This window comes from Manduca sexta, chromosome 26 (genome assembly GCF_014839805.1).
Source record: "Manduca sexta isolate Smith_Timp_Sample1 chromosome 26, JHU_Msex_v1.0, whole genome shotgun sequence".
In the NCBI taxonomy this organism is placed as follows: domain Eukaryota; kingdom Metazoa; phylum Arthropoda; class Insecta; order Lepidoptera; family Sphingidae; genus Manduca; species Manduca sexta.
This window is the reverse complement of record NC_051140.1, coordinates 12,353-73,566: the sequence shown is the minus strand read 5'-3', so window position 1 is coordinate 73,566 and position 61,214 is coordinate 12,353. Positions and strand designations below refer to the sequence as shown.

Sequence of the window (61,214 nt, the reverse complement as noted above, 5' to 3'; positions counted from 1 at the left end):
ATGAACGATACTGTGAATTGGCTGTGAATAATAATTAATGAAGCCCAAATAATCGTTAACAAAATTGGCCTAAATAACAAATAAGCATAGCTGGGCATTAACTCGTTAATCCGTTAATCGTTAATTAACGAAGTTAACATTTTGATTAACGAATTAACTTTTAAGTTAACTTTTAAAAATGTTAACGGACACGTTAACTTCCGTTAATGCAGAAGCCCGTTAATCGTTAATCTAATGCCTACTATTTACCGCACGGCACCGCGGCGCGGCGCGAAAAACAGGTTCAGACAAGTAAACGTATGACAGCAGTAGAGTGGATGCAGTAAAAAAGGTCATGGAAAAAAGGTAGAAGATGCTTTACGACAAGAAGCAGCGGAAAATTCGAAGGACAGAGATAGTTTAACTGGCGGAGGGAGCAATGCGAGTAACAACGATGATGACGAGGAGGAAGACTTTTTCAATTCTGTCACTCAGTCTATAGAAAAACCAAAGAGCTCCAACTCTTTAAAGAGTAAAGCGCAAAGTCTCGTTAAAATGTGGCTGGATATGAAATCAAAAGACTCGTTCAACGATGCTGCATTCCTCGGGGAACAGATATTCATAAATCTATTTATTAAATACAATATTGCTATACCCTCAAGCGCTGCAGTTGAACGTCTGTTTTCCACGGGTAAAGACATTTTAACACCAAAACGAGCCTCGCTTTCAGACGAGAACTTCAACATGTTAATGTTCATGAAGGGGAATATGCACCTTATGCCCGACGATTAAATTACACATTTGAATTATACAAGTATTTTGTTTTATTCCTAACCTGTTAACATCCAGAACCTAAACCAACAAGTTGTATAAGTTCACTAACGCAACGATATAAAAATGCAATTTTACACATATTAACGGATTAACGATTAACGTTAACTTGCGTTAATTCTTTCGAAATGTAACGCTTTAACGCTTAACGAAGCTAACTTTTTTTGTAGCGGATTAACGATTAACGAAGTTAACTATTTGATTAACGGTGCCCAGCTATGCAAATAAGTACAGTGGTAGTTTACGTTATGAATATAAAAATAATTTTAACAAAAAATTAAACCGCCTTTAAAAACCACTCAAAACCAAAAAATTATTTCACAGAACAAGTATATATTACATACCAATTTTGGAGTCGGTGCCTAATTAAAATTGCTAGTTAGCTATATTTGTTGCATAGTCCATCTATGAGCTAAATTTCTTTCAAATCAATTAAAAGGAGTAGGTTTGCGTGTACTACAACATACACAGTGTGTAATACCAAGCACATGTATGGTGTTTCATCTTTTTATTTCCTCTTTTTTCGAGGCAGGGGGTGTAATACACCCACATTTGACCAGCTATATGTCACAGGGGAAGAATTTGGGTAGTGTACAGTTCACAAATTTAAATATTTCCTTAATAGCTTCCATTTGCTGTGCTGCGGCGATGTGTTTATCTACGGTGACGATCTGACTTGCTGACTTTGTACGCTGGCAGCACATTGTTTTCGTATATTCGGTAATGTATTTATCTAGCTTAAGGCGATACCTCAAGGTCCATTTTCATACATTTTGTTTCGGCTTTAATCTGGGTAACTAAACAAGTATTGGCAAGTAAAGAATTTAAATTCACGTCTAGTTAGTGATTAGTTCTCGCAGTTGAAAGAAAAATGTAAAAATAATTAATAATCATGGATATTTCTGCCTTTAAAATTTCGTCATATTAAATTTTAAAGGCCGAAATATCCATGATTATTAATTATTTTTACGTTTTTCTTTCAACTGCGAGAACTAATCACTAACTAGACGCGAATTTAAATTCTTTACTTGTCAATACTTGTTTAGTTACCCAGATTAAAGCCGAAACAAAATGTATGAAAATGGACCTTGAGGTATCGCCTTAACTAGCAATTTTAATTAGGCACCGACTCCAAAATTGGTATCCAATATATACTTGTTATGTGAAATTATTTTTTGGTTTTGAGTGGTTTTTGAAGGCGGTTTAATTTTTTGTTAAAATTATTTTTATTTTTTGCTTTTTTGTGTTAGTAAAAAATAGACCGTCTCAATGGCATAGTTGTGTTTCGCTCACGATACGACTATCGCGCTGAGGAGTTACACCTCTGAGTACCACTGAAAATGGGAAAAGGTGTGATGCTATATATATGTATGTAAGAAGTAGATTCAAGCAAACCTAAAGCAAAAACACAACTGATATTATTTGGCTCACAGTACGACTATCGCGCTGAAATGTTACACCTTTGCCTACCCCTGAAAAGGGGAAAAGGTGTGATGCTATATATATGTATGTAAGAAGTAGATTCAAGCAAACCTAACGCAAAAACACAACTGATATATTTGGCTCACAGTAAAACTATCGCGCTGTGGTGTAACACCTCTGCCTACCCCTGAAAAGGGTAAAAGGTGTGATGCTACATATATGTATGTATGTAAAAAGTGGAGTCAACTAAACCCAACGCAAAAACACAACTAATGTGTTTCGCACGCAGTACGACTATCGCGATGAAATTATACGCCTCTGCCTACCCCTGACACGGGGAAAAGGTGTGATGCTATATATATTTATGTAAGAAGTAGATTCGAGGAAACCTAACGCAAAAACACAACTGATATATTTGGCTCACAGTACAACTATCGCGCTGTGGTGTAACACCTCTGCCTACCCCTGAAAAGGGGAAAAGGTGTGATGCTATATGTATGTATGTATGTAAGAAGTAGAGTCCACTAAACCCAATACAAAAACACAACTAATGTGTTTCGCACGCAGTACGACTATCGCGCTCAAATGTTACACCTCTGCCTACCCCTGAAAAGGAGAAAAGGTGTTATGCTATATGTATAAGTATGTGAGAAGTACAGTCAACCAGACTCAATGCAAAAACATAACTAAATACGTCACAGGAAAGCTAAATTCGCGATTTCGTTTTCTTAGACGACATAATTATTCTAGTTTTTTTAATTTTAAAACCAAACTACTGAAGCGATCTTGAAAATAATTTTATGGGACCAATCTGGAGAGAAATTCGTTCGAATAAAAAAAGAATTTTCCAAATCGGTTCATAAATGAGCGAGTTCTGAGGTAACAAACATACAAAAAAAAAAAATTCACGTCGAATTGATAACCTCCTCCTTTTTTTTGAAGTCGGTTAAAAACATGACAAAATATACCGCTACAAAATTATTATGCCAAAGATTTTCATAACAGCTATTTTTTTCCTGTCAAAATATAAGTATATACTATAAATTATTCATTTCAAATAGGGGATGCTCATACAAGAAGAAGAAATCCAGCTATCAAGAGCTCTGGCTCTTAGTCCTGATTCCGAGACGGTTCTTCGCCATGAAATCATCAGTTAGCGAACCACATTTTTTTATCAGCGAGCTTTTAGTCTATGAATTATCTATAATTATTAGAAATGTTTAATTCATAAACGCATAATATTATTTTGATAATAATCAGTGTTTCTGCATAAAGAGATATGGTATTGGTATGAACTGAATAACGAACAGCTAAATGAAAGGACTGCCTTATTATTGAAATTCATCAATGACGACTGTCCATAAACAGTATTAGGTATAAGTAATCATATTAAGATTTTAACATTAGTTGGACATACATAAAAATTGCTTGATTGAAGTATACTGCTCATTAGAACTACAAATGATCAGTACCTGCCCGCTGTGATGTGGCGGAAGAAATAAACAAAGCGCTGATATAACAGTATTTTAATTCTAGGAATGATTTTTTTTTAATAAAAAAAAATATATTATATCAGAAATCATCACTCGTAGCGTCGCTACTAAATTAAAGTGAAGAAGGTAACTTGATAATTATTATTGCGGAAATATCACAAAAGTTTCATAAACTTTTATCAAACTACCTCCTTCAGTTCGCGAGATAACGAATCATCTTTTTCTCGTTTTCGTTAAAAATGTGGCGCGGCGGCTACAACGAAGACTGGGAGAGGAAGAAAGAATATCTCATTCGAACATTGTTCCAGGACATTCCACGTAAGTTCTATCAATATTATGCAAGGAAAAAAAATACACTTAATTAAAAGAAAGTATTAGTAAGAAAGGACCAGTAAACTGGAATATTACGACTTCTACAACCACACTAAACATCCTTTAAATGTCCAGTTTTTGAGATCGTGATCATAGTCATTTACAATATGGCCCAGCTAGCAAAAAAGGTTTTAAAATCAGCTATTTAAGATATTTATAAAAGTAGGTACTATGTAGGGGATTGTAAGTATATGACAATAATATTCTCTTAAATTTACCTACTTAAGTACTGTTGTCTGCCATGACTGTTTGAATGTGGTACACTGGCTCAGTGGTATAGTTGTAACCGCGCTCAATATGTCTACCACGCTAAAGTCACGGGTTCGAATCTTGGGTCGGACAAAATGATATTGTGTTTTAAAATTTATAGTTGTGTTGTTGAACCTAATACACACGGTGAAAAGTAGGTGCACTAATTGAATCACTGCTTACCCCTTCGAGAATTTCAGTAATTGTGTTTATGATATTATAAGTTTGGTTTTCCACAGTATTGTCGCCAGTACCGGAGGAAGAGGGTTCCCGTTATGATTCTTCGCCACGCGTGTCGTCATCTAATTACCGAGCTCGGATACAAACCGAAGGTGAGTTCGGCGAATACCAAGCCTGTATCCGCGACAGAGTAGGCAGATACTTGAGACCACGTGACGTTAAGTTTAGAAGATACTAATAACATTAGGTACGTGGTAGGACAAGGTAAAAGAATCTCAACTGATGGATCATAGAATCTGTTACTAGATTACAGAAAATGAACAAAACCGCGATGTAACAAATTAATACCAAATTCCGTACAGTCTAACTGTCTTGGTGGCCTAGTTGCATCTGCATTCGATATGACAACCACTCTGAGGTCTAGGGTTCGATCCTTGGATTGGGAATGTGATATTGGGTTTTTCTAATTAGTATTAACATTAATCCGGAGACTATACCCGATATGAAAATAAATAATGCTCTAAACACTGCGTACAAGATAATGAACCTTCTTTGCAGTACGTAGGCCTTACAGTCCTCTGCCACCGTTGATCGTGGAGAGAGAGCCCAACCGGCACGACGAACCCGAGGAGTACTACCAGCAACTGGCGCGGAACATGAGAAGGCTCTATCGACAGTTGTTTCTCGAAGAGCGCAGTTTAGATAGCTCCTTTGAAGAAACTGGTAAAATGAATGAACTTGCATTTATTGATGTACACACGGTCGATTTAAAATCAAATTTGCCTTATGTATAGATAAAACCGACTATTCTCATTGAATTTGCTATAACTTTAGTTTTTAATAACAGGTCCGGTTGAGAGCCCCACAAAGTACACAACTGACGATTCTTGGTATAGGACATATGAAATTGAAAAAAGTGTTGTAAGTCAAAACTCGTCCTCAAGCCCACGTATGGAAGGTGATGTCCCGGGCCTATTAGACTCCACATTCGTTCAGAACGGAGACGCAGATACACGTTATTCAGCTAAAAAGCACCATCAGAATAGTAAGACAAGGAGTATTGACAAAGAGCACAGTAAAGGTTCCTACAAAACTAGTGGTAGTGACGGCTCGAACTATGAACAAAATGTAGACTCTGAGGAATCAAATCGTATTTCTGAGATAAACGAAGAGAGTTCCGGTCTTTCCGAAACAAATAATGATATCAACGTTGAAAAAAACAAAGCGGTTAGAGCAACTACCAGGAGTCCTCTAAGTTCAGTCACGTCTGATCCTGGAGGTCATTATCAGCAGGTAACCTTTCAAGCCGAAGTGCACAGGGAGTCAAGTGTCCGAGATGACTCGAGGCTGAGCTTGGTGTACGAAGAATCTGTGCCTGAGGAGGACGGGGACCAAGCAGCGGCTCGTCTGGAAAAAACTAGGGGTAAGTGTTCAATATAAATGTAGTTCGTGTTACTAGGTGCGCCAGTAAGTAATTAAAAAGAAACAAAGCCCAAATATACTTTGCATAAGAAGTAAGGCTTACAAGTTACGTAACAGAAATGGACCCAAAGCAATAATAGCGTCTATAAGAGTATTTATACTTACGTGTGTAGTGTCAATATACATAATTTACTCTTTATATTTTTATTTACTTAGTTTCAGATTTAATCACGGATATAATAAGAACCACGTCAAATCAGTTAAACACAAGTGAAATAGAAACGATGAGGACTCCCCGAGACTTTTGCATTCGAACGTCATACGGCTCCTGGCAAGGACAACCCCCTATAGAGAGTAATGAACGCATCTTACCTGAGGCATCCAGACATTCACTCGTAGATTACAATCCTCTGGATAAGTCAAAAAGTAACTCGTCCACAGACGCCGAACATAGTTCTGATGATTTTCTTAAATTGCTACAGAGTTCTACTCCTAAAGTAGGGGAAAAAAGATTAGTGGTTGATCAAATGCTCACTGACTACACATTGCCTGCGTGTTCCAGTAATAAAAGAAGGAGATTTGAAGATGTGGCTATACAAGTAAACGAAATGATGGAATGGAGTTCATTGCGTGGAAATTTCTTTACTGGGACTCCTAAAATGTTTAGACTGTGTTCCTGTACAGACCATAGTTGCACTTGTTAAGCTAAATTACTGCGCAAGTAGTCTATATATTTACCCAATATTAATTGTTAAATTTCGAAAATGATCTTATGTCTATCATAAAGAAATTTGTTGTCTCTAGGAAAATTACTTCAGAGTATAAATAGACATGTTTGTTTTTACGTTTAATAATTAGAAATTATTATCTTTGTAGAACACTTCTTTTGTATTGAAAGTTAAACTTTTTGGTGGAAATCAATAATTGGATAATCTTTCATTTTTGTTCTATATGAAATTTAGTGGCCGTATTTTGCACAAACAGAACGCAAAATAAGCATTAGTCCTGAAATTACTGACACTAACCTACAGCATTAAATGTAACATTTATCTTTGGGAGTAACATCTCTTATGCTCAACAACCTTGTGGTTTCGTGTGGAACTTAGTCCAGTTGTCATTTTTACGTTTTATAGGTTATGTTGTTGTTGTAATATGAACGAAAATATTTTTTTTAAAGTTCTCTTACAATAAACCTGTGATTAATTAATAAATAATGTCTCCATTAGAAAGTCCTGTTAAGGAATTGGACGAGAAATTCTTAGAAGCTGTAGGTAAATTTGTGGCTAACGTAAAAAATGGGTAAGTATCGTGGCAGTAATCTTGTACTTATTTTCACATTTAATAATTAAATAGTGGAAATGGAATATCTTTTAAATTATGTTGTAACAAAATGTGAGCTTCTTACTGTAAGTTGAGATATTTTCATAAGAATATTGTTAAGTATTTTTTATTTTAATTATTGCATCACACATATTAGGTTTACAATGTTTTTGTTTTTACATCAAATATAAATTAGGACTTTTTCTTTCTTTAAAAAAGAATCTATTAAGTGCCCTGCAAGATCACAAATATTATCAAAATAAATAATAATTACCACTAAAATTATTATTGAGATTTGAAATTGATAGTATAGTGGGTAAAATAAATTTTTCATATCTAACTGAATGATAAGAGTAATGGTTTACGTTTGGCCAAAGGCCAAGGCTTAACTATAGTGAGTGATGGGTGAGGCTCTGGGTGGTATATCTTTGTGACATTGTTTTACACAAGTACTGAAGTGAAGATTGCCAACTGTTAGGTTTATTTATTTATGAAAATTTATTATAAATTGCAGGAAGATAGACGGTTCACACAACATAGCTGTAGCAACAGTGACCCTGCTGGAGCAGATAATCAGTGACTCGCCCCACGCTACAGCATAGTGAGTGAACATTGAAGCCAGTCAGTGTCTGTACTTGTAAAAACTATTCGCATTTATCTCATATTTGGTACTCAAATTTATTTGTAACCATGTAGTACATTTGTCACAAAAGAACTGTACAAATGATTTATTTAACCCAAATATTCAACATTGTAATAAAATTAGTTTTCTGATTTTGTTGCAGTAATTTTATATTTTCATTTTCTGCCGATGTTTCGAAACTTTGCAGCTTTCTTAGTCATGAGGTCGACACTAGGGTCATTCTGTGTAGTCTGGACTGTCAAAAACAAAAAAAAATTTTATATAAAAGCAAAATGTAGAAAGACACTATAACTTTGACTTTTTATATGATGAACACCTGGATCCAACCTGTGACCATCAAGGCAGTATAGTAAGCATAACATCAGGAGAAAATTAAATTATAAAAAACTAATAAACTTTGAAAACTAGTTTTATTTCAATACCTGTACAAAGTACAACAATTAATTACTGATAACTAAAAGTTTCAATAGTTAATCTACAATACACAAAACAAATTGATACAATGTGATAGGTGAGTTGTTTGCTGTACTAAGAAGAATTTTAATATGACATGTTCTGGAATAAAGAATAAAAAATAAAGGAATAATATTATATTAGATTTGAAACAGTAGCAAATATTTACGGCCCACATTCTGTGCATGGTGTACATTGTATGCATGAGTAGTGAGCTGAGCGGCACGCTGCGTGCGGTGGGGCGGCATCTGCGGGACGCGTTGCCGCTGCAGCTGGTGGCGGGCAACATGGTCCGCCGCGTGCTGCGCGCCGTGCGCGACGAGGCGCGCGCCGCCGCCAACCAGGTGCACACTCACATTCACACTTAACCATCCACTAATGAAATAGGATTTTGAAGTCTGGATTGTGACATATTGTTACTACAAGATTATTTCTGGAGCCTTATTTTTTATGACAGTGTACGCTAGTAACATACGTCATTTACGTAAAATTTGTGTGGAATAAGGAATGGCATTCTGTATGCCAATTTCTTATGTCAACTTATGTGCTTGCTAGACAATATCACAATATGTGTGGCATAAAGGGGTCCTGATGTTAGGAACAAGCGACAATAGATATACTAGCTTATTACGTACATTTTTAAAACCTTAGACAACTACCTTTAAAAAACAAGCCAGTTGTGTGTTTGTTACTGTTCATAATATAATTTTAGATTTTTATATTCTACTGCAGGACGGTGAGGGTGCAGGCGAGAGTCTGCAGCGCTTAGTGCTGGCGGCTCCGTCGCGCCGCGCCACCTTCGGCCCCGACCACCAGGACCTGCGGGAACCCCTGCGAGACCACATCGCTGAGGTGTCTACTGATATAATACAGTAGAATAGGACTTTGAAGCTGTTTCTCAATCTAATCCTTCCTATAAGGCACTAGTAAATTTAGTGCTTATACTATGTAATAATGTACATGGTAATGATGTACAATTGATGTTACTTTAAACAGTATCAATGGAAGTCTTTGGAATTTAGATTCAAATAATAACTTCACCATCCCTAATAAAGTGATTGCTGACCATCTATATTATTGTACTGGTGTATCCATTTAAATTATAATGAACTAATAGGGTAGTATAAATGTCCATATCAGCTCTGTTGTAATTATATTTAGCCTGACTATACTGTGTTGTGTGTAGCTGCGCGCGGAGCTGGAGTCGACGGTGTCGAGCGTGTGTGCGCAGGCGCGTGCGCACGTGCGCGCGGAGCTGGTGCTGGCGCGCGGCGGCGGCGCGGCGGGCGCGGCGCTGCTCGAGCGGTTCCTGCGCCTCGCCGCGCACGACAAGTACACGCTGCTGCTCGCCGAGTCCACCGACGTGCACGAGGTCACTACACAACACCTCCTGTGGCGATATGGCTCACTCTCAGACATGTAACAATAGGGTAGCGTGACGGGCAAAATGCCACGATGCCCCTAAAATTGTGTACAATTTAATTTTGTTTTCTACTTTGGGACAATAGAAAATGCGAAAAAATAAATGTAGGTACAGATTTCTAATGTGAGGAGGGTTCTCGTAAAATTTATTTGCCATAAGCTTTTACATACTCTACAGCAAGTTTCGCCATTGCTCATTTATATGATGATAATGAACATGATATGTGAGTCTAGTGATGCTTTAATAACTTATTAATGGTGACGTGCTGTGCGTTCCAGAGTCACGCGATGGCGAGCCGGCTGGCGGCGGCGGGAGTGCCGGTCACGGTGATCCCCACGGCCGCCGTGTACGCCGTCATGTCGCGCGTCAACAAGGTAACCACCCTGCACATGCTCTCTACAGTAGTAACAACATATCACTATAATGTCACTCATATTTAACAGTATTGTTGCATAACCGATTATAAACTGTTTACAAGTTTCCGTAAACAATACGACCAATAAAGAATATTTATAATAATTTATAGAAAATTATTTTTAACAAATTGTACGAACAGATGTTTGTGTATTCACATTCTAATCAAATATGTAATTGTCAAAGCGAAGCGGGCATAACTCGTATATGTACACCTCGTCATGTACCATTATCCATTGATGTTCCTCTAATAATCGCGCAGTCTGCTCTTGTATAATATGAGTGTATACATGTTACAAATGTGTTTGGTGTGTGCAGGTGGTGGTGAGCGTGAGCGCGGCGCTGGGCGGCGGCGCGGCGCTCGGCGAGGCGGGGCTGCTCGCCGTCACCTCCGCCGCCAAGTACCACAACGTGCCCGTGAGTCCCCATTAGCACGCCGGTGCACTAAACATACTGCTGGATCTACACAATGTGTTGCAGAACAATTGATGTACTTATCCAAATGTTATGTGGAAATGTGAATTAACGTAATATTAAACATGTTCATTATAAAGTAACAAATTATCAATATATAATTTTATCATAATATACAACATAATATTCACTTGCTCGGTGTTTAGAGGCTGGGAGAACATTAGTACACAATTTAAAAAAATTACAATTTTTAATTTGTTATTATTTGTCACATGTGTGTGTGTGCAGGTGCTGTCGCTGTGTCCGCTGTACCTGCTGTCGCCGCTGCACACCGGCGAGCACACGCCGCGCGGCATCCCGCACGCCTCGCACCAGGCGCTGCCCTACGAGTAAGCGCTAGCTACTACACCTCTACCGGTGACACGTCTCTCGCACGCGACGCAACGACACTCAGAATGTATACACCACCAATGTATACATTCCTGCCGTTAACCGAGTGTGTAAACACTATCGCATCACACATAGATTATGTAGCTATGACGCGAAGAGCTTTGTATTAAAAAATAAAATTCTGTGTTCATAGTGCTACTGTGTACTAGTAGTGTTGGTAATAAACATGCGAGCATACTTCTATATAAATTGGAAATATAAAAAATTGTTCGAAAGCGATGTCTAAAAGGAGACAACGTGCTGTATATTATTTTGTGTGCAGGTTCTGTGAGCGAGAGGAGGCGCGCGTGCTGGCGCCGCGGTACGACTTCGTGCCGCCCGACCACACCACGCTCTTCATCACCAACCTGTGCGTACCACCGCCACCATCACACGTGGACACACCCGCGTCACACTTAACCACTCATAAATTAAATATTTTATCTTGTTTTTGTTCTTACACTATAAATGTGATTGATAGTGAATACTGTGGATGTGGAGTTTGAATATCATATTGTGATCGTAGAGACGCGATTTTTCAGTGTAGTCACCACTCGCCAGAGACATGTACCAGGTTGTTCACTGGTTTTTTACCTGTTTGTGGTGGTAACTGTCCAGTCGATTAAAACAAGAATATACAAGACAGGGATATATATTTTTAAGGCATCTAAGTAAATATTACGGCTATACATAAAGCAGCATGGAGGAATTACTGTATTTGTGAATAGTTTAACTTTTGTTCCCAGCGGCGGCAGCTCTCCGTCGTACATGTATCGGCTGATGTCGGAGCTGTACGACCCGAAGGACTACAACCTGTGAGGGCCACATCCACACCGCTCTACATAATAATATTAATATATCGCTCCTTCTTCACCCGCAGTCGTTTTATTGACCTACCGCCTTCATTACACCACCCTATCTTATAAGCGAAGAATAGCTATGACATAGAGAAATCCGTATAGCGATGGGGTCTACCCCTCGTCGAGAGGGCATACTCACTACGATACAATACTTTATTGTATTTTCGAGTTGCCTGCTTAATATTGGAATTCATAAAAATTGTATTACTTATGTCTACCGCAATACATCTCTGCCACGAAAAATAAATACTACATTACTGATTCAAATAATACGCTAGCAGTGCAGCTATTAGCTAGGTAGGTAATATGTGAAAACAATAGACCATAGCGATAAAGTTTATCTGGTCCTCTTTCGGTACAGTGATAGACCGATCTTACAAAACTGTTTGAAATAGGGTAATGAATAACATATTATTAATGAGGCTGTGACGTGTCTATCTGTATGCCTGCATACTATGAATCAGCAACCTTGAAAGTTCAATGAAAAGAACTAAGTGCTTTCCCATGCGTGAGCTGCAAAGTGACGCCCGCGGCCCGCCGTCGTTCTCACAACGCCCCCTTGTGCCTACACCGTACTCAAAGGGCTACCACTGCCACAAAGAATTAATATATAATGGTAGCTTTTTGCTAAGATGTTTTTATTACATAGATACGTTGTCCGAGCTCAATACTGGCAAGACGAAAGTAAGGTAACTGCCCGACATTCACTTAGTCAACCTCCAACCACTGTCGCGGCTAGTCGGCTTACTAACTTCTTGTATTTTTATAAATAAAATGCCTTCCTGTGTTTTTAGACGATGTACAAATTATACTCCAACTGTGAATGAAAAACGTTTCATTTCATACGTTAGTAATAAGTATACACTATTTAACTTATTTTTTAAACTAATAAATGCATTTCATTCGACTGTCATGGCGCCGGGGCGGCCGACGCTCGGGCCCATTCGGAACCACTCGGGCTCGCTCGGGCCGTATCGATACGAGCCGCTAGGGCTGTGACTATAGTAAATACTCCGCTGTTTTTATGTGCAATTTTGTTAGGGTATGACGCGTCTATTTGTAAAATGTCATTGGCTTTTTGTTTATTTTGTCACAGCTACGTGCTCATCTGTATGCACATGCTTTGCATGCGTCGCTCGCTGCATTAGCAAACAAAATAGATACGGTCGTTTATGTAACTTATGGCCCCTGTAACGGTAGTTTCGTTTCGTATTCGACTTTTATTGCTAAATGAGACGAAATTAAGTGAAAGTAGGCCTCCGCGTTGTGTCATCATAAAAATAGTATCATGGGAGTTGTGGGAAGCGCCACCGTACGACAAAAATTAAAAAAATCAAAATTCTCAGTTCAAAGCAAACAAATGGCCTTGTCTCTGTTGTCCTCCTTGGTTGGAAAGAGATGGAGCAACCCCTTTGCGACTTACTTCACACTGCTCTGCGTGCGTCATGTTGGCTGCATTATAATAACAATAGCGTTGCTTTTCACAAAAACAGCGCTACAGAGCTTTAGAAATTTTGTCCGTGGTAAACTGTTACTGGATCGAGTACATGTTGAAGCGGCTGCAAGCGCTAAGAATGTCAACGGGACGAGTTGTGTAAACTTTTTTTTATGATTATGAGGCTTACGTATCGGTCGTCCGGACTGGGCGCATAGCGTTACGTTATCTTACATTTTTATTAACTTTTCCTTTGGTTTTCTGTGTTTTAAGGATTTATTTTATATAAAAGAAGTGAAAGACAGTGCCTGTATTTAATTTTTGCGGTGTAGCTGTGCGACAGTGCGTGACGACAGAACGAGATTACCCAGTCTGATTCACATTAATTATGTGAACGGTGACGAACCATTTTAAGTGCGCGATAACACGCCCTGTCGTTGTTCTCGGTTATTTTGTGCTCCTGTGCTCTTTCTTGGACGATTTTAAACACATATTGCGATTGTATATGTAAATTTATAATATAAAATCAATAATCACGGAGTCTTATTTCTCACTGCGTTTGAGAGTGAAATCGGCTTAGGTAACGTGTGCAATAATTAAACCACATCCAATGAAAGAAATATATTGGTTTTCGATGACTCACTAAGTGGTAATTAAATAAGAAGAAAAAATGCGAGGTGTTCGCGGTCATATTTAAATATAGTACTTTGCTTTCCGCCAGAGGGCGTGGACCGTGACGTTGGCGTGCTTGCGAGACGGAACGTACGAACTTCACGCACTTGCAGTACATTCCAAAACAAGAGCATAGGGCTCCGCTAGGGTCCTGCAAATTGTATTTTCGCGACTCGTCTCGTGAGTGTAGCAGTGCAGTGTAGTGAAGTGGTGATATTGTGAGAGTGGTAGCGTGCGGGCGTGGTGTAAGGCGCGCTAGTGCGCGGATCGATACCGAGGGGTGGCATGGCGCAGCGGGCATGAGCCAAGGGGGCTCTCGGAGGCCGTACTCGCGCGGCGGCCCGCGCTGGCACCCGCGCTACAAGGACTACTGGGACTACGAGCAGAACTACAGGTACCTACTGCCTAGTGACTACTGCACGCTTGACACTTGACACGCACGTACTCACGTCACATGCTCGCTCGCACGCACACACCGCACTCGAGGTTGAAATGAAAAACTTTATAAACGCGATCATTTCAACGATCTTTACATCTTGGTAAAAACACCACGTGACATCAGGTTTACACGCACGCCAACACACTGATTTACTTTTGGATATTAAATTCGACCTAATTGCCTTTTGGTAGTTTTAGTCACCTGTTAATATTGATAACAAATTATGTGTTAATTATTTAAAACAATTAAGTACCAGAAATGGCACATTTCAGATATATCAACATTCTAAATCCTTGAATATTCAATTTATTATAATATTTATTACAAAACTTGTTGCTGATAAATAATTAATTAATTTGTATAATTTATTTTAAATCTGTAAAAAGATTAAAACACAGCAAGTCAAGGTTCTGTCTGTTGTTTAATGATGGCTGTTTTGGATTATGCCATCAGGAAAAACATAATATCATGTTCCTTAGCCAATGTTCACACTAATTATATTAAGTATAACATGATATATAAACTTTTTGATTTGCCTAAAAAACTTGCTACAAAGCGTAGTTTATTTCCCACATAATTACTGTCTCTTTAGGTTCACTGCATTATTATTGATGAAAACACAAAATAATCACATTACATATCCTGTAGTGATGATGGCATCATCTTGACAACTCTCAAACAGCTACATTCATCATTATGTGTGGGTGAAGTGTCTATTGTTGACCCATATAGCAATTTTAGGTAACATTAATGTCAACATTTAACATCTGACTTGGCCAGTGGACATCCAGCTGTGAGACCACGGGCCACAATTACAATGAATCTAACTAACACTAATACTATCTGTATTTTCACAGCAAATGTCTCTTATAGTATCCGATACCCATCATACTTGATTAGTTTGAGACCAATATGTGCGTAATTGTTGGAAGTCTTTATTATAATTTTATTGGAAGGTATTAGTCGCTGTACAGTTGCTTTGTCATGGATGGTGTGAAGTTAGTCACAAATAGTAATAATACCATAGTTACAACAGACTGTGCCGTGATGCAGATTCTAGAATGGGTGTTCTGACCAACTTCAAACCATTGGTGGTTTGAAGTTGGTCTATGCTGCAGCAAACTAACTATTGTTAGTTTGCTAACTAACTATTGTTAGTTTGCTGTAGCATTTGTTACAAACAATGCTGGCACATACTGACACAAGCCAGTCTGTGTGTCACCTTGGCATTAAACTTGGCACAGTTATGAGAATTGCTCATTCACATACATTCCATAGAAAATATTATGAAATTATTTCTATTTAGCACAGCTTGAACCTTGCAGTATATGCGGCTACCTTTTAACAGATGCACAAGCAATAATCATAATATGGCTTTTTACCTCCATCGATGAGGTGAGGTTTAACCTATAAGATATATGTATATTCTAAACGAGCCAGCTCAAATAAAGAAATATTTGTGTGACCCACACAAGTCTGGGTATTGTAGGACCAAAAGTCGATTATAGTTCTTATTATAAAAAACACTAGATATATCTTAGTGAGGAGCCAGGCCCTTGAATTACTGTTGGATGTATTTATTTACTGTGATAAAATTATAAGTAGTGCATCACGGTCAGGCAGTACATCGTGCGAGTATCCAAACGGCGCGGCGCGGACATGAGATACTGCGAGGCGCGCTCAAACTGTGCCTTGACAGAGTTTGCTATCAGTTCGTAATTATTTCTACCTTAAAACGATTCAAACAGGCCTGCGTAATCGTATCGACTGGCCAGATATAATAATCTCTCGTCAGTGTATTCTCTATCAAAGGTAGTGCGTTTTACCGTGCCCGTTTAATAAACTTTATTACATACCATATCTGCTGTGTAGATACCCAAATCTGTAAGTTGTTTACTACTCGAACTCCTGAAACGACAAGGTGCAGGGACTAGGAGTGCAGGCCGCGTCATGAGTGCGGAATATGTTTTCTGTAGTGGCCAACGTCGTCTCTATGGTACTGTACTATTTATTTAGCATCACTAAGAATCTCTTGGCACTCGTTCCACACTCAAACCTAGAAGCCGCGTCTTTGTATACAGAATACAATGTTACTTTTGACGTTTACTGCGAAATGAACACGGGAAGCATTCACCGGCAAGCGATCAATGCCGTTCAAGATAGGTCCTTCGTTAATCACGAACATGTCGCCACTGGAACGAAGATTAACGTGTAGGCGTTCAGTATTATTGCTCATCTTAACGCAGTAATTATATGACCATCTTGATCTTCTGTAAGACTGCAGCAACAACTCTGGTCCATATAGAGTTCTTGCGCTATTTTCAAACGGCAAATTATAACGCATCTCTACCATTCACACATCTGCTTGCCACTTTCTGGAGTGTCCGCTGAGAGTTGGTAGCGCGGATGGGGGTGTCAGCGGCCACGTGTGGCAGGAGGCGTGTCTGCTCGCAGCCGCTCTCGGCACGGCACGGCGCGGCGCGGCGGACGCAGCGACGACGCTTTCCAACGCTCGCGTTTTACTTTCGCATCGCACCAGCCCGCGATCTCACTCGGCTTGTTCCACCTCGCTACATGTAGTTTCATTGATCTAGTAAAAAACAATTATTCTAAATTCAATGAAGTCTTCAGCATTTCGTGGATCTCCAGGGCGAGCACTTAAAACGTTATGCTTAGAAAAACACCTATAAGTTGTTCGAGACAGGAATTTGAGCTTGATAAAATGATAGTTTCACTCGCTATCATTTTGAAGTGTTGGCGACCGCCTCCGCCCCTTTTAACTGGGGCAAAACTGGAACTAGGACGGACGGCAGCCCTGTACATATTGTAGTAGGGAAATCCGCAGACTGTGTAGCGACGTGCGGTGTTACTTCCAGTTCCGAGTCGGCACATTATCAGCCCGCCCCGTGTCCGATGCGTAAATATTAGATAGTGTTTACTTCGTTACGGTGTGGGGATGATATTTGTTTTTATTCTGGTAATTTAAAGTGACTCCGCTGCTTCTTGCGATGATTAAAATCGTGTCAAAAACCAAACTATCTTCTCTGAAAACATCATACATACATCGGCCGTTTCTGAAACACGAAACGGATCGAACTACTTTAGCTATTGGCGGATTCATCACCGAGTGTGCGATGGTTTCGTGCTACACAGTATATTATATTCCGTAGTAGATAGTAGTGGACACGAACTGAGCCCTCGTTGTAACCCAGTTGTGTAGGCTCGTGATAAGATGTCGACATGTGCGTGTGGCCGGCGGGCGCCGCTAGCGCGTTATCAACACAAACACACACAAACAGCACAGTGTAGAAACAGGCGCCATTACTCGATAGCAATGCGCATCTCGCGAGTATATTCCTCAGTGCAGGCTTTGGCGCGCGTCCACACGTCCTATGTGCATTGCAGACAAAATCGCACAGATCGCCATGCAGTGCTAAAACTGACGAAATTCTTTCACTACCAAAGCTATCAAATAACCCAAAGATTAGCATCAAACAGTTGTTGGGTCTAAATGTCCCATAGTGTGGGCGTCCCCACGAAGCGACGCGAGGGTTAAGGAATATCATTTGTCCATCCTTCATGCTCCCCCGGTTTGGTAACCGTTGGCGACACCTGGGCGCGCGGACCATTGACTGTTTTAATGTATGTTAATGTACAGTAATATATGCCCTCCTGGACTGTGGCATACATGGATTTGAATTATAAAACGGGAGTAGAGAGTAAAAATCAGCAGCGCGTCACTCACGGCGCGGCGGATGGTCGCCTACATCCGCCGCCAGCGCTTCATGCCTTACTGAACGCGGCTTTGCCCGCTCACGTTTATTTAATTCACCCATCCACAGCCTCTACCCGTATACGCTTTCGGTCGAATCAGTATCATCAATTTAATCATTAAATATCCTGTTTTTCCGCGGTCCAATACTACCTATAATGAAAGTGTTGACAGTACGCGTCCTGAACTAAAGCAGGACATGTTTAAAGTGTTTAAACCGGTAAGTGTGGCGACACCACTCGCGTCCCTCGCGCCCGCCGCCACACCGACAGTTTAAAATAACTCCGCACTGATTGGTATTCGACGAAGCGTCTGTGTTGATGATAATGAGTTTTTAATATTAATTCATTAGCGGTCTGTGGGACTGACGTCACTCGAACTATTGTGTTAATTGCTCGCATAATAGATACTCAAGTGTTATCAGACTGTTCCCAATAACGGTCGACACATCGCCATTGTGGTGAAGAGAGGAGAGACCTCGCCACAAACGTTTCCTCGTATTGGATATTTTACTTAGAAATGAATATTATGAAAGACTACATTTTGCCAACGCGTTCAGACTGGCATGAAAGTCTTTTCTTGGAATAAAATAAAATATAGTAGTCCCATAGTCACTTCTGCTGAATAAAAACTTGTTTCATTGATTCCATTCAAATGTATTCAGTAGTTTTTGCGTTTACTTCTAACAAACCATTTAAACATCTACGAATTTCGGCATAAATACAATATTAAGGAGTACGGAATATGATATTGGAGAACTAGCGAGCGCCTCGGCTTATTCGCGTGTGACATTTTTGATTACCTACATTCATAACACAAGTCGACAAAAAAAAAAATTTTTTTGTGTTTCTGTTCTAATGCTTGAATTCTGATTCCAAACATCGAAAAACACTCGGATATCCATTTTTAACTCTTAAAGTTTGCTTTTGTCTGATTTATGTTGATAAGTACGTTTTGAAGATTTTAATTGATTCTTATGAGCAATAGGCGGTAGCACTTTGATCATTTTAATTGCAAATTGTGAATTATGTCTGAACGGCAGTAGTGAGTGTTTACTAGTCTTTTACTATTTAAGAAAAAGTATATTTGAGTTGTAACAACCGACTTTTATGTCATACTTGGTTAGAAAATGCCACCAAGAAAGTGTAAACAGGATGTTGATTAATTCTGTTTTATTTGCGGTGAATTTATTAAAGTAAGAAGCAAAAAATTTGCTTTGGCAACGATTTTGAAGCATTGCGAAACCTATGAGGCTTATTATGACCTCAAAATACGGAATCAAGATAAAAAATGGGTGCCTCACGGTGCTTGTGTTAAATTCAAATTGGAAAATATAATGTGAAAGTGAAACCAATAGTAGAGCCTAAATAAATATTGATGCTACCGTTACATATAAAGTTAGGGCTAATGAAGCAATTTGTGTAAGCTCTAGATCATAATTCTGAAGCTATTGAATATTTAAAGAGATTTTTCCCAAATTATCTGAAGCTAAAGTTAAAACTGGTATTTTTCGTTGGACCACAAATAAAACAAATACTGAGCAGCGATGATTTCACAAAATTCCGTATTGCTCATGAAAAATAATCCTGGAAGCGTCTGAAAGCAGTAGTCAATTGTTTTTTTGGAAATCACAGTGTCGACAATTATGAAGAGTTCATTGAAACTATGCTTGAAAGTTTTAAATTGATGGGCTGCAGAATGTCCCATAAACTCCATATGCTACATGCTCACCTGGACAAATTTAAAGATAATATGGATGCCTATTCATAGGAGCAGGGAGAACGTTTTTACCAAGATGTGATGGACTTTGAACGACATTACCAAGGGCAGTACAACGAGAGTATGATGGGAGATTACATTTGGGGATTAATACGCACACAAACATAAAAGATCCATTAAAAAAAAAAAAAATTTTAACATGATTTTTTGTTATTTTCTATTTGTTTGCTATTATTAGTCATAATCCTTGTATACAAAAGACTTTGATGTTCAATAAAATCGTTCTTTATCGTAATTTTAAATAAAATTACAGAGAAAGTATAATAATTTGTATGTGTTTCTTGAAACTCAGTAAAATTGCTCTAGTTTCTACAAAAGCAAACTTTGATCGGAACAGTTATTTTTTTATTTATTTGTAACATAGGAGAAACCAATATTTCATATTCAGGAGCCAGACTCAAAAATCGTGTTGACCGGTGTAAGCAGGCAGTGTACTCGGGCCTAGCTTGTTTTTGATTTATGTAAACGAGCTGTGTAGTTTCACTCTTAACAACTGTAAAATCATTTCCTATGCGGATGATACTGTTATACTGGCCCACGGTAAAAGTTGGATGGAAGCGAAGTCCTCTGCTGAGCTTGCTCTCAGGTCGGTCATGGGCTGGCTATCTAGCAACCTTCTTACTCTTAACCTTGATAAGACCGCATTTGTTACTTTTGGACCGACAAAATCTTGTCAACCGTCTACTAACTACAACATAATTGAACACAAGTGCATTTCTCTCAATACCGAACCATGTGACTGTGTTAGTTTAAATCGTATAGATCGCATAAAATACCTCGGTGTAGTTGTAGATAGCCGTCTGTCCTGGGTGAACCAGATTGACTCAGTTGTTTCACGTATCAGAAAGCTCATGTTGGTGTTCAAGAAATTACGGGGTATTGTTGATGGTTCTACTCTAAGGTCAGTTTACTTTGCTTTAGCCCAATCGATTCTCACTTACTGCATTACAATCTGGGGTAACTGCCCAAAAACTATAATGCTCCGTCTCGAACGCGCTCAAAGATCTTTATTGAAGGTGATGACCTTTAAACCTTCCCGCTCCTCTACACTCGAACTATATCGTGATTGTCATGTCCTATCCATTCGTCAGCTTTTCGTCTATCGTGTTATATTACGCAAGCATACGCAGCTTATTTTTGATCCTAACCTCGCCTCTAGGAAACGCCGACTGGACAAGGTTTGTGAAGTTGAGTTTAGAAGGACTACCTTCGCTAGTAAACATTTTTACTTTATGAGCTCTAAGCTATATAATGACGTAAATGAAAATCTCAATATATATGTTATGCCATACAGAAAGTGTAAAAAGGCTCTATTTGATTGGCTATTAACCCTCACCTATGCTGATACAGAGATGCTCTTAAGTAACATAATATACTAGCTTCTTGTTTCGTAAACACTCATACTCACACACACACACACACTCACACACACACACACACACACACACACACACACACACAAACACACACAGTCTTACATTCAACACAGTTTTCATTGTTAATTTTATATTTTATTTTGTAACGATTACCTTCTTTTAAATTTATTTATTTTAACTATTTATTTGCTTGAAATTATTATTCCTGTTCTTAATCATTTTTAACTATGTTCCTTTCGGAGGTGGGCGCTGTTAACTGCAACACAGTTAGAGTAACTAACTAGTGCAGTTAGCAACTATCCATCGTACCTATTTCATGTATGTCTTTTGGTAACTAATAAATATTATTATATTATATTATATTATAAGCAGTCACATACGAAAAGGTGGAATATAATTTGCCAATATAGAATGTACACTAATCACATTTTTGCGCGATAATATTACCTTAGCGCGCGTTCCCTTTTATATAATGTAGTTACAGCAGCGAGTGCTCTCCGGAGTCCTGCCGCGGGCGCGCTCTCTCTCGAGTACACGTCTCAGATCCCTCGTGCGACTCAACATTCGCTCTCGACGCTAATCACCAGCTCTGAGTATACAAGTGCAGTACAATTGGAAAGGCAACTGTTCGCAAACCGCATTGTTATGTGATAGCTGGAGGCGGGATTGTGGCCGTTTCAGGCACGTTTTCATCCTGGACAATCGAGTCCAGGATCTTGCCAAGTTCACGGGCCACACGCGCTGCCACTAGATCAGTGAAGCGATAACAATATATTGTCTGTAATTAGTGGAGCGTGATTCACTTCAGCTCACTGCCTCACGTGATGTCAGGGAAGTGCCGAGTAACACATTGGGTTGATAAAGTATCAAGGTACTGGTCGTTCGTAAAGCCCGACTCGGCCGTTATGTTCGCTTGTCCGGACAAATTAGACCGGTCGAGTTATAAATTATGGCGCGCCGTTTTTTATGCCCGTCGGTCAAAGCCGGCCGAACGGGCTTAAACCGGGGCTTTGGCATATAATATCTGATCGCTTTAGCTAACGATTGGCTGCAACGGCACAGTTGCTAGGAGACCAGTAACTCGCCCGGTACTGGTGTGTGAATGGTGACATTGTGCCGGAAAAGGTCAGCGACATCTCGTGGTGAACACACGTGGGTAGGTAAATGTCACTTTGCTATGTTAAAACTACACACGCGTAAATTATACTTGCAATATCTAAAAACTGGTTCCTTCTGATGACGATTTCCTCTTATTTAACCCACAAACTGATGTAATGAACAAGTTACTCGCCTGGCCAATGATTTACTGACCACTGTGTATACTGAAAAACCTGCCGTAGAGGCTCTCACGGACAAGTTGCACTACGGCGCTGCTAGGATACACGAAGCCAGAGCAACTCAGCAACAGCACATCTCCTTTCGTTCATTATATCTGGATCGGATAGACTGCCGAGTCTGGACAAAAAAACAACATATACGGTGCTGAAACAAACGCTCTGAGTTTGTATAGCGGTATTATAATGTTGGCAGCACTCGGCGAGTCCCTCTCGCAGACGCGTCGGGTGCGGGGCGAGTGCGCGCGAGCTCACCGCTCAGGTAGTGAACCGAGGGTTCAACGCACCGAACGCGCTCGCCACCGACCAGACAATATACTGACGCGGAGCGTGAACAACCGAAGAGCGACTAACAATTAGCAATCACATAGCTTTAGAGTAACGCAGTAGATAGTTTTCTTTTGAGCTCGGACAGGCAGCTTTCCGACTCGTTATGTAATGCGTCAATTTGAGTTCTTGCTGTCACGTTTCGTGAGACCAGTACTAGAGACGCAATAGATAACTTCTCTTATCAATATCTCGTTTTACTTGCAACAGCGCGATGTGCTTCTTGATTTCACCATCACCTTAGATGATAGGGTGCGGTGTTCTCTTCCATTAAGAAATCTATTTGCTACACGTTATTGTCACGACGTATCTGTTTGTTTCCCAATAAAATAACCGTCCTATGTAAACATCCGGGCCTGGAGCACCACCTGCCGGGTCTCATTCGACATGTGCGATGCGCCTCCCGACTCCCGCGGGAACTGCCGCGTAACAATACACCGGCCGACGCTGATTTCACACCGCAACGTGCATCAAGTACAGATATTTGGTATCGAGGCGGTGAGTCACGGACGCTTGGCACGGAGCACGCGAGGCGCGGCGGCGCTGCGCGGTGCGGTCAGCACCGACAGCGCTTGAACAACGGAAACCCGGATTAACAGCGCATTTGAGTTATAAAAATTCTACCAATGTATTTTTACGTACATTTTAAGTTAACAACTTAGACAATCAGGACAGGTCGCATACCTAATTCAACATGTTCGTTTATTTGTTGAGAAACCCGAACCAGTGGCTCGTTCAGGCGAGTCGCGACGCCGGGTCGGCCGGATGCACATTCCGCGTCGGTATAATTCCATCAACCGAGAGACACAGCATTTAAAGTTGATCAAAATATATTAGGACTGCAGTATATTTGCCTTCCAGTGTAAAGTACAGATAAGCCAAACAAACGTACCCGACTTTCGGGACGCCTACCAACCCTCGAGGCGGTGGTGCGGGAGGCCGGCGCGAGACGCCCACGGCTTGGACGCGCAGATCGATGGCCCGTCTGGCTGTCAGCGACATCACTAGCCTTCTTCCTGTAGGAACACGTTGCACTCGTCTCGATGAGATCAAACTTATCATGTCCTATTGCCACAGGTGTACCCGCGTAGTCTTCACAATTTATTTAAATAAAGCTCTAGTTACGCACGTTTTTTACGATGAAGATCATTATTTTAAGCGTGGCAATAAATAATTTATATTTATAATAATTAATGTAAATACACGTAGATTGGACGTACCACTTCTCTTGGTTACCAACTGATTCATTTTGTATCTCCATAGTCGACTATAATGCCAGAAATGGAATTGATGTTGTCACTTGGCTCGGCTTCCTAGAACATCACGTATAGGGATTGCAAAATCCATTCTGATAAGTCACACATGTATCAAGTATGTGTATGTTGACATCGTTAACATCTCGCTCAATCTTTGATCCTTCGTCTCCCCCGCCCCGCACGACCTCCCCCCTTCCCGGTCGGTCAAGGTCGGTGGGTACGTTTCCTGGCGACCTTGTGCGCTTCCTACAGTGCTGATTAATGTAATCCTCGGAGCAGGAGCCGGGCGCTATTCCTTTGTGCGGCGGCCGCTGGCGCCGCGCCAGCCGCCGCCCGCCAGGACGCCACTGCGACATGACACATGCGACGCTACCATTTCCGGGGTTAAGGCTTTTTATAGGTGTAAATTGATCCAACTACTTCTTTCTAATTTCAAGCTATTTTTTTATAATATTGACCGCACTGCCGTTATCACGAGCGCCGTAGTAGCTGAAGTTTTTCAACATTAGGAGGCGTAGAGAACGGCGCGGGGAGACGGTCTCACATCACATCAAACAAGATGAATTGCCTGTACTGTGATATCGAACACTGCCTGTTTTTGTGTGTTGTTTCTATGTTTTAACGATATTCTTATACATTGATTTGTCGATACGCCGCGCCGTGGGGTTACTTCGTGTTAGCGCAATCTGTATACACAGTACGTAAGACTTTTGAGCGCTCCGCTGCCGTACCTCACTTCAACACGCGTTCACATTGCGCGCTGCCAAAACGAACCCTATAGTCGTAGACATAGAGTTAACCATTGCTTACAATTATATTTTGACCTGAAAACCACAAAATCTCGTGGCGGACAAAAACTCCGCCGTACCTGATGAACAAAAAGCGAGTTTGGGAATCTCGCGTCGCTGTCTGACACGCTGCGTCAGAGCGAGAGGCAGGATGCGCCTTGTACCGCCGCGCAGAATCACGCCGAAGGGCGACTGTTCTTAGTACTCACAATAGACGAAGCAACCGCTACCTACAATAGCGCCAAGGATATCAGCCCGACACAACACCGCCCACGCGCTCTACTACACACATAATACTTATGAGTTCCGTACATCACTTGGTTCATGGCAATACTGGCGGGAATTACCCATAGCATAATGAATCAAATAGAAAGTTAGAGAGGTCTTGGAAAATGGTATAAAAAATGTGAAACAAAATAGCTATTGACGTAGATACCTATTGGATATTTTACGTCGAGTCGTAACGCCCGCGCCTCCAATATTTGCGGATCGCTGCAGGGCCGACACCTTGTCTGTGTTTCCACCGCCAGGTACACGGCGGAGGTTCGTGTGTTGTCTACCTGCTCCTATTGACCTGCCCATACATTTGTCTGTACCTTTTTGAGACTTTATCATCAGATTCAATGTAGCCGTTATAATTTGATCGTAAGGAATAATGTTTTTGTTTAAAATGTATTGCCAGTTCCCATTTTCACAACCATATAGTTTGTGTCCCAGTGCGATTTGATTGTGTGCGTCATGATATTATCATAGATCGCGCATGTACGTAGTGCCATTGAATGTTCTGTGACAGGGCGTGCGTGTTCATGTTCAAATATAATATTATGGCGTACGCACGCATGTTTCTATTGTGTGTTGTGTGATGTTTCGTGCCGCAGTGAGTCGGCACGGGCGCCGCGACACTCGACAGCGACTCCGACGCGTTCTCGAGCACTTGTCCAGCAGTCAGCGCCATTAGTTACACGACGACGGCGGTTCCGCTCCGCTCGATCACTTTCATCTGTCCGGCGAAAGTGTAGAGCACCGCGCGCCGCCGCACCGCGGACGCACGCGACACTAGTGTTCGCACTGTGTCGACACCTGAGCGGGGCTTAGCCTAATTAGGTAACAACTCTTAGTCAATTGTCTCACAGTCTATTGAATTCGTACCTACGTAACTTTGGGTAACGTCCTAGGTTATTTCAATATTTTAAGCAAGAGAAACACTCGTAAATTGTCGATATGGAAATAGTCTCGTTCCGTATCACGAAAGGGAAGTGAACGCGGCTGCAAGTGGGTGCAGTAATTGCGCCTGTCCCTAGAGGATACAGACGTGGTCTCGGCGTAGCGCCGGTTTATTGCAGCATCGCACTGCGCACCGAGCTGTGTGCAATAATCGCAGAGTACACGCCTGGCGGGTGCACTGGGCGTGGTGTGAGCCGCGCGGTCACAGGCCGGCGGGCGCGACGCACTGCCTCGGGTTACATCATGCGCCACGCAATGCCACGCAGGCCGGCAGACACGTGCATGCTCTCGCACATGCCCTCAGAGAGACAGTCGGTCTCGCTTTGACCCTAAAATATATGAGGCATCATGCGTGCGGCTGCCGAACGGCCTGGTGTCAACGGGCTTGTAAATCTCTAAAACAAAATAAAAAACCAATTTCAGTTTAGCAACGTAATTCCCAGTTCCTCTACCAATATTGAGCGGTTGTGTCTACTCGCTGTTAGGTTAATCCTAACCTCATGTAAATTGGAAAGGCGCAATGTTTGCTAGTGACATTTCACTTCCTCGTTGAGGCACGGGAGGAGCTGTCAAAAATGTCCACATCCGAGTTACACACATGTGCGCGTGGACATGCTGTCGAGTTGTTTGTATATAACAGGCACATGTAAACACTTTGGTACATTGCTAGCGTGTGTGTGTCGCGGAAGCGGCACTGCGCAAGGTCGCAGCGCGGCGCGGCGGCGCATGCGCACGATTTCACACGCACTACAATACAATGTTGCTTCATCGACATGTGGGTCACGTCATCGCGGCTCACCACTCTCGGAGCCGCAGCCACCACCGCGCGGTTCCAGAGAGCGGTGGCACCCCTCAACCCGTCACCCTACACGGCGACGAGATCGCCGCTGTCGCTGACACATTTTTTTGTAATTATGACGATTCTCCGTTGTAGTACTTATTATTAAAACTACCCTTTGGATATGTGCCGTGTTTTACGGACCGGCTCAGCGGGTTATGGCGCGTTGGCATTTGTCGCAAAGAAGCTTGCATTTCGCTACACTGAATCAATGCATCATCAAAAATCCTACTTTAAGCCATTTACACGTACAGCGGTACACGTATAGTGCAGCGTTTATTATTGTAATTAATGAGTATACCGATTTGACAAAATTTTAAACAATCTAAAGGCGCGGCGAGGCCGAAACGATCCCAAAGCTATAAAAAAAATTCAAAGTTAAAAAAAATTTAAAGGGTGTAGTCCTAGTACAGAACACACATACTGGTAGCACTGGCATAACAATATTTGAAAACATTTTTTAATATAAAAAGAGGATTGATTGGTTGTAAAAAGCGTCCACAATCAAGTATGGAAATGTTTATCAGCAATTAATATACAAAGTAGATTATTTGTCGACGTTGTCGGCTGATGAGTTTTGATTCGTAGATCTGTTCACCGCAACAACACGACGTGTTTATACACAAATGTTTACCGAGTGGATATCGGAGCCGCATTGTAGTGCCCGCGAGTGTGGACACAAAGAATGTGCGCAGTAACTAGTAACGACAACGCAGTTATCAGCCGTGGTGTGTGACCGCCGCGCCGCGCACGGCGTGCACAACACCGCCGGCTTTAATAGCGTTCGTCATATTAATTGATAAAGTTCTAGTTGAGCATTACAAAGTATCGCACGACACTACAGCGTGCTCATCGCCCTCAAGTCTCTTTGTGCTTTGTGTATAAGGTTATGACGGGGCATTTACCACAGGGAAGCAAATAACACGAGTGTTCCTCAACTGTCTTCAAGTTGATGATACATTATATTTTCCTCGACATGTCGTTATCTGGTAACGTTCAACGCCAGCGTTCTCTGGGACTAAATATAAAGCAAGTAGCAGGAAACTGCGTTACTAGCCTACGAGCAAACATTACTCATCTACCACTCGCGGTGACACGCATGTATGTAGGTACACGCCTCACATTATAGTGTGCGTACACTGCGGAGGTGATATACAATTTCATTGTGTGGTAGCTTTGTTGTTTGTTAAATGATTGGTGACGCTAAAATGGAATACAAAGTCTCGCTCACTATTAATTCCTTTCCCGGCCCTATTTATCAGCCGTATAACTTAAAAAACTTATCAGCCATGGATCCATAAACATAAGTCGTGACGCGTATTACATGATATTGCGAAATAGTCCATATCCTAGCCGTTTCATCCATTGAACAGAACAAATGAATAAACAAACAAACAAATTATTAATGTTTTATTTACATCTACGCAGGGATTTGCAACGCTACTCTAGCACTACCTTCCCTTTTGTTAACGAAAACGTGGTTTTCTTAAAATAAACGAAATATTCTGTCATGTAAATATTGTCGAAATATCCTCTTGCTGTGGAGAATGTTGTAAATGCCTATTATGGGTGTACATATCAGATAATAATATATTGTGTTATGACAACTCTGTCATAAGATATAAGAAATTGTAATTAGTGAGTAAGTAATATGTATACTGTTGGCGTTTCTATAAATAAATAAATAAATAAAATAAAATAAATAAATGGCCCTGAATGTGGCTGCAGTCGGTGATGTGTTCCCGAGCGCTGCGCCCCGAGGGGGGATGACGAATTAAAGCTATTAGAGGTCCCCGCGCGGGATTTGAACTCGACTCATGCTTGCCATAATGTAATTGTATTAGTAAAGTCGGCGCGTGTGCCGCGCACGCATCCGTCATCGGCCGCCTCTGGGGACGGCGCAGACTGTGCCCACGTTAGGGGTCGGGGCACCACACTAAGCCTTGACGTGGGAAGTTACGGTTACGTACGTATCGAAGGCCGCTAGAAGACACCGCCATATCTATCAATAGTATTGAGGAAAAGCTAGCTACGACAGGAGGACGAGTTATAATTATTATTGAAACAGCACGATAACTGCGGTTGTGCAGTGCAGCACTCTCGAGAGGCGCCAGGCGCTGGCGAAACGCACGCAGCTCCGTAATTATTGTTGCTACACGAGGAAATTTGCTGTACGGCGCAACTCCGCCACGAGCACGCGACCTTTGAACGGAGAGCGCGCAGCGCCCACGCGTAGGCCTTTCAGAGTATGCGGGATTGTACTAAAAGACCTCATCGCTTTTTTAAATTTATCTCAAAAATGTACTAATAAGAACAAAGCTTTTTTTTTGGCATGCCTACAAATGAGTTATTTTGATTGGTTCATTCTCGGAATCGGATTGAAGATTGAGATTGGGATGGTTTAATAAAAGCTGCTGATAGGTGATATCATTAAAAATCTGTAAAGAGAAATTATTGCAGCGTGGCTTCCGTTTTGTGCAACTGGTACAAAACAAAGGCGTCACCACACCCACGCGCCAAATTTCACTTCGAGTTGCGGAAAGTGCAGAACTGCTCCGATCCACGGTACTGCGCGTGACCAACACCTAAGGATAGTGACACACAAACTGCGTAAAAGAAAGTTAATTAATTCCTTGTCAAACCCAAATATACTGTAAACAATTGACGTGTATCTTGGAAATAGATTCTGTTCCAAATTCTAATCTACAAAATATGTTTATAAATAAACATAAGTGATATCTGTATTCGGACACCGTGCGACTAGGTTCAGCGCGGTCGTGTTATATCGCGCGTGTCGGATAATTCGCGCGTCCTTGTGCGCACTCCGCTGCTTCTCGCGGGCGGAGGTCTGTCCGCCAATCGGCGACCTCGCGGCCGGCGCTATCTGATTAAACGCTCTGTGTCGACTGCAGACAAGCCCCCGCACCGCTTGTTGAGTCGTCTTGAGAACATTCTGGACTTGATGTTATAAAGAACCTCTAAAATATTATCAATTACGAGGCAACTCACTTTACCTTAGATTACGGTTTGATTGTAGTCGAAACAGCGTCTTCCCTTAGACACCCCTACTCAAAGCGATATCCAAAGACTACTCTGGTTAAATCGCTTGTTTGTCACATTCAGGCACATAATATCGATAGTGTTGAGGTATAGGCTATCTGTATGTGCCGTGTGGGGGTGCGTGTGCCGGCAGCGCGCGCAAGTGTTACGAGGTCGCGCGCTCGTGTTCGTCTGTTCACACGCGCGCGGGCCGAGGATACAGCCACCAGCGCCGGCTGCAGTGCAGGCCTGTAGTGCCCACCAGGAGGCAACTGTTCGGATCGACTGTTCATCTTGTAGTGTATTCACACGGTAGGTTGCATCTCTTGACGATCTCCACAATTGGTATCGGTAGACATCGTAACCGCAATTCCCCCTTTATGGACGGCGGTGTGCACTTAGGTAGCCTTTTACAAATCGTATATGCTCGTATAAAAATCACCCGATATAGTTCTTACTATCAACTTGTGTAACCCTCACGGTGGAGAGATAATAGGCGCTCAAATCCGTCGCCACTGTATACATAATGCAGCTCGTATCGATTGTGCCGTGGGTCGGTATGTGCGCTCGCGTCACCACTCACAATAACTTCTGTAAACTTGAATTCACGCACCGATGGCGCGACCTCTGTGCGAAACTACAACACCGGCATCTGCTTGATGACTCGACGCGTTTCATACTTTACTTTTCTTACAAACTTATTTCGCGTAGACTGTATGAATGATCGTCTCCCGCTAGATAAGAACCTGAACCTACCTTCTAACGGGCAGCGAGTTGTCGTCCTTGGATAACTGTGCCCGTACCTTGTCGATAATTCATAATCAGCCGGTGTGTGCGAGGGGCGCGGGGGCGAGCGAATCGCAGTTCGTCAGCCGGTAACGCTCCCAGCGGTGACGCATCATCGTCGCCGTTGCGAAACTCGGTGAAGGTTGGCAGTGGCTGCTGGCGAGGCTGTTCGGGACACGTGGAGCCCGCGCGGGGCTGTGCGGGGAGCGCTTCGGCGAAACAGCCAGCCGCGCGCGGTCACGGCCGCCGCTGTGGCCGCGCTGTTGTGTGCTCTAATGAACCGCGGCGGCGCCGACCATCGCCTCAATGGACTCATTATGTTCCACGATCGAAACGCATTATACTTTAATTTATTTGTATTGTGTCTAATTGTATAATACAATAAATTAAGTGAACTATGAATGTTACATTAACATGCCCGTGTGTAAACCAAATAAATATTACCTGTATTCACATCGATTAAATTCCCCACGGTTTTGTGAACACAGGAGCAACGTCAGTATGTCATGTGTTATGAATTAGGTTCGACATTTTACGAAACTTACTCAAGAATCTACGGTCTCGTGTAATGTGTGGCCTGAGAAGAGTTTAAGAACTTGTTAGTTATTTCTTGTTTGGATTCATAAAGATAGTTCATGGTCTATACAGAATGATCTGCCTGTTAAGAGCTGCTCAAGCATGACAGTCGCGTCACCTCGTCCCGCACAGCGATGCTGCCGACGCGGTGCCTCGCGCAGGTGACTCCAGTTCTACGGCATGTATACATTTTCCATAGATTTATTGATAGATACGGCCAGATTGTCAGTTTCGCCTGTAGCCTGCACAGGGCATGCATATAGTTGGTAGGTAATGTTAGTTTTATTCAGAACATTACCTACCCATCTGCTTACCCTGTGTCAGTGAGATTCACATACTGTTCGCGTCTCACTTTTTCGTTGGCCAATTGTTAAGGTCCATCCATCTATCCATATATTATGTTACCTTAGTGTGTCCGGTCCACAGTATTGTTATAGTAAAAGCGACCCGCCGCGCCGCGCGCCGCGTGACGTCATCATACGTTAGTATTGTTTCATGTTTGTGACAATAGGCATTCGTAGTAAACACTAAACACGGCGCAGCAGTGAAGAGGGTCTTTTATTGTCGTATCAAACATGACCAAAGAGAATCTTTTCGTGAGTGATAACCACCGCTCAGCCTGAGTGCTAGAGAAATCATAGCTAAGCAAAGCTAGCTGCTGAGTCGAGCGGGCTCAGTTGTCGCTGGTGGGTCCCGGGGTTGTTGTTTCGAGTTGAGGACGGAGCGTTGTGAAGTGGTCGTGGCAGGCGCGGGCGCTCCGTGCCTCGGCGCGGTGTGGACGCGCGGCGGCGTGTGCAGTGAGTAGCGGGCACTGGGCATGCGCGGCGCGGCGGCACAGCTGCGCGTATATTTGTAAACAAGCCGTGACGTCACCCGCCCGCGCCGCACACCTACACGTGACCGCGCGCACACGTGCGACACTAGCGCGGCGCGGCGGCGGGGGGGGGGGGGGGGACGAGTACACTCGCGCACTTACCTTCTACCGCCGACATAAACATTGCGAGCGCGCGAACTTCTAATGTCGTTACTGAACTTTATAAATTCATTCGTCCTAGAGTCGACATTATGCCACGCGACATATTGCATGCATGTCGTAATATACTGTCTACGGATATACATACAACATATTATACCCGCGGGCACAATTAACTAAACAAATGAACATGAAAACGAGGCGAGCCGGCACTTGTGGTGCCGACTGTACCGCGATGTCAACTCCAAGATGGCGACCACAGGTTCTCGATGAATAACTGTTGAATCAAACTCGTGCATGCGCAGTACAAGCGACACAGAACCACAGTGTTACACACATACGACACGCTTCTGCCGAAGGACAAAAGGTTTAGTCACTCGACCTGTTTATATGTAACGTGTCGCGCCTACAACAATAATATGAACACACCGCGCAGAACATGGCACTTTCGCACACTGTCGCGAAAGTGCGCCGACTTTCCGCCGAGATCCGTTTCACTTACAGTTTCAGTGCGTAAGTAGTGCATCGCGTGAAGGCGCGGTGGAGTCATGTTGTAGCGCCGCAGCTAATCGTGTACGAGTATGCTCTGATGCGATGAACACTCTCTGAAATATTCACTTTGCTGTTGTGCCAGCATATTGACGGACAAAAATGCGGACAAATTATAACTTTTTAACGTGTAAAACTAGCCGGTTTGAGATCTATATTTTAAGTTCGAACTTAAGCAAAAACGTCGGTTAAAACTGTATTCGCTTCCATTCATTAGTTTTTGCGTGATGCATATACCAACATACAAACAGACAATAATTGTAAAAACTGTTGTTTTGGCTTCTTTTGCTCTAATAAAGTCACCACATTTTAGTTTTTATTCAACATGTATACATCTATATCTATAATTATCTATACATCGGCCTGTTTTAATTGTATTATGTTTAGATACAGGTATAATATTCAGTTTGCGCCGTACTTTGTTGTAATATTCATAGCCGTTAGCGTGGATCGTGGACGAGGCGCGGCGCGTTAGTACCCGGCGCTGTGTGGCTACACGAGCACTTAGCTAGAGGTTGTCTGGAAGGCATCGCGGATGCAGATCGCGTCACCGCGCCGGTGTGTGATAATATCGCATACGTTACAACCGATCAGTATCGTAATGTGCAACTTGTGTACGGCGGCACGTAAACAAAAACATTACACGGATCAAATTTACTGAGGCGACTCACAAAACGTGCCTTTCGTAATACCAGTGAGATTGCCGAAGTCACTGCGTCCCTCCAGTGCCTGTTGCTCCCCTTCAATTGCAACCGCAATGTCCTCGAGCCGTGTTGGAGCTCGTCGGCGCCGGTGATCACACCTTCAACGTAGAACGCGTTAATATCGATAAATACGGATATTCATTGCTGAATGTGTGAGTTATTGTTCAAATAGCATAACATTAAAATGAAACGTGTATTGTTTTTATCGTAACTCCAATGACCGATGTCGACCTTGGTTGCTATGCGGTGCCTATCGCGCAGTGCCCGCGCGCAGGTGTGGAGGCCGTGGCGCGAGGAAGTGTCCGCGCGCGGCTCGCTGCAGCGGCTTCCATCGCGACCTCCGCCTGAGATTTCGTATTCTATGCAAAACGATCAAAAATCGCGTTCGCCTTCACATCTCCAGCGAGCTGAATGCTGCCATCTCTTCCGTCACCGTCGCCCTTGCGTGCTTCCTCTACGTGCGACCGCGACGGGGATAATACATTATCATGCCGAATTTTACAATAACACGCAAGAGTTTTACTATTTTGGTGCTTAACTACAGACACATAGAGAAGATTTTAGTTTGTTGGCAAAATAAAACCGATAAAAGATAATACGCCATTATTTACACGTTACTAGCTCAATGAAATAGCACTTATGTCAATGGTGGTAAAGTTAAAATTACGATGAAAGAGTTTTTTTTTCACAAACTTTGGTTCGAGATGAAAAATACATGCGTGTGTTGGTCAAGGGATATTGAACTCAATATGTAATGTGTTAGTGTCGTATTTAGAGTAGGGCGTCGGAGAGGGGTAGCGGTCCCGGGCGACGGGTCGTCGACCGCGCGCCCTCCGGCACCGCTGAAGAGCCGCTCGCGTGGGCTTTTCCAATCCCATGTGAAGGTATACATGGAGTGATTTCTTCATTTCCCTATGCCGCCACTGCACATTGCACAGCACATTAAACAATACAAATCACAAGATAGATAGAACCGGTACACGTTACCACAAACCGCCAGTAAAAAAACATATTTGCTTGAAAAACCATTACTGCTGATCAGAACTGAATTATGTCTAAACTCATTATTATTAGTAATAAACAACAGAAATGGGACCAAATATCGTGATCAAGGTATATTGAGAGGCGGAATTACGAGTCCGCGCCCGAAGTAGAAGAACTGGCGACAGTGTTGTAAATACGCGCTCGGTTCAGTCATCAAGGAATTGTTTTTGGTATCGGTGGCGTCGCGCAGCTAATCTTATAACACTATAAACACATCGTAGGAGCACGTAAAAACGTGATTGCACTACCGTTTTGCGAGGATTATTTCATCCTTTGACTTGATTGGGTTGATCCCAACAGTACTTGAGTACACTACACAAGTGGTAAAATACGTCATAGCGATTTGTTATGAGTCGCGACTTATGATGAGTTTCCTTGCGAAGTCGGCGTATGTGCGCGCGAACATCTATTCAGGCAGATATGCGAGTGTGTGGTCTTGTACACAATAAGAGTGCGCAGGAGTAGTTGCTCGGATGTGGCAACACTGGCCGCAGCCGGCGGCCGCGCCGGAGGCCGAGTTTCACAAGCGCCCGCGCCGCGAACTTGGCACCGATATTTTTTCGGCCGCGCTGACCCCAAGCGAGATACTTACCCGTTAACTTTTAAATGGAGCGCTGCTTATTGGAGTGGAAACTGCTCAATTAACATTTTTTTATTTTTCTTACAACACCCCAACACTTCGTATACCCACCACACCGGTTCAGTCGCTAAGGTAAAATAACTGTGCCCTCATTCAATGCAAATAAAATATTCTGAATCTGAAGATTTTTATACATATAACAACAAGCGGCTCGCCCGATGGTTCGTGATCATTGCTCACGAACGGAGATGATTCCCTGAAACGAGTGACCGCGGGCCCCGTGCTACGAGGTCGCTGTTAGTGCGGTCGCATCTCATTTACATGGAGGTTGGGACCGTGGGCCTCCGTGCTTGACGTCCCTGGCTCGTGGCTTATATTTAGTGTAAGGCCGGGATTATCGGACACATATGTTGATTAATATAAAACTAAATATATTGAATCAAGCTAACGTGTGTGACGCGCGGATCATAGGTTAACAATTAGAGTCGAGTCTTTGTTCCGCGTCGGAACGAGTTTTTTTGGCGGTTAGCGTGTTACACTCGAGCAGGAAGTGAACTCGGCCGGAGCTCGTGTGGCGGAGTCACGAGCGGCGCCGCGCACCACACACGATCTGCGCGGTACCGACATCAGAGCTGGCCCACCACCTGCCTGCAACAGCCACGCAGCGCTGCAATCAACTATTGCACTCTCTGTCCACGTGAGGTTGTACGCTTGAGGCTCCTTTGTATCTGTTGCATTGTTCGAGCACTTTTATCAAGCGCGACACAACCGTGTGGCAATACTAGTACAGTTCAGTCCCCCCGGACACGTTATCAGTCGCGTGCGGCGCGTTATCAGCGCTTATCGCGCGTCGAACGCGCGCTACGCGTACGAGCTAACGGAGAGGAAGGCGGCGTATCGGCGCGGCTTGCACTCGTAGAATAGCTAAGCCGATGTGTGATTATTCCGGAGTTGTAATTAACAGTCATGTAGCGACTTTTATCGTTCGATTGGCCTGTAAATATTATCTGCAACTGGATGACAACCTCCCATTGAATGAAAGGCCTGTCTACCAACACCAGCTGCAGTACCAAGAAGTACGAATCGAGATAATATCCGCTCAATAGGCTCACGTCTCGCGGAGCATAAGCATATGTGACGTAGAATTCTGTCCAAACTCAGATGTTATTGTCATACGACTACTTCGTGTTTCCGATACGTGGTCCGGTCGCTGGTGACCGTTGGCATGTGTGATTGTCTGAAAATATGTAAAAGAGTGCCAAGTTGTGTTTAAAATACAAACAGCGCGGAGGCGTCGTTAAATATAGCTCTATAAGGTGAGTAGACTGCGTGAGGCATCCGGCCGTCCGGCTGTGACCCTGCGCGAGATGAAGATAACGTCCACGTGCAGCATCACCACTGTAAAGCACGGGAAAGCGACAACGAGGCGGATGCTAGCGTATAATCGCGTATAATAGTATTTTAAATATAGCCTTAAGCTATATTGAAAATATTGGGTGAATTTAATATTATGGAAGAAAAGAACACTCCCATATAGAGCACGCAGCGCGTTTCGCTTTTTTTTAATAAACCCTATTGAATGTTAAATGATAGCGCAATAAAGGCAATACAAAAGAGTATGTTTTCCTACGCCTAAGGTAGACGTTAAAATTCGTCCCTGTATGTGGAGTACGTCATCACACGTGTCGCGTGACATTAATGCTTTGTTAATTGATATCATACCGAAGCAGTGGCCCTACTTCGAAAAACGAACACCGAAACGTCGTTCCGAAACGAAGAAACGACGAAGTTCGGATTTAACCGTACTACCAAATTACTTCGTATCCGTCATAGTTCCTTTCGGAACCATAAACAAACGTTCGAATGAAAATATTGTGTCGGATTAGAGATGTATATCTTCAAAACCGTAAATTTTACCTATTATAATATTCTTGTGAAAAAAACATATAAATTGAATGTCTAATTAGGTTTTCTGTAATATAACTATTATTTCATAACTCTAAATATTTATTAGATACAAAATAACAAATATTTTTGCTGATTTTGCAATCTACGGTCTTATTGCATTGTGTTTTAATCTGTGGAATATTATAATTTTTGACAATTGATGGACATTGACAAGTTGACTGGCGAAAATCACAACAAATTGGAATTTAACTCTTGGTCTCTCGTGGCTCGCCGGCGAGCCAAGACAGCTACATGACATTTGCGTGTGTCACGGGATTATAACCTTATATATTACATAATATATACTACATAATAAGGTTATTTTTCCGTAACACGCCTAGCTGTCAATGTTTGCCGGCAAACATTCAGCTACCTCACGGGTTAAATTTACAAGTAAAATTTATTTATTGTATTGGTAAGTTTATTAATAAAATGTTATTTATTCGCTTTAAACAAATATCTTTTCAATTGCAAAGGCAGTTTGTGTAATAACAAGTAAATTCCTTGGTTTGATCTATTAAAGAAATCATTAGTTTTGCCCATCGATATACACAATGGTTTTACGGTAAAATTTATTGAATCTTTCTGTGAATTTTATTATTTTTCATCCCAGTAGGAATAAGAACCCATATATTTATGTACCATGTGTTAGGATGTTTACAATAAACAATGAACATTTTTCTTATGATTCCACCTAACAGTTTCAAGGAGAGTACGACGACGAGTGCGCCCAGCGACACAGGCGGACCTCTAATCGGGTCCTTCGCATTGACTGAACTGAAAAAAAGAAGTACTGGAGGGGATTTTGAGAGAGTTAAAAGAAATGAATAAAAAATTAAAAAAACGAATACAAAAATGATTGTAATAATGTTTTATTTTCCGATAACATATATTTGGTAGTTAATCTTCCATGCGTGATGCAGTGTTGGTTATGGCAGCTCTAGCGAGTTAGTAGTTGTTTAATTATTTGATTCTGAAACAAGAAAACATATTATGTTTAAAGTCTAATAAATTCAAAGTCATAGGCACTTTCTACAAAGGATGGCATAAAATTCATAAGTTTTCTAAGGGTTATATGAGTGCAGTCAATGCACCCACATATGCCTGGAATTACATATTTATGAAAAAATGAGAAATTATGAATGGCTTGTTTAACCTAAGTAAATAGAGTGTTTAAATTTATTTTAAATTAAAGGCTAATGTTATGTGGATGACACTTAGGTACTTTCTAAGAATTGATGATTAATATCTATTAACTCACTATTCTTTAATAAGAGTCCTTTCTTGTCGGTTTTGTGGAAATTTTATAAATTTAGTCAATATATGAGGCTGACTCAGACACTTGCCTGAGGCACTCAGAGACTGTTTGCTGGCCCATGGACCCATCTATACTTAGTTCCACAGCTCCCTAACATCTCCTGGAATAAAAATGTAGCGCAGTCAAAATATGAAATTGACAAATATTATATACATTTTAGTACAATGCATCAAAAAACAAAAACAAGATCATTTACACGTTAAGAATACTACATATACTAATACCAGCTAGGTTCTTGAGAAAGGTAGAAAGTAATATTTCTTCTGTAGCTTACCTTAGTGGTAGTATCAATTCCCCGTATATGTGCTTTGGAGGAATTAGTGGAACTATATCCTCGCAGATGGTTTCAAAAAGGGGTGGCAAAGTCCTATAAGTTCTTACAAATTCCATGTTACGAAGGTTTTACGCAGTTAGAGACGCTTTCAACTTCGCCCAGCACTTTCCTATCGCAACAATTCTTCACACAGGAGTTATTGAGCAATTTTAAAACCTCTGAAGTACCAAACGAAAATCAAACGAAAGGATTAGAGCTTTCGTAAAATTGACGCTAAGATCCGAACGCAGAAACGAAGTATTTTATGTCAAATGTGTTTTCATAGTGCGGTCGACGAAAGTAAAAATGTCATAAGTGTCAAAATCCGATTACGGATCCGTCGTCGAATCCGTCATCGGATCCGTAACACTTCGTAGTAAGAAAATGTACGATCCGTCATCCGAAACAACGGATTTCGTTTTTGAGAGTAGACTCTCTGATCCTACGTCGATGTTCAAGCGTTTCATGGTTTATCTATGCTCTGCCGACGAGCGTGTGCCGAGAGTTCGAGACGCGACACTCATTAGGGCAAAGTATTACCGGCACTATCAAGTTTAAAACGACCGCTGCGAACTAAGCTGTATACAAGTTTTATTCGGTAAATGTCATGTGGCTTTCGCGGTTGACCATTCAGTGAGGTAACATCTAAATTCCCAGAACCATGAGGCGGTATTGGGAAGGCCTTGGCATTAATTATTCGCTATGAAACTACATGGTCGCCGAGTCGCAAGCGGAACGGTCTCTTTGTGATATTTGCGACAATCGGCGAGTTTCCTTACATTCCGGCGGCGTATTGTGTCGGCTCGCGAGGTTGCGACACTTGGCGAACGGCGAGCGCTACGGCTTCCTCGAAGCCATTCAGCGGCTACTCCCGCGAGCGCTGCTCAGCCGCGCTCATTGTTGCGCCGCGAACAATCGCGCTCAAACACCGCGCCCGAGGAGACTGGACCGACTCCCTCGAGCGCGCGGTGACGTAACCACGATACACCTCGCGGAACAAAACACCATCCGTCCTTGTGGATATAACATAATATGATGCTGTATGAACATATAACTACATTATTCTTAATATGCGTCTTTATGTGACAACTAGGACAAAGTCGTTTCTTCATGTGCGAGGTTCACATCGCAAAACATAAGGCGTATCTCACACTGCGATGCGATGCGTGGCGATTCAGATTTCTACACCGCGTCAGTGTTACAACGTTCCCGAGCGGAGTAGCAGTCCAGCGGCGCGGCGCGTCGTGGAGTAACATTGGTCATGTCGTTTCATAGGTCTCGTATGCCACTCCGTCTTCGTCGGCCCCATAGTGGCGAATGTTGTGTTGCTACTATTTAGGACTAGTTATGACCCGTCGCAGTTCATACCGTCCGGCGAGGGACACGCTCATATCTTTAACTTGCATTACAGATGCGTTACCATTATGTATCTCTAAGTGGAGTTTGTTCATATTTAATTGTAGTAGGCAGTGTAATATACTTCCGTATTGCACAATGTTTCACCACTGGTCGCGCGGCGCGTGGAACGTGACCGCTTCGCAACGGAAAAGTTACTCTCATCAACAACTCAACACAAAGAGCACGCGTCAGCGCCCCGCGCCCCCGCCCCGCGCCCCCGCCGCGTGTTGCGCCGCGACGATGTCTCAACGAGCGGTTCGGGGACCCACGTCATCTCAACTTAGGATCAGCCTGGTGTCGGAGAGGCTGAACACACGCTTGCGCTCATATTATTTGGCGATGCAGTGATTCGAAATGAATCGACGAAAATGAACTTGCATCGCATCACATTTGATTTTATAATACCATAGTTTTTACTCTTTAAGTATTTTAAATAGCTATATTAAATATTTTATCACGAACGCGAGTAGACACGTCCTAGTTCAACCAATGCTCGCCCAGATAGTTCGTATGACTGATAGCTTCAATGACCCGTGTCATCACGTCGGGCACAAATTCAGGTACAGAGCGTTGTCGCATGTATTGCTGTATGAGAACAAATCCGAGCGAAAGTGTCCCAGTGTGGGCTACTGAGTCCTGGTGAGTTTCTGTGACGACTGCCCGCTGTTATCGGTGAGGGTACAACAAAACTTTAGGCTCACAAGTCTAGAAAAACCAGTTGGTTACGGACACGTATGCAAGGTTTTTGCTTAACGTTTTAAAAGGGAAACAATATTTTTATGCGTAACGCGTCCCGTGTTTTAGACAAATCAGTCTACAATACTATAGCTCGTAATTTGTTTGTTTACAGACAATCGGTGTATTATCACCATAATTTACGCGGTTAAAAAAATACACAAATCTGCGTTCGTTCTTTTTACTGGTATTGTGGATGTTTATGGTTATTTATCGTGAGGCGCCCTTGTGAATTCTGTTTAAAAAAATAATTACACACGCAGTTGTCGAGGGCACGAGTGCGCGGCTGATATCGAGGTACTCGCGGAAGGCGCTGCGAGCTGACAACCGACACAAAGGAGTCGTCGCGGCCAGGGTCTCTCCGACCTTGCGCTCGCCACGCGTCACGCGAGCCTCTGCTCTATTGTGACGGCGATACGGTGCATAGTGGTACGGCTGTGGGATCGGAGTCAGTGGGCCAGCGGCGTGCTGTGACGCAAACAGTGAGCGGTGCTGCGTTGTATGGCTGCGGCCTGCGCAACGCTTGTGCCTACTACTGCGGCCGCATGCGCCTATTTGTGACCTACGGAGTGTGTGTTAAGGTCGATAAAGCATTGACGTCTGTTCGTGCAGCAAAGGTCCCTCACCACCAGATATCTATCTCCCGAATATGGTGGAACACCATATGAATCTTTATCGGATGGGTAATAAGTTTTAACTTCATGATGTGCTGTGCCTGTGTCCGATCTGTTCCTCACGCGTTGCGTGCAATGTGTCGCAACACGCTGGCGCAGTGAAAGCGGCCGCGACGTCGCACATCGCACGCGCACGTCCCGGCGCGGGCCTACTCCACGCTTGTAATATCTCCACAATATTATTTACCATCGATATTTATCAGCGAAGTAGTAATGACATTTATTGTTAAACAAATGCATTAAGTCGTGTGGATTAACTACCAGGGTCTCCCACCAATATTCTTCGTTGCGGAAATTCAGACCACTTACTACAAACCGAGTATTTTATTCAACCAAAAAAGGGTATCACAAAATGGTGCCCGATGGGTACCACGCGCGTCACACGGCATTGAAGCAGGCTTGTGTACACAAATGCAGGGATGTGTCATCTATCAGATCGTTAAAAAGCTATATCCGCGAATATGGATACGAAGCCGGATTTCAGCTTTGTTTCTCATTGGGCCATGTAACAAAAGTTGTAACTTTAAACAAACACTGTATGTATCGACTTGTGCCATACGTGTTTTAGGTGACTTCTACATTGAATTCAATAAAACTTTAATATGAGTTACATCTTCGCTTCAGAGTACGTGTAATAAAAATTAATATTCTAGTGCTCAGGCCGGCATGCGCTATAACTTGTTACGAGATAACCTACGTATGTGACGCGACGCCTAGTGACGTCGCGCCTCGTCGTGAACTGCGATGTTGCGTCGCGGCATACATTCTACATGAACGTGATCACACGTCCGCGGCCAGAGCTCTGGTATTCTTACTTACCGTAATAAATGACAACCTGTTCATCAACCGAGCCCCGTCGGGAATATAATATCACCAATGGCCAAAAGTACAGAAACTATGTTTGCCTCTACCCACCGCGAGCTAATGCTTTGTATTGTCTGCAGCGATGGCAGCAGCGCCGGCAGCCCGAAGGAGGCGTGCGTGGCGCAGTCACCGCCGCCCGCGCCCGCCGCCCCCGCCAAGCGCGACGTGCGGCCCGCGCACCACGCGCAACATCACGCGCAACACCACGTGCCGCTCCATAACCACCACGACCAGCGGCGGCTGAGCATCGGTATGTCACACATCAATCACATTTGGGAAATTTAGTGGCACGAAAACACGAAAAACTGTCAGTGCTCGTGTGACAACTGACTACAGTCTCTATTGTACAGTGTTGCAGACCATACTACAGTACTTGACTAGTTACGCAACCCTAGCGTTAAGAACATCACCTTAATGTTAGTCCCTGATTTCCTACGCCACACGCTATTTCGATAGCGCGTAACATGCACATAATGCACCGCGTCGCGTTTAAGACAATAGAAATTGCTATACAGCAGTGGTTCTCAAACTTTTTAAATGACGGAACCCTTTTGGGAAGCAAAATACTTGATGGAACCCTACAATAAAACAATTGTTTATGTAACAATAAGTGTATTTTTTATTAATCAGCATAATAAAAGTACAATGTAACAGTTACTACTTAATTATTATTGAGAGAGATGTTTTGATTTTTTTTTCTAAATTTTTGCGGAACCCTGACAGAGGTATCACGGAACCCTAGGGTTCCGCGGAACACACTTAAGAGTATAGCTGCTATACAGAATACCATCCCACGTTAATTTCATGAAGATAAGGTAGCACGACCGGGGTTCGAGTTTACGCTGTTATCAAAAGTAAGGCGCCCGGTGTGAAGTAGTTAACACTTGAGACGATCCATCAGATTCTGACGTCACGACAGACGAGCAGATCCTGATGTTTTATTAAAAAAGAATGTTAACTTGCATTAAATGAAAACGGTCAGCCGATATATGGAATGGAAGCCGAAGAACTTGGAATTCTATCTTATGTCATTGAGCTTACGATTGATATTTGTGCAGTAAAAACCAACACTCAACCATTGTCAATAGTTTTTCTATCGTACTGTTTGAAATATGGGTCCGAAGAAACAAGGTTTATCTTCCACTGCATCCCTCGAGGCTTGTACCATTGTAGACACTGCATGGACATGGGTCTGAGGGGTGTGAGGAGCTCGTGTGAGCACTAACATGTAGAGGCCGTGCGGCGCGGTGTGATGCATCGTGTGCTTGTTGTAGGTGGCGGAGCGGGCGGGTCGCGCCGCGCCGAGCGCCGCCCCGCCGCGCCGCCCGACCGACGCCGACCAGGTACACTACTGCGCCTTACTTACTACTCGGCTATACACAATATAACACATTCATATTATCATACGAAATGCTCATCAAAATTCTAACATAATTTCGCATTATTGTTATTGGTTTGATATATTTTAAGCCGTGGGAGAGGAATCGAAATTATCACTACCGCCCTGCTTTGGGGAGAGACTCAGCGGGCGCCGGACATTGCGCTCGCCACGTTGTTAGCAGTGACTACGCAGAGATATACATATGTATATTGACATCATGAAGTGACTAACTTCAGACTGGTCATAGAGCACCTGTCTACAGCTCGTAGCACTAGATGGCTCGTCGCATGCACTAACAGAGCTCGGCCGCTTGCACGCGGTGGTAGTGGTGGTGAGAGTGGTGTATGTCTAGTGAAGGTGCGCTACATGTCCTTCTGTTTGTGCAGACGTGCGCGGCAGCCCCGGCGCCGGCCCCTCCGCCGAGCCGCACGCGCCGCACCCGCCGCACGGACCGCACGCGCCGCATCTCGTGCACCCACACCATCACATGGTAAGTGTATCGGCATGATCAACACGCCGCGCGATAAGATGAAAGGAACATCGTCTGACTCCTGCCCTCATCTCCGACTGATTCGTAGACGAAGAATATAGGTTTTACCTTTCTGGTTTTGATAAGAAAAGTCCACCTGATATCAACCACTTTTGGAGATCTCAATCCGGAGTAATCAAGGACCTTTTGGTATACTCAGCGGGTATTTATTTTGCTGTTACAGCATGTTACGTTGTGCAAATTACAAGGGTTACATAATCTTCAACGTGTCCCGAGTAATAATTACATATTATATTTAAATAATTGAAAAATAACGGCAGTGTTTGGAATTTTAATTTTATGTATAACATTTCAATAAACAGTTTTAAGACTATGTTCACGGAGACGTGACAACAAAGGAGGTGGGTGATAGAACATCAGTGAGTGATGCGTGATGGTGTTGTGTTGCAGGACACGAACCCGCTGGAGGGCTCGGTGGGCGGCGTGGAGTCGCTGGTGAGCGGCGCGGGCTCCTCCGACGGCGAGATCTCCTCCAAGGCCGGCGACAGCCCCAGCAGGAAGCGACGCCGCATCTCCAGGCATCTCTCATCAGGTCCTGCATCACGATCAACAATCAATTATTATTATAATTCTCAGGCCATTGAGGTCCAAATTATTGTAATCCTAATAAATATTATTATCGTAAATAATAATGTGTGCAACATTCATATAAGAAACTGCACTGCGCCTGATGATATCTGCAGTGTGCTTCAAACGTAACAGCGATGACTCAGAATATGGTCGTTTGGCTACAAACAATAATGATTTACAATGAATCTACAAATATATAGTTATTTATATATTTAATAAATGAAATCTTGTATTGTTTGTGTCGTGAGGTGTGACCGAGTGGTTGTGGTGTTGCAGGCGAGAGCAACGTGTCGGTGTCGGCGCCGGCGGTGGAGCGCCGCACGCCGCGACACCACTACCAGCCGCCGTGAGTACACACACGCTACTTATGTCCATTACGACCATCCCGCCCCACTGCTGGGCTCGGGCTGTCTCCCCTAATCACTGGGGCTACGGTCTGACCTCTCCAGCACGCTGGCACAGTGTATCAGGCGTCTGTGAAAATAAAACATTGAGTGGTGATGTGTACAGGCGGCGGATGCGGTACGTGGGTTCGGCGGGGGTGTGGACTCACGAGCGGCTACTGGAACAGCACGCGCACGCGCATGCACACACGCCGCACGTGCCACACGTGCAGCATCACCACGCGCCGCTGCTGCTCGACATTAATCAGGTGAGCACCCTCAAGACCGCAAGCCTCTGGTGCGGGGGCGGGCGTGTGTGAGCGCGCGTACTGACACAGTGTACGTGCGTGTGCGCAGATGTCTCTCCGCGGCGCGCGGCTGGGCGCGCTGGGCGGCGGCGTATCGTGGCCGCACGCGCACGCGCATGCGCACCGCGACCACGCGCCGCACGCACATGCGCACGCGCCGCACGCTCAACACGCGCAGCGCACGCAGGTATTCTATAGCGTACAGCACACGACGCCACCGAGACACGGCCGTGATACGATAGCGAGCAGCACACTTGACATTAGACACCGACTCTAAAGTGTAACGTCAGGTCTTGTTGTCCCACTCGCGACCGACCAGCCGCGCTCCACTCACAACTAACACACTACACAGATGACATAGGTAGACAAATTCAAACTAACAACCGACATATGAGACCAACTATGAACGTCAAATTTACACAGTGTCTAGAAATTACATGGTGTAACACAAAACTCGTAGAAGTCGACGGGTATTTTTTTTTATTTTGGTCCACAAAACACACTACACTTGGGTATAGACACCAGTGTCGAATATCACAACGGCTCTACTCTCTGTACGCCGACACCGACGTTGGGTCCAAACAGCGCACCCTCGCACGAGGCAGTAGGACTGTTGTGACGCGCCGAAGAATTTTATGAATCTGGGCATAGCATACCGATATTGTATCGTACTGGCCAGTTACTGATTCAATACTTCAGTACAACATGGAACGTTATAATATCGACGAGAAAGCGAACTGATGAAGGATTATAATTGATTTTAATAATAATTTAGTTTTAAACAAGTCTTTTAAGAGTTAATAACTGGTCAGTGCCAAATTATAATTGTATGAAAGTGTATATTGTAAGTTGTACTGTGTGGACGGTTCGCCAACACGTCGTGTGGTCCGTCCCCACTGACCGATCCCACGAGTCCGCGCACATCGCCGCGCGTGCGCACCACTCCTGCTGCATCAATACATTGCTATGTAACCGTATCAGTTAAATGAGATTATAAAGAGGGCAGCAGGAGTGCGTTGAACACGTGCGGCGTCGCGCGCGGCGGCGTGGAGTGACGGTGTGAGCGCGGTGCGGTGCAGGTGGGCGGAGCGGGCGGCGGCGGCGAGCTGTGGGGCGCCGTGCTGCCCTCACTGCCGCACCTGCGCTATCAGGTACACGCACACGACACACACACACACACACGCACTGGACACCAGCCCCGCGGGGTGGCGGCGTGCCCTCCCCGTGACGTCACCCCGTCGTTCCTGCGCTTTGTGTGATGCTTCTCTGTCCGGTGTGCGGTGCGGGCTTGCTGTACTCCCTACTCGGTGTTACTCCGTTTCTACTACTCTGTAATGGGCACTGTGTTCTGACATGTTCGACTGTACGAGTATGTTTTTTTCACATTTTAAATATAATTATTTATTTCATTAGCCACATAGATATTCGATGTATGGCTACTTGTACTTGCAGCTGTTTGGAATGAGGGGATTGTTTTTTAAAGTAAAAAAAATATATAAATTATTATTATCACCTCACTATAGATGCAGCATAAAAGTGTTTTATTAATTTTAAATGACCTATTTAGTTTATTATGCTAAATTTAGCTTTTTAACATTAATACACTTTGTTAACACTCATATTACAAAATGTACAAAGCAGCGGCTCCTTCACCATCTGTGTACTTCCAATGCACGGGTCAAACATGACTCGGTCCATTACATTTCATAGCTTATCCAATGAATAGGTCATATTAGACCCATGTTTTTTTCCTTGGTATATTTGTAAAAGTAGCTTTGACATATTGGAACAGAAATTATTATAATCTAACACAGATGATGGACGAGCTGCTGCTCGTATTACATACACTTACACACATTGTGACACACACACTCACAGATACATACACAAGTTTACGTTTAGTCGGTGCTGTTGGAGCGCACAATATGCATGCCCAGATTATATTGTGATTAAACTGTAACCCAGCGGTCTAGTGGTCGATGAGTGTATGTACTATGTCGCTTGACGCTTGCGGCGCTCTCCGCGCTCACTCTTACTGTCACTGTCTACTCTCGTGTGCGGGACGCAGCGCGAGACCGCCTCCTACATACAGTCAATGTACACCCGAGCATTTCTGTTCATACAAAATACATTTATGCGCATGATTGGTGACAATAAACAAAAATGTACATTGATAATGTGTGTGGAGCAGTCGATCGCAGCGTCCGAGCTGGATTTTACTCTGTACTGTGCGTCCATGAGCGGCGGGAGTACTGGCCTGCGGGTCGAGGCGGGGCTCCAGCGACTTGGCAGTGCTCCCTCAATATATTGTCTTGTCTATAACAGCTTACACATTTTGTTGAGATGTTTCGTTAGCTTGTGCGTGTTCAGATGGTCTGTTGACGGTACGCTTCCACACGTTCGTGTCCCATAACATTTGTATATAGTGGTTTTACAGAGTTTGGTGACAGTTTTGTAGATGGAAGCATTGCCAAGTCGCATGTTTTAACAACTCCCAGCTTACGGTATAGAGCGTGTGGGACGTCGGCGACGTGGCGCGGACCACACGCGGACGTGGCGGAGGGCGACCGTTAGACGCGACTAGCGAGGTGGTAGGCTGTAGAGCGTGCTCACATACTGTTCAAATAGACGTGCACACTGCTTGGAGACATTAGGCGTGCGTCGTCGCCGCGCGCCGGCGCCGGGCGGCGAGTCGCGCGGCGGCGACGCGCCGGTACCGTCCGTTATCGATGTTTTTGATTATTCTCACACTCTCCTACTGACTCTATTTATTTGAACTTGTTTTCTCTGATTGTTGAATCCACACGACCTTGTGACCGGCGCCGGTGCTCTGACGCCGCGACCATTCTACTCTGCGCTTTCACTAATGATTATAATTGTCCGGTACTAACGCCGCTAGAGTAGGGCGCGACGTCGGCGTCGGTCGCTGGCCCGGCGGCAGCATGCTACACTCGCGCTCTCATACCTTACTTGTACATACATGCGTAGGGCAGGGCAGTCCGCGGCGACCCCCCAAATATTTTAGCTACTAACCCCCCACTAAGTATTTACTGTCTGCGTATCGCATGCTTCGATTACCCCCCACTCTGACGCCCTGTGAATGTGTGCTGCGTGGGGCCCGCGGAGACGCCCCGCGCATGCGCCGCACTTTGTTTACGGTTTATGCGCTAGCAACTCAAGCTTTGGTATTCTGTAGAGATTTAAAAATAAAAAAATATTTGGCTGGTCGCTTCATTTAGAACTTGGCTGTTTCCTGGAACGAGCTCCCTCGACTGGCGCGCGCGAGGGCTGCGGGCCGCGGCTGCGACACGTACACCTCGTACAAGTTTTTCTCTCGTTCTGCATCGTCCATACTGTTTATACATAACTTTGTTTCTGTTCTTCGTTGTATCCTCACGCACGCACCATAGTACTTATAGCATTACATATTTGCATTCTGTCGTCCGTTAGTGTTCTGTACGCATTAGACGCCGTCCCTCGTCACCAAATACTTAATATTATGTATTTACTATTTATGTTTATCTACATTGCGCCGAGATTCCGTTTCGCCTCATCCGTTTACTCGCGCTCGCTCTCACATTTCACAAATACCGCAGCTCAGAGTTCTCTTGTAATGTTGACGCAGCATACTATACTTTGATTCTTTCTAAGGTTTAGTAGCTCCGCCGACAGCAAGTGTTTTATTTACTATAATCGACAGCAAACCTGTCCACGTTAATTGTGAGAGCGAGTTTATGACTTCCTTCACGTTAATTTAAAATTCATGATTACCATATTCTGTATGTACATATAATATGTATGTATGTATGTATGTATCGAGAACACACGGAACAGAGCGAGAAAACAACGTTTACGCAGATGTACGGACCGCGCCCGCAGTCCGACCGTCGACTGCGCGGCGCGGCGCGGCGCGGTGTGCGCTGCGGGTACCGTACTGTAGTGTAGCCAACTAGTTACACAAACCGACCTACTATGTGTAAACAATCGTCTTTGGAACTTGTGTGAACTTACACTCAATATTTCAAATGGATACAAAATACAAATATCGATATAGCCGAGTGGATGATTTTTGCCACATGTGTAAAATTAGGGGTCAAATTAGACCCGGTATTCGATAATTTCATTATTTGGTACAATGCGATTAAAAAATCTGGTTACGAGCCATGAGTATGAAGATGTAATTTTTATATATTTAATTATAATTGCATAGGTACATACCGCAATCTGCAAATTATTAATCAGGAATAATTTTCTAACATGTAAAATATTAATCAAATAAATTGTTTTAAATTTGATTTAAATAATTAAAATGCTTCTACCGTTATGATCACGATATGTGAAATCAGCCTCGGGTTCAGTCTCTGACTCACAATTTTGATAATGAAAATGCATTAGTAAACAATTCAACAACAAATTTAAAGTGCTTGAAACTTATAACACATGCATGTCGGGAATAATGTGGTCCGTTTGGATCCATTTATTGTAGGTATTAATAAACTGACACTAGTAATTGCTAGAAAAAATAAATATGTCTTGTTTCCAAATAGACTCGACGTGTCTGAGAAAGGGTCTGCAGTTTATTTAAATATGCGAGGTTCGAATAGGTCACTATAGGCAACCGCAGCGTTTACATCCACTGCACCGCGCCGTGCTGCGCAGTGACCGTGTCACGCGACATCTCGACTGCACGGCGCGCGAGCCGCTCCGCCGCGCCGCCCGACCACCATCCTCTTGAACCATTTCTCTATTTTGACAGTTATCATATTTCCCTATAAATTGAATAACATCCCTCATTGCAAATTAGTTTAACATTCTTACAATGAGCTACATTAGTGTTGTGAAAAGTGCGCGTCATGTTTAGCATCTGAACAATCGCCATGTAGTGCCCAATTTTTTCTGAAAAATGTTTTTGAACTATATTTGATGCTCTTTACTTTTAAACGTAATATATTTTTTATTTATAACCGTATTTTCTATGAGTTAATCGTTAAATATGCGAACACATTACCATCATCACACCTCGTCCCCCCTGCCCCCCGAGCGGTGCGCGCGGAGCGGTGTGCGTGCGTGCGTGTAGACGACGCGTGTGACGTGTGTGTGTGCGTGTAGATGGGCGGCGTGTACGCGGGCGTGCAGTACGCCGCGCCGCCGCCGCGCGGACCCTTCGCCTCGCCGCAGCATCCGCACACACACTACCTCGCCCCCTCGCAGGTATCATATTTTATTTATTTTATACATTCATACATGAATTCGTTTGTATTAGAGGCTGCTCTAAAATGATAACCTAATGTCTGCTCCAATATTTCTTATCGTTATCTTTATGTGTAGGTACGTAGAGAAGGGCGTACCATTTGTTTTGATATTAGAATTTGAGTTAGATGTGTGTGTATGTTCCTACAGTTGACCTCACCCACGTGTTGATCGATAGTATTATATAATATAGTAATAGTATGTGTGTTGTCTGCAGCGCGCGGAAGGCGGGCGGCTGGACATGCTGGGCGGCGGCGAGGGCGCGCTGTCGCCGCTGCAGCCGCCCGACCTGCACCACGCCTCGCTGCTGCTTGCCACCGAGGTACCCACCACACACCCCCTTACTACACTGGGCCTGGTGGTAAGTTGCACACCCATCGCTACGAGCTCCGGTGAGCGAACTGTGCCTGTACATCGACCGGGTTGGTCGGGCCGAGGGGGTCCGTCGCCATGTGCTCGGTGCTCGCTATTCAATGGTGTTACATACTCACATGTATCGATCACCCACCCACCATCTCGCTGATACGCGTGAACACCGATCTTATTTCACTTATTAGAATATCAAATTCTTCTTTTCTTTCAATGGAATGGACAAATTCTGGGGGTTATTTTATCGAACATCTGATTATGGTTTGAACGCAATTACGCATTACTGGTCGTTGTACGCGTGTAATGTGTATGTGTTGTATATATGGTGGTGTGTGGCGCAGGCGCGCGGCGCTCCCCTGGACCTGATGGCGACGCACCACGCCCACCACGCGCACCACGCGCACCACGCGCGCCACGCGCTTCCGCACCACCAGCACGTGAGTACCGGGCGGGCGGGCGCGCCTCCCTCGGCGGGCACTCACGTGTGTGTCTGTGTGCAGCGGCGCGGCGTCGGCGGCGTGGGCGGCGTCGGCGTCGGCGTGGTGGGCTCCTCCCGCGCCGCGCGCCCCTACGTGCGCCACGCGCCGCGCTGGCCGCACCACGCCGTGCACCACGTGCACGCGCAGGTACCGACACCACACCGACACACACGCACACTCCCCGTGTCTACGAGACTGTACCGTTTACTGAGTGCCGCGCTCGTGTTGCAGGGCGGCGGAGGGCTGGTGTCGGCGGCGTTGCCGGCGCATGTGCAGGCGCAGTTGCACGTGGCGCAGCCGCTGTCGCTGCCGCCGCCACCTCCTACGTACCAGGTACCGCTCGCGTCCCCTGCGCCCCTCGCGCCCCTCGCGCCACTCGCGCCCCTCGCGCCCGGCGCTCACCCGCTGCTGTCGGCGCAGGTGTTCCTGAACCTGCTGGCCATGTTCCCGCTGTCGCCGTACGGCGAGGCGCGCGGTGACGAGGCGCCGGACTCGCCCGAGACCGAGAACTACGAGGCGCTGCTCTCGCTCGCGGAGCGCCTCGGCGAGGCCAAGCCGCGAGGCCTCGCGCGCCAGGAGATCGACCAGCTGCCCAGCTACAAGTACTCGCCGCAGACACACCAGGGTACGTACCGTCGCCGATGTGTGCTGATCTCGCCGTGTGATGCCGTAATGACATTGTGTATGTGTGCGTGTGTACAGGTGAGCAGACGTCGTGCGTGGTGTGCATGTGCGAGTTCGAGGCGCGGCAGACGCTGCGCGTGTTGCCGTGTGCGCATGAGTTCCACGCCAAGTGCGTCGACAAGTGGCTGCGGGTGAGTCTCCCGCGTCATGTACCACCACCGGTCCACTGTGCCCGCGCCGCGGCGTGGTCTCACTCTCCCGCTCGCGGAACTGACTTATGACGCGTGTTGTTTGTTCGCAGTCGAACCGGACGTGTCCCATCTGTCGGGGGAACGCGTCGGAGTACTTCAACAACTCGGAGTGACGTCACCAGTCGACGCGTCGATCCGACGCCACACTGCGTTTGCCAAAATATCAATGTTTTCTATACGAGTAATTAATGATAGTTGTTAATATGCTTTAATGCGCCGCGCGACGTCTCGTTCGACGTGCGTGCCCGCTGACGTCATAGGCGTTCATCGCGCAAGCCCGCTCCGGACCTGACGCTGTTAAATCTCCGACGAAATTTTATTTATCAGATTTCATCGTCTGTATTATTCAAATTAATTGAAAATCCTGTGAAATACCGGTGAAGAAATCTGTCGATCAGCAGAGGTGCGCATGCGTGCGTGAGTCGCGCGGCGCGCGTGGTCTCCAGTCTCCACTCGCAGTTACCGTCAGAGCCGCGACCCGCTCGAGTCCGCGTCGAACTCTCCTAACGTGTTGTTATTGTTAGTTGGTCGCACGTTGTTCTCGCCGCGCCGGTGTTATGTTTGCGGCCTTAGTGTGTGTGTGCGTGTGTGCTCTCTGTGTACATATACGTATAGAATCGAGTGTGTGTGCGTGCTGTGTGTATGTGTATGTGCGCGCGTGCTGTGTGGTTGTGTACGTGTGAGCGTGACGTCACCGACAGCGCGGCGTTGTATGTGCCCGCGCATGCGACGTCCCGCAACGGCGACAGTTTTGTCTGTACATAATACATTGTTTCTGTTATGATGAGTTGTTTGCATGTCGAGTCGCAGGTACTGCCGCGGCGGGTTCCTTTACCGACGATATCGCCTTTAAGATCTGGTCGTGCAGCCGCGCAGGAGTCGCCGGAGATTGATCACGGTGCCTGCGCGGCTCGCCGTAGCCAGAGCATTGCGTGCGTCAGAATGAGACAGAGCATGGTGCGCGGACAGAGACGAGGCGCGGCGCCGCCACGGCGCACTGTTCCGTTGTGTTTGACTAAATTAGGTTTAATTTTATTATTTCGGATTACGATTTAGTTTTGTTTAAATTGTTAATGTTGTGTATGTGCGTGTAAGCGCGCCTGTGGTGCGTCCGCGCCGCGTCGTGCCTCCGCGCTGTGTCTAGTGCGTTGTGCTGTGTGTGTGTGTGTGCGTGCACGTGTACGCATATGTATTATGTACCTGTTTTAAATTTGAAATAAACAAATCCGACACCAATAAAAGCAAAAATTAAAAATATCGGAGAGCTGCGCACTCGGAAAAGTCACTTAGTGTAATTAAAGATGAAAGCATTCATGTTGATTACCCTATAGCATGATTGTTGCAGAACAAAATTGGCGACGTAATGCTTCTGGTCGCATTGAGTGGCATGATTAACTTGTGACATGTCACATGACTCGCACCGTGTACTTGAGTGCGTACTCGCTGTGACGTGTCGTGCGTACACGAGTGTGTGAAGTGCACGCACATGCGCACGCGCTTCTGTAAAATACGATGTATCTTGTAATGGGAATGCAATAGCAATAACTGTACGTAGCGTAGTATAAGTCGGACGCACGGGGAGTCGCGGCGCATTGTGGACGCAGCGTCGCGCCTCCCCGCGCTCCTCTCCTTAGTTACTGTTGACACGCGCCCCCGCCCGGCGCGTGTCCGTAGCCGAGTGCCATGTCGTTTGCTTCCGAACGCCGCGCGCCGCTCGCACGGGAGGGAGGTGGCGGCGCGCGGCGGACCAAGCGCATTCTTTACCTATAGTTGAATGAGGGGCGCGGGGCCGCCGTCACCGACACAGACGAGTTATACAGACTTGAAGAGTGCCGACTGCATTTGCGCAGTGCGGCTGCAGACGGGCCGAGCGCCCGTGTCGTCGCCCGGCGGCGGCGGCGGCGGCGGCGGCGGCCCCGCACAGCCTGTATATTGGTTGCGTGTACTCGTTTAGTTATTTTGTATCGATTAGTTCTCACTAGCGGTTATTCTAACGTGCATTTGTTTTAATTGTTACGACGCACCGCGCGACGCCACGCGCGACGCCACGCGGCTCCACGCGGCCGCGCCACTGCACCACGTGCAATACATATAAATCTCAACGATATTGTATAATGTCACGTGAGTAAACACACCTGCAGCTATCATAGCGCTGCCAACGCCATCTATTCAAACAAACGGATTAAAATTCTAATGTTCTCTACGGGAAAAAATACTGGGATAACAAGTACCCAAACGTTTTTATAAAGTCTATAATACTAGTAAGAGGTACTACTATGAAAATTACATACTATAAATGAAACAGGAAGAGAGAAATGGTTTACACACATTCTGTCTTAGTTGTTTAATTAATAATTATAATTCATTTGAAATTATTTATCTACTTTCGGTGAACTGTGTTATAACATTAATGCAGCTTCGGTTTACTCTGATTTTATCAAGTTTAAAGTGAGACCATAAGTCGTAAATTATCTGTTTTATACTTTGTTTAATTTGATAATATTTTTGGTTTAGTATGAGATAAAGGCGCAGTCTCAGTAACTGATCACTGTATTGACGCCTGTGTGTCGGTGTCTGCGGCCAGGCGGGCGCGGTGGCGGCGCGTGGCGTCGCGCGCGGCGGTGGTTAAGGGCTTGTTTTATTAATCTTGTGTATTCGCCTTAGTTTGTTGTCGCTCGAGTGCGCTCGGCTCGCCGGGCTTGCTCACTGATTAAAGAATTATGCTTTATGTCTGCACTGCACCCGATGACAGAATACAATATCGAGCAGGAATAGCCGTTGCGTTCCACGATGTCACCAGTGTCGTGGGTCCTTCCACTTCTTTAATCATTCATTTCGTCTATTCACTAAGTCGAGACACTTTTTATAAAATGTTAGTAGCTTTTTGTTACAATTCCGAACCCGTCGTTTTAGTCGAGTTCATTGCCCGTAATACATTTTATTGAGCAATTCAATTGTGACATGGCCGATAGAAGACTAACGAATTCTCCCCGTTTGGTGAGTGGGGAGTGGTGAGCAAGCCCGGGTGTGTCGCGCCGTCGGTGTGGCGAGTGTGGCGCGGCCGGCGCGGCTCGCCGCCAGTCTTCCCCGTAGCGTTATTCCCGGGCGTCCGCGCCGGCCGGGCGACGACAACTCGCTTCATCTTATTATTTGCAACTCACGTACATTCGTGGTGGTTTCTCGTTTGTATATTCACAGTAATTATGTTGCATATTAGCCACTTATAAATTGCTATTATATTTTGTTATATTTCGTATTATAATTAGCGTTGGCGTGTCGCCGTCGCCGACGTCGCCGCGCCGCCGCTAGCTGCACTCTGTAATAAGTTAATTATAATGATCAACAGTAAGCAATAAATACCCTCGCACGCGCCGCTCGAGTGACGTCAGCTAGCGTCGGCGTGCGTGTGCGTGCGCGCGCGTGTGTGCGCGTGCGTGTGCGTGCGTGCGCGTGCACGTGTGCGCGCTGCTCCTCCGCCTCCTCTTATTGTGCTCATTCGTTTATTACTTTTTATTTTATTAAATGCACTGCTACTGTATTTTATTTTGTTTTATTTTCGCTTATTATAATTATTTTCCGACACTGCGCACTCGACGAATAATACAAGATCCTGTTTTAATATCACTCGTCCGACGAGGATCTCTGGGCTTCGCTGTTGAGGAGAGAGAATAATTATAATACTAGTTTACAAAATTTCACATCAGCGTAACCACGTATATATATATATATATATATATATATATATATTAGATTCATTAGCATTAATGATTGCTGATATAATCGTCTAATAAGGCCATCACGTCAATTTATAATATAAAAACATAAATACACTACATTATGGTCAATTTACATACAATGCAGTTATTTCTTATTTAGCTAATAAGTTTTATTGCGTATTCTAACTACGCAATGTTCCTTGGTTGTGTTCATATAGGGCTCGTTTACACCTAAACCATTGTTTTTCAAAGTGTTGCATCAACAGAAAAACACTACGTTTACAATTTTTGAATAAAAAAAAATCTGACAACTATGAAAATATTTTTACTAAGTTATTAGAAAACAACCTCAGTAAATTGGATGTAGAATGTCGTTGAAAATTAATATATTTTTCATCAATATCTTATTTATGTTTTCCCATTAACAACAAAACATGTGAATAAAATTGAGGAGTAAAAAAATAACAATAACAAAAAACTGACGTGATGGCGAAATTCTTTCATCCGATTTCGTTTCAGCATTAGTGTTGTAGCCAGGATACAAGACTCGTCTCTTCTGAACCAAAATTATTTTTATAAAGTACCTAGTGTCAGTATTGTGCGAGTAGGCAGGAACAGGGGAGGCGAATTTGCTTCTAATCCAAAATAAACTATCAATTTTGGTTGAAATTGACAACGGCAATGCTAACTTCCACTTGAGACGAAATAAAACAAATTGAAATCAGGGATGTTATGGATATGAAATTTCGGATACGGATACGGATATGGATATAAGAATAAAATTATATCGGTTTCGGATACGGTTACGGATATGTAATTATTTCGGATTATCCGGTAGTTTCGGTTACGGATATTAGATTAAAGTAAAATAAAAATATTATGTAATATAGTAAGGCGATGATTCCTAACTATCGTTCGTCGTCATCGTCGATTATTAAGTATCTATGAACTAATTGGGGGACATGGGTGTTCGGAAAACCTCTGTGTTTTAATTTGAGATGAAGTTGCAGTGAAGTAGCGCTACCTCCTCTCCGTGAAAAGTTTTTATCACACTGTTTACATTTTGCAAAATCAATTTAGTACGTAACAACACTTTTCCTTCACTTTACTAAATGAAGTACCTACCCACTCCTAAATAAAATAAAATACTATTTATGAATGAGGTTAAGTACCTATGTTATGATTAAAAATAACAAACAAACTATATAAAATTCACGTAGCGCCTGAGCGGTGAAACAAAAATCTGTAGTAACATATTATCCGTAACTTATCCGAAACTTTTTTAACGGATACGGTTACGGAGCTCCATAACACCCCTGATTGAAATAGGTACGCCCTGATAATCGGACTGAACGGTGTGTTGTCCGAAGCTCAATAATAAATATTTTTTAGGTAAGGTCATTAAAATAAACAATATTTTTTTTAATTATAGTCAAGTTGGTTTGTGTGTATCTAATCAAGACACGAGTCCGTATGGATGGACACCGCCGCGCAGTCCAACGCCGGCTCGTACCTCACAAGACCCGCGAGTCTCCTTTCAACACGTAATGGACGATAGCGATAAACTTGTTTATCCCAAAAATACCGCTGCTTTGTCTGTTTATGCAGTTGATCAGCAGTGTTCGAGCATGGTTTAAGTTTAGACTTGAAAGACCTTCGTTGTCAGTATAATAACGGAATATTATGAGACAATAAAATATCACAGAGCAATAAGTGCAGTGCAGTGCCTTGTTGATAAAATTTCGTCATTCGGCGAAACAAATAGAAAAGATGCTCAGGTGGGTCACGTCATATGTTGGAAAGAATCATGGTATAGCGTAGACGCACTTGTCTGCTGCCAACCTTCTCAAATAGACGTAGTACCAAAACTTATAACACGTTTTTTTTTAGTTCGTTGATTTCTGTTCGTATCGTGGTACTTGGTCCCGAAGGCCAGACGAGTGTGTCGTTGCGGTGGCTCACGGCCAGTGCGGGTGCGTGTGAGCCGGAGACCAGCACCATGTCGCTCTAGACGGGTGCACCATGGTTAATGCTTAACACAATTTACCTTGGCATCATAGGGTCTTCGAGTAATATCTTACCACAATATTTGTATGCATTTATTCACTGACCCGGAGACCTAAAGTGAACTGAAAGTAAAGGTACTGAACGGTATTGACATCTTAATGATTGCTACGTGCGTGTGTCGCGCCCCGCGACCGCCGCATCGTGTCGGAGCGTTCCAACACTTTACCTCACATACGTAAATGTCAATTGAGTATCCATAACAATTTATGTCCGTGAAAGTGTGTCGGTGAGAGAGAACGTGTGAGTGTGTAGTAACATTATAGTGATTAGTGTCCTAACGCTTTGTATATTTGTGTATAATGTATTGTGTATGTAAATAGTATGAGTTCCGCGCGACGCGCTCTCCTGCCAAACATGCGCGAGCGGCCCCGCGGCGCTGCTCGAGGCGTTGGAGACCGCCGGAGACGCTCGCGCCGCTGTCCATTGTCTGCGTAGAGTTAGCGTGTACATAGCTGCCCCACTGTACACACTGTACACTTGTATACATGTACCTTATAGTTGATATATCAAAGTATTTTTGCATGACTATGATTGTACGCGACTCGCGTTTACCCCGCTCCGCTCCGCCCGTCTGCTAGCAGGAACTTTAATGTTTGACACATTTTTTTGCTGTGTTACAAAAGTGGAATGTCGTCCCGCCCGCATTTCACGTTTTTTAGCGGAGAGGTGCGAACGGGACAGAGCGCGAGCAGTCGCGTGAGCGTGCCGGGAAACGCGCGGCGCCGCCTTCGAGCAAAAATTGTTTGCTGATTTTTTTAAATAAGGCACTGAATTTGTAAGATTTTGGAGGTCTTATTAGAACTCATATCACGTAAAAATGTTGGTCTTTTGCGCTATACCCGTGTAAGTGCTATCGCCTCCCGGAACCGACCGTCTGACCGACTAGTGACTTGAATTACGGGCAGTTTATACCGTATGTAATGATCACAGAGTAATTTTTATAAAATTCACATTGAAATAAATCATAAAGTATACACTTTTTTTTTCATAGATAATAGAGTTAAGTGGTTGCTACTTACTGAAGCTACCTCCCCCGGCCGCGCGGCACTAGTTACAGAAAACGATTCGCGCGCCCCAAATATAGATCGGTTAATTAAAGCTGGCATGTTCACAGTACTCATACTAATACAATTTTACACGGAATTACAAAAATGCTTCAAATTATTATAATTAAAGAGAAAGATACATAGATGAAACCAAAACATCATGCATACTTTTTTTCAACTTTGCTGATGCGTGAGTTTATTCACAGCTACCTACACACGCATGTGAATGCGTTATACCCAGTTTTGGATAACCGACCTGTACCCGCGGCGCGCGCCGTGTGTGGCGCACGCATCGGACGCATGTGTGTTGCATTGTCTAGGGCCCTAGTATGTTGGACGTAGCCGAATGTTTTTCCTCTCCGGACTTGTATTATGTACAGTATTACGACTTGTTTGGTTGTTTCTATATCATTTATTCATCTTTGTTGTGTATTTACGAGCTCAATCATTGTAATTCGTCTTCGATAGCAACAGTAGACAACTTTTTATACAAACTACTCTAATGAGTGAACTAAAATATAGTCAATATAACATTGTGTGGTCACAATTTAAAACTTTAACGAATTTAACTAAATTATAAGGAGCGCGAGGAGTCGTCGCCCCGCGGCCCGTGAGACGCGTGTGCCGAGCGGAGTGCGGGCCGCGGCGGACGTGTCCGCGGGCTCTCGGCGCGGTCCGTCACCAGTCCGCTTCACTTGAATGTTGCCGTTTCTAAATCTCCTCGAGCAATAGTTTTATCGCAAGTAGCGTGCAATAGCTTAGATTGTAACTCAGGTTGATGTTACTCAGGGTTCCAATTTTCCAACGAATACGCAATAATAAAGCTTTTACACGATGTATTTACGATTGTGGCGTGAGTGACGGAGGTGTGCGCCGCGGCTACACGCGGTCGTCGACTGCTGTGGCGACACCGCGCCGCACCGCGGTCGCCCGCTGCCGTCCGCTGCCACCGTGCCACCGGTGACCCTTGGTGTGATACACTACATACTGCAAATAAAGTAATTTTGAATAGCGAATCTAGTGCGTTTCATTTTACCAACAAAATTATTGGTGTATTAATAATAATAGTATAAGCCCTAAGTATATTATATACTGTCCCACTGTTGGGCACGGGCCTCCTCTACTACGGAGGGGGAATAGGCCTTAGTCCACCACGCTGGCCCAGTGCGGATTGGTAGACTTCACACACCCTCGAAAATTCCTATAGAGAATTTCTCAGGTATGCAGGTTTCCTCACAATGTTTTCCTTCACCGTTGAAAGATAATTTACAAAGAATACACACATATGTTTTTAGAAAAGTCAGAGGTGTTCCCTTGGGATTTGAACCTGCGGCTTAAATTATGCAAAATTTGACATTACGCTAATATTTAAAATTTCAAATGAAATAAGCCGGACACTATCGCAAATGTATACTTACAGGAAATAAGTAGATTGCCCCCTTGGTCTCGCGATTGTGAGTGCTAATTTTTATGAATTGCGATATTGTATATAAAATCATATGCCATATTGTGTAATATGTATCATAATTCATAAATTCATACCGGTCAATCATATTTAAGAATTCAAAAAATTAAG

The 61,214-nt window shown here is 43.9% G+C and overlaps 2 protein-coding genes and 1 long non-coding RNA gene across 3 annotated transcripts; 2 read left to right on the top strand and 1 right to left on the bottom strand.

Moving 5' to 3' along the window:
• The first annotated feature begins 3,922 nt into the window (after positions 1 to 3,922).
• On the top strand, positions 3,923 to 6,930 carry LOC115452645. The gene is made up of 5 exons (XM_030181223.2): positions 3,923 to 4,043; positions 4,586 to 4,678; positions 5,085 to 5,249; positions 5,374 to 5,949; positions 6,165 to 6,930. Exons 1-5 carry the CDS (start codon positions 3,965 to 3,967, stop codon positions 6,650 to 6,652), a joined length of 1,401 nt encoding a protein of 466 aa, XP_030037083.2. The 5' UTR covers positions 3,923 to 3,964; the 3' UTR covers positions 6,653 to 6,930.
• Positions 6,931 to 6,998: 68 nt separating this feature from the next.
• Positions 6,999 to 56,347, top strand: LOC115452644. Its single transcript, XM_037443046.1, has 26 exons — positions 6,999 to 7,247; positions 7,783 to 7,869; positions 8,576 to 8,708; positions 9,097 to 9,216; positions 9,551 to 9,736; positions 10,066 to 10,161; positions 10,520 to 10,618; positions 10,904 to 11,004; positions 11,328 to 11,414; positions 11,791 to 11,859; positions 14,217 to 14,405; positions 42,725 to 42,894; positions 43,919 to 43,987; positions 44,412 to 44,515; positions 44,966 to 45,107; positions 45,422 to 45,491; positions 45,656 to 45,797; positions 45,886 to 46,023; positions 50,946 to 51,047; positions 51,304 to 51,408; positions 51,797 to 51,892; positions 51,956 to 52,081; positions 52,166 to 52,267; positions 52,355 to 52,559; positions 52,637 to 52,749; positions 52,860 to 56,347. Exons 1-26 carry the CDS (start codon positions 7,162 to 7,164, stop codon positions 52,920 to 52,922), a joined length of 3,000 nt encoding a protein of 999 aa, XP_037298943.1. The 5' UTR covers positions 6,999 to 7,161; the 3' UTR covers positions 52,923 to 56,347.
• On the bottom strand, positions 38,195 to 39,534 carry LOC119190795. The gene is made up of 2 exons (XR_005113111.1): positions 38,935 to 39,534; positions 38,195 to 38,760 (listed from the first exon to the last, which is right to left on the bottom strand). It is a non-coding gene; the product is annotated as an uncharacterized LOC119190795 (long non-coding RNA).
• Positions 56,348 to 61,214: the final 4,867 nt, after the last annotated feature.

What these genes read in the sequence shown, in the direction of transcription:
- LOC115452645 (XM_030181223.2), top strand. Translation starts at nt 3,965, where the DNA reads ATGTGGCGCGGCGGCTACAACGAAGACTGGGAGAGGAAGAAAGAATAT. An exon ending in TAGCTCCTTTGAAGAAACTG is followed by an intron (nt 5,250 to 5,373) that starts GTAAAATGAATG and finishes TTTTAATAACAG; the next exon opens with GTCCGGTTGAGAGCCCCACA. An exon ending in TCGTCTGGAAAAAACTAGGG is followed by an intron (nt 5,950 to 6,164) that starts GTAAGTGTTCAA and finishes TTATTTACTTAG; the next exon opens with TTTCAGATTTAATCACGGAT.
- LOC115452644 (XM_037443046.1), top strand. Translation starts at nt 7,162, where the DNA reads ATGTCTCCATTAGAAAGTCCTGTTAAGGAATTGGACGAGAAATTCTTA. An exon ending in GACCCGAAGGACTACAACCT is followed by an intron (nt 11,860 to 14,216) that starts GTGAGGGCCACA and finishes TGCAGTGTAGTG; the next exon opens with AAGTGGTGATATTGTGAGAG. An exon ending in AACACGCGCAGCGCACGCAG is followed by an intron (nt 46,024 to 50,945) that starts GTATTCTATAGC and finishes GTGTGCGTGTAG; the next exon opens with ATGGGCGGCGTGTACGCGGG.